Here is a 71,813-nt window from a genome sequence, read left to right on the forward strand (position 1 = left end):
TGTGGCACGCAGTATCAATTGCCTCGGGCCAAAAATGATGAGGCATCTTGTATTCATCAAGCATAGTGCGAGCCATCTCAACAAGAGTCCTGTTCTTGCGCTTCACGACGCCATTTTGCTGAGGAGTATAAGGAGCAGATAACTCATGAGTAATACCAAGTTCATCAAGATAGTCATCAAGACTAGTATTCTTGAACTTGGTCCCATTGTCACTTCTGATGTGCTTGATCTTCACACCAAAGTTGGTTGAAGCCCTCGAGGAAAATCGTTTGAAGACTTCATGCACTTCAGTTTTGTAAGTGGTGATATGCACCCATGTGTAACGAGAATAGTCATCAACAATGACAAAGCCTTATAAAGATGCAACATTAGTGAATGTGGCATAATGAGTTCTTCAGACGTTCATGATTAGCTTGCGTCCTTTCAAGCATATTCAGGTCTCCAACAAATTCTTCATGATTAGCTTGCGTCCTTTCAAGCATATTCGGTCTCCAACAAATTCTTCAGACATTCAAGTTCGTCTGGAGACCTGACCCTGCATAAGAGATTAGTTCTTTTTCTTCACCACCCACATCTGAAGGGGTGGCAAAGATTTCATCATTCTGCGAGCTCCATAAGAAAAAGGTGGCATAGAAGCTAGTCCACTTCGTTTCACAGAAGAGGGGTTAGGGTAAGCATATGAATAAGCAGAGAAATTCTTTGAGGACTTATGAACATAATGATTTGAAGAATAATGCACATATTCATAGCCCTTAGTCTTTCCTAGCGAAACAGAAGTGTTAGCACGATGATGTTCATATGAGGATTTTTTCCATGTGAGGAATTTGATCCACATGAGGAATTTGGTCCATATGAGGACTTGGATCCATATGAAGACTTTGGTCCATATGAAGAATTTGATCTGGGGTTCCTATTCTTCACAGGTGGTGTCATGATGACATTCACCTGAAGACTTTCAAGGCACCTTTTGGGAACCCAGATTTTCTTCATAGGGGGACCGTTCCTGCAGTTAGTGCCAACATATCTAGCAAATACTTCACCATTCTAATTTTTGATAGTTTATAGTTGGAGTCAAATGACTCATCAGAAGAATATGAAGATTCACATTTAAAGCCAGATAAAGTGGATGGATCCACGGGAGGTCCCTTTGCAGCAACCCATGAGGTTTTGGGATACTGCTCAGGTTTCCAGTAGGTCCCATCAGCATTGAGTTTTCTCTCAAAGGCAATACCCTCTTTCCTAGGGTTCCTGTTGAGGATCTGCTTTTTAAGCACATCACAAAGAGCTTGATGCCCTTTGAGGCTTTTGTGCATGCCTGTCACATACAATTCCTTCGGCCCTACATTGTCAGTGATACTAGTAGCATCCTCGGATGAGGAATTTGTGATAGCAGAGACAATTGAAGAATTTGCAGCAGTAGAAGCATTTGAACTTTCAGGTGAAGAATTAGCAGCTTCACGTTCAATGCATTTCAAACACGGTGGAATGAATTCATCCTGAGCGGCACTGATCTATTGAGCAAGAAATGAATCACGTTCCTTCTGAAGGTCTTCATAACTCTCCCTTAGCATTTCAAGATCTTGATTTCTTTGAAGAAATTCATAGGAAAGCTTCTCATGATCAGATAAGAGAGTTTTATGATGACTTTGAAGGTTGTCAACCTTGGACTGAAGTCTCTGAAGATTATCAGTCAAGGTTTGAGTTTGATCCATTTCTTCACCCAACATATCATCGCTTTCATCTAGCATGTTTTGAACTTTTTTCAAAGCTCTTTGTTGCTTAGTGGCAAGGTAAGAAAGTTTGGTATAGCTGGGTCCAAATTCATCACCAGATTCATCATCACTAGACTCAGATAGAAAGCATTCAGTTACCTTGTCACCTTTTTCCATAAGGCATGGTGCAGAGGATGATGATTCCGGATCGAAAGTCATCGTTTTGAGCGATTCCTTGAAATCCTCAAACCAGGGATCATGACGAGTTCGATGACCTTCATAGACCTCAGAGAGTCGGTCCTAGATAAGCTTCGCATGGCTGAGATGCATAATGTTCCTGAACTGATTTTGGGACAGACAGGAGTAGATGATGTCCTTCGCCGTGAGGTTAAGTAGAGTGTACTTGCGAATATCATCAGCCTCCGCCATCTTGCATAGATCGGTAAGACCAATCTCAGTGACGGTCCACAGTTCGTTGTTCATCGCCATGAGGCGCTTCTTCATCATGGCCTTCCACTTGGGATAATCATGACCGTCAAAGATGGGGCATGTCACTTTCTTCATTCCTGCGGTCGACATAACTAAAACTCCACGCGTTTAAACCAAAATCACATAGAGTAAGGGAGTACCTTGCTCTGATACCAATTGAAAGTGCATTATATCGACTAGAGGGGGTGAATAGGCTATTTTTACAAATTCATCACTCAGGAATTTCAGGGTGAGGAAATTCCTAAGCAACGAACTACTTAGCAGCGGAATAAGTACTCAGATGCAAGCATAACAGAGTAGTAGCACAGTCATCATGATGAAATGAAGACAAGCACAGAGTACAAGTAGCGTAAACACAGGTTAGCAGGCTGAAGACAAGGTGACTGGAGAAATAGGATTGAGGAAATTGAGAAAGTCTTCAGTCAAAGTCTTCAAACAGTATCGATCAAGTACTTCAACTTATGAATGAGGAAATGAAAGGGTTCAGGAAATAGAACCAGTAGCTCGGTGAAGACAGTGATTTGGTAGACCAGTTCCAACCGTTGTGACATTCGTACGTCTGGTTGGAGCGGCTAGGTATTTAAACCTGAGGACACACAGTCCCGGACACACAGTCCTCACCGTATTCTCCTTGAGCTAAGGTCACACAGACCTTGCCCAATCACTCGTGGTAAGTCTTCAGGTGACTTCCAAACCTTCACAGACTCGGTCACTCGGCGATGCACAATTTCCTCTTGGATGCACTAGACCATGACGCCTAACCGTCTGGAGGATGCACAGTCCTCAAAGGTAACAAGCATCAGTTCCACATAGGAACAATCTCTTCAATGATGCTCAATCACTTTGGGTTTATAGGTGTTTTGGTTTGGGTTTTCCTCACTTGATGATTTTCGCTCAAAGTCCTCGGAGGATGGGATGCTCTCAATTGACAAGTGTCAGTTTCTCTCGGAGCAGCCAAGCCAGCTAGTGGTTGTACGGGGCGGCTATTTATAGCCTAGGGAGCAGCCCGACATGATAAGAGATAAATGCCCTTCAATGATATGACCGTTAGGTGGGTAGATATTTTGGGACAGCTGGCGCATAGCACAGCAACGGTCGGAAATTTGAGTATCAAATTCCTCAGGGCTATCATGTTCCTCACTTGTAGGCAATCCGCACTGGCGAATTCCTAACTCCTCGATCAGAACAAATTCTTCAGAGACCAGAAGATCTTCGTGTCTGTCACTGAAGAAATTGACTGAACTGTATGAGATTTCCAATGGCTTCACTCGAAAGGATTGGAAGGTGTAGGAATTTTAGATGAGCATCACTTGGAAACTTTTCCTTAGTTTTACCTTGACCCCCCTTTAACGGTACGGTGTTTCCTATGACTCAAGAAAGAGAAAACAAAACTACGAAAACAAAAGTCTTCACGCTTCATATTCCTCGCATGAATATCAAGTCTTCAGGATCACGCCAAATTCTTCACTTTGAAAGTCTTCAGAAAGCCAAAGTCTTCAGTTGAAGACATTCATTTTTAGGGGTCGACTTTCTCTATAAATATCAAACTCCTCATAGACTTATAGACCTGTGTACACTCGCAAACTCATTAGTCCCTTAACCTATAAGTCTTCAATACACCAAAATCATTAAGGGGCACTAGATGCACTTACAAGATCCAATTGCGCCAGCGGGGCCCGAAACCCAAGTGATGTAGCACCTCTAGGAGGAATGGCCAAGAGACTGAGTCGAAGGCACGGGCGATGTCCAGCTTAAGGAGAACGCGTCGCAAACGAAGGGTGTGGAGTTGTCTGGCAGTCTGTTGTACAAGCATGAAATTGTCATGGATGCTACGACCAGCGATGAAAGCGCTCTGGTTGGTGGAGATGAGCTCGCCAAGGCGCGGCGCGAGCTGGAGGGAGAGAACTTTAGAAAAGATCTTGGCGAAGGAGGTGGATGAGACTGATCGGTCTATACTCGGATAGAGTCGATGCGGGCGGATTCTTGGGGAGAAGAGTGAGCGAGGCTTCGTTCAGCTTGTGGAAGCCACAACCATTGAGGCTATGGAGCTTGCCGAAGTCCTCGACAAAATCGTCGCGGATGATATCCCACGCGGCGAGTAGAAATTCTACAGTGAAGCCGTCGGGGCCGGGTGCCTTGCCTCGAGGTAGCTGAAGGATGGCGGACCATATCTCATCAGCCGAAAAGGGTTGGTCAAGCGCGGAGAGGTCGAAGTGGCGATCGTCAATCTCATCGAGGGCAATGGTCTGATCATGATGGTCAGCAGTGCCGAGAAAGCCAGAGAAGTGGGTGAAGGCGGCCTCGGCCATGGCCGCGGGGTCTGTGACAACGTCATCGTCCACGCGGAGCTCATGGATGCGGTTCCTATTGGGGAACGTAGTAATAATTCAAAAAAATTCCTACGTGTCACCAAGATCAATCTAGGAGAAGCTAGCAACGAGAGAGGGGGAGTGCATCTTCATACCCTTGAAGATTGCTAAGTGGAAGCGTTACAAGAACGCGGTTGATGGAATCATACTCGTGGTGATTCAAATCGCGGAAGATCGGATCTAGCACCAAACGGACGGCGCCTCCGCGTTCAACACACGTACAGCCCGGGGACATCTCCTCCTTCTTGATCCAGCAATGGGAGAGGAGAAGTTGAGGGAGAGCTCCGGTAGCACGACGGCGTGGTGGTGGAGCTTGCGGTTCTCCTGCAGGGCTTCGCCAAGCACTACGGAGGAGGAGGGGGTGTTGGAGGAGGGAGGGGCTGCGCCAGGGGAAGGAGTGCGGCTGCCCTCCCGCCCCCCACTATTTATAGGGGGAAGGGAAGAGGGGGGCGGCCCCCTAGATGCAACTAGAAGGGGGGCGGCGGCCAGGAGGGGAGACTTGCCCCCCAAGCAAGGTGGGAGGTGTCGGTGTCAAAACCGGTAGATCTCGGGTAGGGGGGCCCGAACTGTGCGTCTAAGGATCAAAGGTAACAGGAGGCAGGGGACACAATGTTTACCCAGGTTCGGGCCCTCTTGGTGGAGGTAATACCCTACTTCCTGCTTGATTGACTTTGATGAGTATAGGGGTTACAAGAGTTGATCTACCTCGAGATCGTAGTGGCTAAACCCTAGATGTCTAGCCTGTATGATTATGATTGCCTCTACGGACTAAACCCTCCATTTTATAAAGACACCGGAGGGGGCTAGTGTTGTACAGAGTCAGTTTACAGAGAAAGGAATCTTCATATCCGCACGCCAAGCTTGCCTTCCACGCCAAGGAGAGTCCCATCCGGACACGGGGGAGAGCCTTTCATCTTGTATCTTCACGGCCCATGAGTCCGGCCCATGTCCCATAGCCCGGACGCCCGAGGACCCCCTAATCCAGGACTCCCTCAGTAGCCCCCGAACCAGTCTTCAATGACGATGTATCTGGTGCGCACATTGTCTTCGGCATTGCAAAGCGGGTTCCTCCTCCGAGTATTTCAAAGTAGCTGAGCCAAAGGACTGTATTCGGCTTTTACATCTTCGGTCTTGGTAAGGTGAATTCTTCGAACAGCATGGTTTTATATTAAATGATATACCTTTCGGCTTCCGTGCCTCCGTCCCCTCAGCTTCCACGTGGCAAACGAATATGAAAGGTCCAAGCGCTTTTGCAAATGACCCCTTGACATCGTACGGAAGGTGCCTATTTAAGGAGATTAGATCTTAGATGCCGTTCCATACCTGACGAAAATCCTTCGATCTTGCCTCAAGAAACCACGCAATCATGGCCATCGCTCCTAGTTCTTCCTCCCGCCCCCACGGCCCTCAAAAAGGCGATTGGGAGAGCTGCTCTGTATCCCACGCCCAGCTAACCAAGCTCCAGGCGCAGGGTTATCTCCCCCCTGCGGATCTAGTCCCTGTTCCGGCGGGATTAACCTCTTTTACTAGTGAAGCCCTGGCAGAAAATTTCCCGAATCCTTCAGAAGGGGAGCGAGTGTGCTTCATTTCCTTTCTTTTAAGGGGTGTTGGATTTCCAATCCATCCCTTCCTCCGAGGTCTCCTGGAGTACGATGGCCTCCAACTGTACAATCTCACACCAAGCTCCATTCTGCATATCGCGGGCTTCGTCGCTCTCTACGAGTTGTTCCTGGGTTGCGAGGCCCATTTCGAGTTGTGGAGGAAGCTTTTCTGCCTCGTCCTCGTTCCCAAGAGGGATCCATATTCGAGGTGGGCGGCGCCGAAGTATGGCGCATTGCCGGGACAGGATACCTATCCGGCACTCCGAAGAAGGCATCCGAAGAGTGGCCCTTGGAGTGGTTTTATATTGAAGACGTCATTCTTTCAGACCCGATCCGACGAGGCCTTCCTGAATTTTCCAATGCTCCGTTAAAGAAGCGCCACAGCTGGCGCCCCCGGAGCCTCGAGGAGACAGATAGTGCGGAGGTTAAGATGTTAATGTACAAGATAAAAGTACTTGCCCAATCCAGACTGTCCATAATTGAGGTCATGGCGATTTCCGTAACGCGAGGTGTTCAGCCACACCAATCCAGAGGGCTCCCCATGTGGAACTTCAACGGAGAGGATGATACATCCCGCTACGGGCGCAAGGATCCGGACAACTTTGCCGCCCTGGCCGCCATGTTGGCCGATCTTTATAAAGGAGAGAAAGAGGAATTCACTCGCCTTAAGTGTCGAGATGGCTTTTCCATGTACAACCCCCCTAGCTGGGTAAGCTTTCAATCCAGAACCTTACTCAATCTTCTTCCTGAGCCACAACTAGTTGAGCTTAACCTGACCACCTTTAACAGGAATGGAGGAAGGCCATTGCGGGGGATCCATAGCCCTGCTCCTCAACCGGAGGACCATATTCGGGACCTAGATCCCGGATTTGAGGAAGATCCGGATATATCCGTAGAGCTCAAGGAGGGGGTCTTCTATCAGGCGAGCTACAACAGCACAGAAGTGGCCATGGTAGCCGATTACCCCGGCCTTCTCCCTTCTTCCCATGTAAGTACCCAAGGAGCGTCTCCTCCAAAGGAGTTTTCCCATCACGCCTCACCTACTGCACTGTCTCGTGCTTCAAAGGGGCGGCGCTCGTCCCGCCACGCCGCATCAGGATCGTCCCTTAAGAGGGGGACACTGACACAAGGCGCGTCTTCGAAGAGAAAGGCGGATAGCGATTCTTCCAAGCCTCTACCTTCATCAAAAAGGTACGGTCTTTCAATACGTCCGACAGCAAACATACCGAACTGTGACGTTTTCTGCTGTGCCATATTTCAGGAAGAGCATTCACCGGACTGTATCCGGAGATACTGTCGGGCATACGTCCACCAACCCGACCCCGGACCCTGCCTCTAGGGCTAGAGTTGATGCGGGTGCCATGCCGGATTGTCCTCTCTCTGACGATTCAGATAATGTATCTGTCACCAACTCCGAAGTGGAGAGTGCGATGAACCATCAGCGCCGGAGGGCAGCTATGCGTGATCCTAACTTTACTGAAGAGGCATTAAATGCCTTCAGCTCGGCAGATGCATATATCCGAGCTGCTCGGGATGGGCTTGCTAGAGCTACTTACCAGCTTTCAAAGGATATGCGGGTAAGATTATTTTGTGTATATTCAATGGTCATATACCAGTAGCCCCTGAGACTTGAAAACAGTTGAGGCAACTGATTTTAAGGATCGATATATAATCAGGTACTCACTGAGAAGAAGAACATGCTATCTCGGGAGCTAGAACAGTGTCAGACCCAGCTGACTGCTGTTACCGCCGAGCTGGCGAAATCCAAGGAGGCACCAACTGGTAATGTCCTCTTCTGTCCGGGAAATATGATCATGTGCCTGTAGTGTTTATGCTAATAAACACTATTGTATTTTTTGATAGAAGGATCATCGGATCAGCTAGAAGAAAAACTAAAGGCCGCACAGGCGTATAAGAGAACATGCCGAAAGGCAAGAGGCCGCTAGCCAACGTGTACTTACACGGGCCAGGGACGAGAAGAACAAGCTGCGGGATGCCAACACTCAGCTCGGTGAAGAGCTGAAAGACGTGCGAGCCCAACTGGCGGATGCCCTAAAGGAGAACAGAAAGCTGAGAAGCGGCATATTCAGTATGCCTTTTAACTTACTATCGTACAGTTCGCTTATGCAAATCCTAACAAGCTTATGTTAGTAGGTGTGTTGACAGGGCGGCCCGAACAAGAGGTGTCTGGATTTCAAGGCGACCTGCTACAAGAGCTGTCCAAGATACATGAGCGAGCTCGGAAGGCAATGAGAAACATTGCTAAAGCTTTATGGCCAGCCGATTCTCCTCCAGGAAGTATGGAGGAACTCGTCAATTTATTCAAGGGAGCTCGGTGCCGTTTTGCGCTATGGAAGATATCAGCATGCCGAGAAGGTGCTCGGGAAGCCTGGGCCATGGTAAAAACACAAGAAATTCCGGTCAGCCTGGTGTACGACCAAGTCAAGATGGCCGCCAAGTATTCCCAACAAGATTGTGAACTAGACAAGCTGTTAGAGGGTCTAGAGGAAGAAGAAGTTTTTGAGTCCAGGTAGCAATGTACTTTCATCGACAGACTTGTCTCCAACCGAATTTGTAAAACTATTGTCATGGCAGACTTTCTGCTTCGACCTCCGAAGACCCGAGGGTTGGAGTGTTTCCGAATACTATACCGTAGGTAAGCACCAAAGTATGTTCGGAAACCAGGCAGTCCGGTCATAGTTGCTTGAATAGACAAGTTGTGTTCGAGGAGTTATGTTATATTACATTTAATTGTAAGAAACATCTTCCAGGTAGAATAGTCCCATTAAGGGTTTCTTTCCCTGGGCCAGCATGCGTTGTTTGTTTGCATGCCAAAGCTGTGATGCTAAAGATCACAGTGTATGTTATAGTCTGGGGGTTGTGTATTGCCATGAGGGCAATTCATCTTTTGTCCGCCGACCACTTATTCTCTTAAGAACGCTAGCTTTCGGCTTCACCCAGTCTGAGGTACATGTCCAGATAACCCAGTTGTAGCAATCACAGAGGTGCTCCCTTTATGCCCTAGCCGAACAAGCGGGAACGTAGGGCATAAGCACAGGAACCAGGCAACCCAGCTTGGCAAAATCTTAAGTCATAAAAGGTGCATATAATAGCGAAGGAGAGACATATATGAGTATACGACACATATGGCGTGAGCTTGATGCTCGAAAAATAAGAATACGCTTCTTGTAATAAGAAGCCCCCAGGTATTGTGGGGTATGTACATTTAAGGATGTAGACACTCAGGTGTGAGGTTTATCCGAACACGAGCTAAAAGTCGCATAAAAACGCGAAAAAGGAAAAGAGAGAAAAGAAGGAACGAGGAAAAAGGGGTATATGTGCGGACTTTAGGAATAGAATCTTCGGAGCCTTGCAGCGTTCCATGGGTTTGGCTCCAGGCGATTATCCAAAGCATTGCGAAGGCGATAGGCTCCTCCAGTGAGAACTTCATCTATAATGAAGGGACCGTCCCATTTGGGCTTGAGCTTGTCCTTTTTCTTCTCTGGTAGGCGTAGAACGAGTTCACCGATGTTGTAAGTCTTTGCCCGTACTTCCCTGCTTGGATATCGCCGAGCCTGCTGTTGATAGAATGCGGAACGGGCCTTCGCGACATCGCGCTCCTCCTCCAGGCCGTCCAAGTCGTCCTGCCGATCGAGATCGGCTTCTCTCTCTTCATACATGCGCACGCGGGGTGAGTCGTGAATAATGTCACAAGGCAAGACTGCCTCCGCACCGTACACCATGAAAAAGGGTGTATATCCGGTCGTGCGATTGGGCGTGGTCCGCAGCCCCCAGAGTACGGAATCAAGTTCCTCGACCTAGTGTTTGTCTGATTCTTGCAGAAATCGCACTAGTCTGGGTTTGATGCCGCTCATGATCATGCCATTAGCCCGTTCGACCTGACCGTTTGTCTGAGGATGATATACGGAGGCGTGATCGAGCTTGATGCCCAAATTGGCGCACCAAATTTTCACCTCATCGGCTGTAAAATTGGAGCCGTTGTCAGTAATAATACTGTGTGGGACACCATAATGGTGTACGACGCCGGATATAAAGTCTATCACCGGTCCGGCTTCAGCCGTTTTAACTGGTTTGGCTTCTATCCACTTAGTGAACTTGTCGACCATAACCAATAAGTATTTCTTCTTATGGCTTCCCCTTTAAGAGGTCCAATCATGTCCAACCCCCAGACCGCAAAGAGCCAGGTGATGGGGATTGTTCGTAGGGCAGTGGGCGGCATGTGGCTTTGATTAGCAAAAAGCTGGCATCCAACGCAGCGCTGTACGAGGTCCTGTGCATCTGCTCGGGCCGTGGGCCAAAAGAAACCCGTACGGAAGGCCTTGCTTACAAGGGCCCGAGCTGCGGCGTGATGACTGCCAAGACCAGTGTGTATTTCAGCCAAGAGTTCCCGTCCCTCTTCTTCGGAGATGCATCTTTGAAGGATTCCGGTAGTACTTTTCTTGTATAGTTCTCCTTCGTGAACTTTGTAGGCCTTTGAGCGTCGAAAGATACGACGGGCCTCAGTCTGATCTTCGGGGAGCTCATTCATAGTCAGGTAGGCAACGAAAGGCTCTATCCATGGGGCAATTACATCCATGAGTTCATGGGCTGATGGTGTTATTTCGGTGCCCGAGCCCCCGACGATATCAAAACTGTGTTCGGAATCTGGGGGTGTGATCGGCCCCGGGCTAGTATTGCCGTTCTCGTCCTGCCACACCACGGATGGCTTGAAGAGCCTTTCCACAAAGGTGTTAGGTGGGACGGGGTCGCGTTTAGCACCCATGCGAGCAAGGATGTCCGCGGCTTGATTACTTTCTCGAGCCACATGATGAAACTCGAGCCGCTCAAACCGAGCTGATATTTTGAGTACGGCGTTGCGGTAAGCCGCCATCTTCGGGTCTTTTGCGTCGAATTCTCCGTTTATTTGGGATATTGCAAGGTTTGAATCCCCGCGCACCTGAAGGCGTTGTATGCCAATGGAGACAGCCATCCAGAGACCATGCAATAGGGCCTCATACTCGGCTGCGTTGTTAGAGTCTGTATACAATATTTGGAGCACATAACGGGCTGTGTCTCCTGTGGGGGATGTCAAAACGACACCAGCCCCAAGTCCGGCTAACATTTTGGAGCCATCGAAGTACATCACCCAGTTGGAATACGAGCCATACTCTTTAGGGAGATCGGCCTCCATTCGGCGACGAAGTCAGCCAACACCTGAGATTTAATGGCCCGGCGTGGTTTGTAAGTTATTTCAAATGGTAAGAGCTCAATGGCCCATTTGGCAATCCGGCCGATGGCGTCCCGGTTGTTTATAATATCGTTGAGTGGTACTTCTGAGGCCACCGTGATTGAGCATTCTTGAAAGTAAGGCCCGTAAGGAGTGATGAATGCCATTGCGGCTTGGTCGGATACCTTCATCTTAATTTGATGGTATCCGGAGTATGCGTCGAGGAAACACAGTGAATCGTGTCCTACGGTTGCATCGATAATCTGGTCAATGCGCGGTAGTGGGAAGGGGTCCTTGGGGCAGGCCTTGTTAAGGTCTTTGAAGTCGACACATAGGCGCCAGGATTTATCCTTCTTTGGTACCATGACCAGATTTGCTAGCCAATCCGGATGCTTGATCTCTCTGATAAACCCGGCTTCGAGTAGCTTGGCTAGCTCCTCCCCCATAGCCTGTCATTTGGGTTCGGAAAATCGCCGGAGTGTTTGCTTGACCGGCTTGTATCCCTTCGGTATATTGAGACTATGTTCGGCCAGCGCGTGGGATTCCTGGCATATCCGAGGGGTGCCAGGCGAAGATGTCCCAGTTCTCGCGTAGAAACGCGCGTAATGCGGCGTCGACCGTTGGGTCCAGCTGTGCCCCAATGGAGGTTGTTTTCTTGGGATCCGTCAGGTGAACTTGAAATTTGACTATTTTGTCAGCTGGCTTGAAAGAGGTGGATTTGGGCCTTTTATCAAGAATTACGTCGTCCCTATCCACTATGGAGCACAGAGAGGTGAGTTCTTCGGCCGCTAGGGCTTCGGATAGTGCCTCAAGGGCCAGGGATGCGGTTTTATTTTCAGTGCGGAGTGCTATGTCCGAATCAGTGGAGATGGTGATAACACCATTGGGCCCGGGCATTTTGAGCTTCATGTACCCGTAATGGGGTATAGCTTGAAAGTGTGTGAATGCATCTCGCCTTAACAGGGCATGATATCTGCTGTTGAAAGGAGCCACCTGGAAGATTATCTCCTTGGACCTATGGTTTTCTGGTGTGCCGAATACCACATCTAGTTTAATTTTCCCTGAGCATCTTGCTCCCCTGCTAGGGATGATTCCCCCGAAGGATGTATTGCTCCGCTCAATGCGACTCCTGTCCATTTGCATTTTGTTGAGCGTGTCCTCGTAGATGAGGTTCAGTCTACTCCACCGTCCATTAGCACTTTAGTGAGCCAAAAGCCGTCCATGATTGGGTTTAGGACCAGAGCGGCTGGTGCCCGGATGGAGCGGATCTTGGTTCGTCATCGGCATTCAAAGTAATTGCCGTATCGTTCCAAGGGTTCATTGCTGCTACTTGGCAGACTTTGGCGAGGTCGCGGAGCGCCCGTTTGCGCGGATTATTTGACGAGAAGGTCTCAAAGACCATGAGTACTTTGGGCTCGTTGTCCTCTGAATAGTACTTTTCTGGGGTAGTGTTGGTGAGGATACCCTCGCCGCTCTTGGCCACCTGCCGGAGTATCCAACATGCTCGTAGGCTGTGCGTTAGTTCAGTATTCGGCGTCCTATTTATTTTACATGGCCCATCGAGCCATTCCTCAAAGACAGTTCTATGTCCCGTAAAGGGCTTGATTTTCTTGTCTATGGGGTGACGATCAGGTGACCCGCAAGGGGGCGTCCTTTTTGTTCGTCCGGGAAATGGCTTAAAGGCCTGCGGTTCCCAGCGAGCGGTTTGAGTTTTCCAAGCGCTTTCCATTGCGTGGTACTTATGTACTATGTGTGCCAAATCTGTAAAGTGCAGTACACGACGGCGGTTGAGGGCATTGAGGATCCCCTCATCTGTGCAGTTGTTGTAAAATACTGAAATTGCGTCGTCGTCGCAGCAGTCTTTTATCTTGTTTTTAACAAGGAGGAATCTGGCCCAAAAATGATGGACTGTTTCCTGAGGCTGCTGCCGCACATGCATTAGGTCGCATATGTCCGATGGACCAGAATTTCTTGGTGAATATTGTTTGTGGTGGGTGGGCGGGCTTAAATTTGCGCTCTGACCCATCGTGGAATCCAGAGTTTGATGAATTTCCGAGGTCACCAGCTCGGGCTCCAGAGTGTCCAGTGAGTTTTCGGACTTAACATCCGGTCCTATGTTCGGAGAACAGGGAGTGTCCTCCCGGAGAAGGTGTCCGGCCCTCCGGGCTCGGAAACCTGAACATAGCTCGTTCTCAACATAGGAGAAGAGTTATGGTTGGCCTGCTCCTCCACAACCGCTACTAGATGGGTGATCGGCAGAGATTTAATTTCTCTCTGATCGGGTTTAAGCCCAATCCGATCATAGTCATTTGCGATTCCCAAGGTGGCGATGCGATCTTGAAGCTCGTTCAAAGACGCTATGTCTGCCGGATCCATCTTGTCGGAGTATTCGGGGCCGATGCAGAGACGATTTTTGGCGGCTTGGGGGCCGCCTTCGGCTTAACGGCCAAACGGGCGCCCATGGTGAAGCTGCCCAGCCGGAGGGTCTGCCCTGAATCTAGGGCTCCTCCAGAAGTGATGCTGTCGTTGATGACAAGGCGAGCCATCAATCCTTCTATCAACGACACAGAGGAACTCTCAATGAAAGCACCAATGTCAGTGTCAAAACCGGCAGATCTCAGGTAGGGGGTCCCGAACTGTGCGTCTAAGGATCGAAGGTAACAGGAGGCAGGGGACACAATGTTTACCCAGGTTCGGGCCCTCTTGGTGGAGGTAATACCCTACTTCCTGCTTGATTGACTTTGATGAGTATAGGGGTTACAAGAGTTGATCTACCTCGAGATCGTAGTGGCTAAACCCTAGATGTCTAGCCTGTATGATTATGATTGCCTCTACAGACTAAACCCTCCGGTTTATATAGACACCGGAGGGGCCAAAGGTTGTACAGAGTCGGTTTATAGAGAAAGGAATCTTCATATCCACACGCCAAGCTTGCCTTCCATGCCAAGGAGAGTCCCATCCGGACACGGGGGAGAGCCTTCCATCTTTTATCTTCATGGCCCATGAGTCCGGCCCATGTCCCATAGCCCGGACGCCCGAGGACCCCCTAATCCAGGACTCCCTCAAGAGGCGCCCCCTCCCCTTAGGGTTTCCAACCCTAGGCACCTTGGGCCCTTGGGGGCGCACCAGCCCACTAGGGGCTGGTTCCCTCCCATATTCAGCCCATTAAGTCCTCCGGGGCAGGTGGCCCCACTCGGTGGACCCCCGGACACCTTTTGGTGGTCCTGGTACAATACCGATAACCCCCGAAACCATTCCGGCGACTAAAACTGGACTTCCCGTATATAAATCTTCACCTGCGGACCATTCCGGAACTCCTCATGACGTCCAGGATCTCATCCTGGACTCCAAACAACCTTCGGTAACCACATACAGTTTCCCATAACAACTCTAGCGTCACCGAACCTTAAGTGTGTAGACCCTACGGGTTCGGGAACCATGCAAACATGACCGAGACATCTCTCCGGCCAATAACCAACAGCGGGATCTGGATACCCATGTTGGCTCCCACATATTCCACGATGATCTCATCGGATGAACCACGATGTCGGGGATTTAATCAATCCCGTATACAATTCCCTTTGTCCATCGGTATGTTACTTGCCCGAGATTCGATCGTCGGTATCCCCATACCTCGTTCAATCTCATTACCGGCAAGTCTCTTTACTCGTTCCGTAACGCATGATCCCGTGGCTAACTCCTTAGTCACATTGAGCTCATTATGATGATGCATTACCGAGTGGGCCCAGAGATACCTCTCCGTCATACGGAGTGACAAATCCCAGTCTCGATTCGTGCCAACCCAACAGACACTTTCGGAGATACATGTAGTGCACCTTTATAGTCACCCAGTTACGTTGTGACGTTTGATACAACCAAAGCATTGGTACGGTATCCGGGAGTTGCACAATCTCATGGTCTAAGGAAATGATACTTGACATTAGAAAAGCTCTAGCACGAACTACACGATCTTGTGCTATGCTTAGGATTGGGTCTTGTCCATCACATCATTCTCCTGATGATGTGATCCCGTTATCAATGATATCCAATGTCCATGGTCAGGAAACCACAACCATCTATTGATTAACGGGCTAGTCAACTAGAGGCTCACTAGGGACATGTTGTGGTCTATGTATTCACACATGTATTACGGTTTCCGGTTAATACAATTATAGCATGAACAATAAACAATTATCATGAACAAGGAAATATAATAATAACTATTTTATTATTGCCTCTAGGGCATATTTCCAACAGTCTCCCAGTTGCACTAGAGTCAATAATCTAGTTACATTGTGATGAATCGAACACCCATAGAGTTCTGGTGTTGATCATGTTTTGCTCGTGAAAGAGGTTTAGTCAACGGATCTGCGACATTCAGATCTGTATGCACTTTACAAATATCTATGTCTCCATCTTGAATATATTCACGAATGGAGTTGAAGCGACACTTGATGTGCCTAGTCTTCTTGTGAAACCTGGGCTCCTTGGCAAGGGCAATAGCTCCAGTGTATCCACAGAAGAGAGTCATCGGGCCCGACGCATTGGGAATAACTCCTAGGTCGGTGATGAACTCCTTCATCCAGACTGCTTCCTGTGCTGCCTCCGAGGCAGCTATGTACTCCGCTTCACATGTAGATCCCGCCACGACGCTTTGCTTACAACTGCACCAGCTGACTGCCCCACCATTCAAAATGTACATGTATCCGAGTTATGACTTGGAATCATCCAGATCTGTGTCAAAGCTAGCATCGGCGTAACCCTTTACGACGAGCTCTTCGGCACCTCCATAAACGAGAAACATATCCTTAGTCCTTTTCAGGTACTTCGGGATATTTTTGACCGCTGTCCAGTGTTCCATACCGGGATCACTTTGGTACCTCCCTACCAAACTTATGGCAAGGTTCACATCAGGTCTGGTACACAGCATGGCATACATAATAGAGCCTATGGCTGAGGCATAGGGGATGACACTCATCTTTTCTCTATCTTCTGCCGAGGTCGGGCATTGAGTCGTGCTCAATCTCACACCTTACAATACAGGCAAGAACCCCTTCTTGTACTGATCCATATTGAACTTCTTCAATATCTTGTCAAGGTATGTGCTTTGTGAAAGACCAATGAGGCATCTCGATCTATGTCTATAGATCTTGATGCCTAATATGTAAGCAGCTTCTCCAAGGTCCTTCATTGAAAAACACTTATTCAAGTAGGCCTTTATGCTTTCCAAAAGTTTTATATCATTTCCCATCAATAGTATGTCATCCACATATAATATGAGAAATGCTACAGAGCTCCCACCCACTTTCTTGTAAATACAGGCTTCTCCATAAGTCTGTATAAACCCAAACGCTTTGATCATTTCATTAAAGCGAATGTTCCAACTCCGAGATGCTTGCACCAGCCCATAGATGGAGCGCTGGAGCTTGCATACTTTGTCAGCATTCTTAGGATCGACAAAACCGTTCGACTGCATCATATACAATTCTTCCTTAAGGAAACCGTTAAGGAATGCCGTTTTGATGTCCATGTGCCATATCTCATAATCATAGAATGCGGCAATTGCTAACATGATTCGGACGGACTTCAACTTCGCTACGGGTGAGAAGGTCTCATCATAGTCAACCCCTTGAACTTGTCGATAACCCTTAGCGACAAGCCGAGCCTTATAGACAGTCACATTACCATCCGCGCCAGTCTTCTTCTTAAAGATCCACTTATTCTCTATGGCTTGCCGATCATCAGGCAAGTTTGTCAAAGTCCATACTTTGTTTTCATACATGGATCCTATCTCAGATTTCATGGCTTCAAGCCATTTGTTGGAATCCGAGCCCGCCATCGCTTCTTCATAGTTCAAAGGTTCATCGTTGTCAAACAACATGATTTCCCGGACAGGGTTGCCATACCACTCTGGTGCAAAACGTGTCCTTGTGGACCTACGAAGTTCAGTAGCAACTTGATCCGAAGTTTCATGATTATCATCATTAACTTCCTCTCTAGTCGGTGCAGGCACCACAGAAACATCTTCCTGAGTTGCGCTACTCTCCGGTTCAAGAGGGAGTACCTCGTCAAGTTCTACTTTCCTCCCACTTACTTCTTTCGAGAGAAACTCTTTCTCCAGAAAGGATCCATTCTTGGCAACAAAGATCTTGCCTTCGGATCTAAGGTAGAAGGTATACCCAATAGTTTCCTTAGGGTATCCTATGAAGACGCATTTTTCTGATTTGGGTTCGAGCTTTTCAGGTTGAAGTTTCTTGACATAGCATCGCATCCCCAAACTTTCAGAAACGACAGCTTAGGTTTCACCCAAACCATAATTCATACGGTGTCGTCTCAACGGATTTAGACGGTACCTATTTAAAGTGAATGCTGCTGTCTCTAAAGCATAACCCCAAAATGATAGCGGTAGATCGGTAAGAGACATCATAGATCGCACCATATCCAATAGAGTGCGATTACGATGTTCGGACACACCATTACGCTGAGGTGTTCCAGGCAGCGTGAGTTGTGAAACAGTTCCACATTTCCTTAAGTGCGTGCCAAACTCGTTACTCAAATATTCTCCTCCACGATCTGATCATAAGAACTTTATTTTCCTGTCACGTTGATTCTCTACCTCACTCTGAAATTCCTTGAACTTTTCAAAGGTCTCAGACTTGTGTTTCATTAAGTAGACATACCCATATCTACTTAAGTCATCAGTGAGGGTGAGAACATAACGATAGCCACCGCGAGCCTCAACGCTCATTGGACCGCATACATCAGTATGTATTATTTCCAACAAGTTGGTTGCTCGCTCCATTGTTCTGGAGAACGGAGTCTTGGTCATTTTGCCCATAAGGCATGGTTCGAACGTGTCAAATGATTCATAATCAAGAGACTCCAAAAGTCCATCTGCATGGAGTTTCTTCATGCGCTTGACACCAATGTGACCAAGGCGGCAGTGCCACAAGTATGTGGGACTATCATTATCAACCTTACATCTTTTGGCATTCACACTATGAATATGTGTAACATCACGTTCGAGATTCAATAAAAATAAACCATTGACCAGCGGGGCATGACCATAAAACATATCTCTCATATAAATAGAACAACCATTATTCTCGGATTTAAATGAGTAGCCATCTCGCATTAAACGAGATCCAGATACAATGTTCATGCTCAAAGCTGGCACTAAATAACAATTATTGAGGTTTAAACCAATCCCGAAGGTAGATGTAGAGGTAGCGTGCCGACGGTGATCACATCGACCTTGGAACCATTCCCGACGCGCATCGTCACCTCGTCCTTTGCCAGTCTCCGCTTATTCCACATCTCTTGTTTTGAGTTACAAATATGAGCAACGGCACCGGTATCAAATACCCAGGAGCTACTACGAGTGCTGGCCAGGTACACATCAATAACATGTATATCATATATACCTTTGGCGTTGCCGGCCTTCTTATCCGCTAAGTACTTGGGGCAGTTCCGCTTCTAGTGACCATTTCCCTTGCAATAAAAGCACTCAGTCTCAGGCTTGGGTCCATTCATTGGCTTCTTCCCGGCAACTCCCTTGCCGTCCTTCTTGAAGTTCTTCTTACCCTTGCCTTTCTTGAAACTAGTGGTCTTATTCACCATCAACACTTGATGTTCATTTTTGATTTCCACCTCCGTTGATTTCAGCATTGAATATAACTCAGGAATGGACTTCTCCATCCCTTGCATATTGTAGTTCATCACAAAGCTCTTGTAGCTAGGTGAAAGCGACTGAAGGATTATGTCATTGACCGAGTCATCTGGAAGATTAACTCCCAGCTGAGACAAGCGGTTGTGCAACCCAGACATTTTGAGTATATGCTCGCTAATAGAACTGTTTTCCTCCATCTTACAACTGTAGAACTTGTCGGAGACTTCATATCTCTCGACCCGGGCATGAGCTTGGAAAACCATTTTTAGCTCTAGGAACATCTCATATGCTCCGTGCTGCTCAAAACGCTTTTGGAGCCCCGATTCTAAGCTGTAAAGTATGCTGCACTGAACCAGGGAGTAATCATCACTATGCGACTGCCAGGCGTTCATAACGTCTTGAGTTGCTGGGAAAATGGGTGCCTCACCTAGCGGTGCTTCAAGGACATATGCTTTCTTGGCAGCTATGAGGATGATCCTCAAGTTACGGACCCAGTCTGTATAGTTGCTTCCATCATCTTTCAGCTTGGTTTTCTCTAGGAATGCGTTGAAGTTGAGGGCAACATTAGCGTGGGCCATTGGATCTACATGATAGATTGTAAAGACAATTTTAGACTAAGTTCATCTAATCAAATTACTTAATGAACTCCCACTTAGATAGACATCCCTCTATTCATCTAAGTTATACATGATCCGAATCGACTAGGCCGTGTCCGATCATCACGTGAGACGGACTAGTCATCAACGATGAACATCTCCATGTTGATCGCATCTACTATACGACTCGTGTTCGACCTTCGGTCTCTCGTGTTCTGAGGCCATGTCTGTACATGCTAGGCTCGTCAAGTCAACCTAAGTGTTTCGCATGTGTAAATCTGGCTTACACCCGTTGTATGTGAACGTTAGAATCTATCACACCCGATGATCATGTGGTGCTTCGAAACAACGAACCTTCGCAACGGTGCATAGTTAGGGGGAACACTTTTCTTGAAATTTTAGTGAGGGATCATCTTATTTATGCTACCGTTGTTCTAAGCAAATAAGATGTAAACATGACAAATATCACATGCAAATCATAAAGTGACATGATATGGCCAATATCATCTTGCGCCTTTGATCTCCATCTTCGAGGCGCGGCATGATCACCTTCATCACCGTCATGACACCATGATCTCCATCATCGTGTCTTCATGAAGTTGTCTTGCCAACTATTACTTCTACTACTATGGCTAACGGTTAGCAATAAAGTAAAGTAATTACATGGCGTTTACATTGACTCGCAGGTCATACAATAAATTAAGACAACTCCTATGGCTCCTGCCGGTTGTCATACTCATCGACATGCAAGTCGTGATTCCTATTACAAGAACATGATCAATCTCATACATCACATATATAATTCATCACATCCTTTTGGCCATATCACATCACATAGCATACCCTGCAAAAACAAGTTAGACGTCCTCTAATTGTTGTTGCATGTTTTACGTGGCTGGTATGGGTTTCTAGCAAGAACGTTTCTTACCTACGCAAAATCCACAATGGTGGTATGTCAATTGCTATTTACCCTTCATAAGGATCCTCTTCATCGAATCCGATCCGACTAAAGTGGGAGAGACAGACACCCGCTAGCCACCTTATGCATCAGGTGCATGTCAGTCGGTGGAACCAGTCTCACGTAAGCGTACGTGTAAGGTCGGTCCGGGCCGCTTCATCCCACAATGCCGCCGAATCAAGATAAGACTAGTAACGGCAAGAAAATTGACCAAATCATCGCCCACAACTACTTTGTGTTCTACTCGTGCATAGAATCTACGCATAGACCTAGCTCATGATGCCACTGTTGGGGAACGTAGTAATAATTAAAAAAATTCCTACGTGTCACCAAGATCAATCTAGGAGAAGCTAGCAACGAGAGAGGGGGGGTGCCTCTTCATACCCTTGAAGAACGCTAAGCAGAAGCGTTACAAGAACGCGGTTGATGGAGTCGTACTCGTGGCGATTCAAATCGCAAAAGATCCGATCTAGCACCGAACGGACGGTGCCTCCACGTTCAACACATGTACAAACTCGGGGACGTCTCCTCCTTCTTGATCCAGCAAGGGGAGAGGAGAAGTTGAGGGAGAGCTCCGGCAGCACGACGGCGTGGTGGTGGAGCTTGCGGTTCTCCTGCAGGGCTTCGCCAAGCACTACGGAGGAGGAGGGGGTGTTGGAGGAGGGAGGGGCTGCACCAGCGGAAGGGGTGCAGCTGCCCTCCCACCCCCACTATTTATAGGGGGAAGGGAAGAGGGGGCCGGCTCCCTAGATGAATCTATAGGGGGGAGGGGCGGCGGCCAGGAGGGGAGACTTGCCCCCCAAGCAAGGTGGGAGGTGCCCCCTTCCCTTAGGGTTTCCAACCCTAGGCGCCTTGGGCCCTTGGGGGGCTCACCAGCCCACTAGGGGGCTGGTTCCCTCCCATATTTAGCCCATTAAGTCCTCCGGGGCAGGTGGCCCCACTCGGTGGACCCCCGGACACCTTTTGGTGGTCCCAGTATAATACCAATAACCCCCGAAACCATTCCGGCGACTGAAACTGGACTTCCATATATAAATCTTCACCTCCGGACCATTCCGGAACTCCTCGTGACATCCAGTATCTCATCCAGGACTCCGAACAACCTTCGGTAACCACATACAATTTCCCATAATAACTCTAGCGTCACCGAACCTTAAGTGTGTAGACCCTACGGGTTCGGGAACCATGCATACATGACCGAGACATCTCTCCGGCCAATAACCAACAGTGGGATATGGATACCCATGTTGGCTCCCACATATTACACGATGATCTCATCGGATGAACCACGATGTCGGGGATTCAATCAATCCCGTATACAATTCCCTTTGTCCATCGGGATGTTACTTGCCTAAGATTCGATCGTCGGTATCCCCATACCTCGTTCAATCTCATTACCGGCAAGTCACTTTACTCGTTCCATAACGCATGATCCCGTGGCTAACTCCTTAGTCACATTGAGCTCATTATGATGACGCATTACCGAGTGGGCCCAGAGATACTTCTCCGTCATACGGAGTGACAAATCTCAGTCTTGATTCGTGCCAACCCAACAGACACTTTTGGAGATACATGTAGTGCACCTTCATAGTCACCCAGTTACGTTGTGACGTTTGATACAGCCAAAGCATTGCTATGGTATCCGAGAGTTGCACAATCTCATGGTCTAAGGAAATGATACTTGACATTAGAAAAGCTCTAGCAAACGAACTACACGATCTTGTGCTGTGCTTAGGATTGGGTCTTGTCCATCACATCATTCTCCTAATGATGTGATCCCGTTATCAACGACATCCAATGTCCATGGTCAGGAAACCACAACCATCTATTGATTAACGAGCTAGTCAACTAGAGGCTCACTAGGGACATGTTGTGGTCTATGTATTCACACATGTATTACAATTTCCTGTTAATACAATTATAGCATGAACAATAGACAATTATCATGAACAAGGAAATATAATAATAACTATTTTATTATTGCCTATAGGGCATATTTCCAACAGTTCCGCTGCTTGCGGTGGGCGGCCCGCAGTCGGAGGAAGGCAATGTCAGTGTCGCCGACGCGCAGCCATGAGAGACGGATGCCTTGGCGGGGGATAGATCTGTCAAGGGAGGCGAGCCCGAGGTAAGTTCTCTTCAGCTGGTGGCGAAGCCAAGATTCGGCCGGAGACAGCGGCGGGGAGTCTTGAGCCGCGATCAGGCGCGCAATCAGCTCGCGCGAGATGAATAGTTGAAGCGCAACGTGGCCGATCCACCGCACGGTACACTTGAGGCGTGCGAAGATGTGACAAAACGGGTCCGGGTCACGGGCAGTCTCCTGCCAGGCAGCGGTGACCGTCTGGTGGAAGCCCTCAAGCTTGGGCCAAAACCTCTCTAAATGAAAACACTTGGGGCCCGGGAGGGGGAAGGAGCACTCGATGAGCAGGGGCGCGTGGTCTGAGGCCGCGGAAGAAAGGCAACACAAAAGGCAGTTGGGGTGGGCGGCCTCCCAACTCGGCGAGCAGAGGACACGGTCGATGTGCACGAGCGTAGGGAGGGTTCTTATTATGAAATATGGTTCCATTTCTAATCTTCCAGATAGTCCAAAATACAACCTAAACACTAGCAAACACCAATTGTTTATCATGTTGGAATTTGTGGATCCAATTGTCAAGAAGAGCATCAATATTATGAGGAATATCAAGGATATTAAAGGAACATTTGATGATGTTCGAAAGCATTCTAGCTAGACAACATTTCATACGCAAATGATCAATGGACTCATCCATTCCACAAAAGGGGTGATGGAGTCAAATCCAGCACATCTTAGGTAGGGGGTACTGAGCTGGTAGTCCTGGCATGATGGTAACATGTGTTCGAAAACGTAGTAGGAAAAAAATCGCCCTACGATCAACCAGGAACAATATGAAGATGCATAAACGGTTTGTCAGAATCGTTACTGACTTTGGAGTGCAGCAGAAGAAGATGAGTCGGTGTAGCATACTTGGAGTCCCTCGAACCATAGATGAACAATCATGCGAACCGCCCATGAATAATCCCTCGAATGGAAGACCGAAAGCACGACCTCTCTAGCTTGGTTGCAAGCATACAGTCTTCACGATCTGGCAGCGCTTCGCCGTCCAGAGCTAATCGTCACCAGAGAATTAGAGGGAGGAGATTAGAACCCCACCGACTTCTAATTATTAGGATTAGAGGATCTAGTTCAAGCTCCAATTGATCAACTAGCACCAACCAGAACTAGAACTAGAACTAGAGAACTAGATGAGGCTCCAAAACTTGTGTGTCCAAATAGTACCAAAGCCTCTAGTGTGTGTGTATGTATATATAGGTTGGAGGAAGAGGAGGGGCTGCCACACAAGGAGGGAAACCTCTCCTTGGTGTGCCGGCCAAAAGGGGAGGACTCCTCCTTCCCGTACTCCAATTTGGCCTTCCCACTTGGAAAAGTGGGGCGCCTCCCCTATTGGACATGGCGGCTCAGTTCTCCTTCCACCACTTGGCCTTTTAAGGCCTGTTGATATTAAATAACAAATAAAAGCCTCTTAACAATTACTAGAGCCTTTTATTATTAATTTAAAACCCTTAATTATGAAAATGGAAATATATAATACAATATTTTTGCTTCTAGGGCATATTTCCAACAACATGGACACATGATTTACCCAGGTTCGGGCTCTCTCGAAGAGATAATAACCTACATCATGCTTTGATTGTATTGATTTGAAGGGAGTACAAGTTACTGGTTGATCTACCAAGAGATCATGTGTTAGAGAGAGTTGTCGTTTATGGTCCCGACCCATCGGCCTATATAGATACCGGGGGTGCCTGGGTTTTACACATATGTCGGTTACAGCTAGTGTAATCGTGACGAAGACAACTTCTAAGTCTTGGAGTACGCGCCAAGTCTTTGGAATCTTCCATCTTGGCTCCTCCTTGGCCCGACGAACGTAGTGCGTTGGTTGATAATCTTCGGGGTCCTCGTCCCCGCCCACATGGTCGGGAGCTGACGTGGCAAGCACCCTCTAGTCTGGGACACCATCAGTACCCCCTGAGATGACATGGCCAAAATTTTAAATTCCCCACCGCCGGCTCGTTCTTCGGTCCCACCCGCTGGTCTCTTTAGATTGTTGGTTCAATCCTCACCGTACATTTGTGTGGTCCCCGAGAAACGATTTATGTGAATACATCTTCATGTTGGGTGGGAGATGATGAGGTGGTCACTAGGTTTTATGGGCAGTTGTGGTCGATTCCCCCTCCCCATCACTGACTTCGTCCCTCTCTCTCTCTCTCTCTCTCTCTCTCTCTCTCTCTCTCTTGTCATCCACCATAGTCTGGATTAGGAAGGATCTCTTTCTTATGTTGCAACTTTAAGGGCATTAAGGTAGGATGATAAACTGCTACAAGAAGTGTTAAAGGATTCCGGAGTAAACCATGAGTCACCACACGTGTCACACGATTTACATTACCCGCTGAACATAACATCTACATTGATCTTCATCGTGCCCCACGGTGGCTTATACAATTGATCTCTTCTAGCTATCGAGGATCTTCCCTTGGCTCTGAGTTTGCTCTTTCTTGAGGTTGTTGAACACAAAGGGACATGCATAGGCTTGATATGAAATTGACCTATTACTTTTCATCATAGGTGCCAACTCCCAATAATGTACATCTCTGATACCCGTATCTGACTTGATCAAATCAGTTATGTGAGTACAATTTTGAACGCCAAACACGATCAACCAAGGGAGCTATAGGAACATTTCACACCAGATCCAACTCTTGCCATACTCAAATACACACTAGACAATATGACATGAGTACACATATTTCTGTTTGCTGTCTTTCAATAATATATGCCATGCACAACTGCGATGCAGTGGTCTATGCCTTCCGAGAAATTCCTATATTCCATACACATTTTTCCAGACCGGGTTGATGCACGACCGACCTTCCCCATTCGGTCTTCTACGTCTTTTTCCTAACGGATAGTTCCAGTCCGTATGATATGCAGATTTCACCGAAAAGACGCCCACCTCCACTCGACACGGTACGCGGATTTCACCGAGAACACGTTCATTTTACGTCAAGTGCGCCATGCCAAGCAATCACGTCCTAACGGGGCAGAGCAGTTTAGAGTGCCCGATTGATTAGCAAATTAGCAGCCACTGCAACAACTCACCTCGAATTAAAATCATTCCCCAAGCCACGGGTCAACTAAGACCCCAACTCCGTTCAACACCAAGCTCCCCGGACGAGCGAGTAGCCTTGCAGTTCGCAGTTGGAAGGCAGAGGGGATCGCCTCCAGCAGAGATCCCGGCAGGCACGCCGCGCCGATCGCTCGGCGGTTGCCGCTTTGCCAGCGAGTGAGAAACCGGAGACTCCAGTTCAGTTCTGGCTTCGCCTCCTTCCAGTTGCCAGTGCTGTGTGTGCTGCTAGACTGACCGTCTCGTGGTCGTACGTACTCCGACGTACACGGGGCGTCGCAACGTTCGACTGAAGGGTGGACTTGTCCTCTGCCCCTTCAAGTGTGCCAGTGCTGGGTGCGGAGCCGGAAAAAAAAAATACTCCTAGAAGAGAGAAGCATCGTCCATCTCTTTCCCTTGCCTTTGTTCCCTCTTCCTCCCTCCTCCTGCTGACCCGACCCGACCTACCAACCCGCCTCCCCCACCGCAGCAGCTCGGAATCTCCCCTCGCCGTCGGCCCGCCCCACGGCCGCCGTCGCGCCGTGCCTCGCCACCGACGCCTCCGTCCCGTGCCACCTCCTGCAAGCACCCCCGGCCCCTCACGACGCGTCGCCGCCGTCCCCCCCTTTCGCTCGTAGGGGCGTCGCGTTCCTGCTGCCTCCGCCCCGTCCGCGGTCCCCGGCCGCCGGTCTCCGAGGTACGAGCTTGTTTCCGCCCAGTGATTAGCTGAGCCCCGCCGAGCCTCCGCGATTTCCGGGCGTGCCGGTGCGCGCCATCTAGATCCGCCCCTAAACTGTCGGTTGTCGCCCCGACAGCTTCTCACCTAAGCGAAGTGGGAACCCGTGTTTCCCCCGCTTTCCATATAGTAGCATTCTGCCGATCGATCGATCGAAGCGTGCGCACTCACTCTTGTTCCACTTCGAGCGGGGTATTCATGGCAGATGAGGTCACATGCTTGAGCAAGTGTCCGTCCGATGATGGCAACCAATTAGGAATTTGGTTGGTCCGAAGTAAATGAAAACCAAACGCACATGATGCTGTAGCTCACCATATTCTTGTTCTGCTGTTGAATCACGCAAGCCAACCTAGGAGAACCTGAATGAAATACAACATATTTTTTATCTTGACACTTTTTTTTTCATCCTTCACTTGCCCCAGGGTCTGCTATTGGCACATGGTTAATACTGTTTCGAACTGAATTGCTGGTTTCTTAATATCTGGATATGTGTTAGACTTTAATGTGTATGGAAGTGGAAGAAAGTGCTAGCTGGAATCTTACTCCATCTTGGGCTCTTGGTTTTGCAGATATCGTTCCATTGTCGGTCCATCGGGAAAGTCCAGGGTGTTGCATGCCATAACGAGAAAAGCCCGTGCTTATGCTCTCATCTGACTGGCAGAATATGGTAATCGATCAGTTTTGGTAACATTGTGGTGAGTGCGCTGCTGGTTAGATATACCACAGATCCTTCCATATTCGATATGCCATCATGGTGGGGGAAGTCTTCCTCCAAAGATGCAAAGAAAACCACCAAAGAGAACCTCATGGATACATTTCATCGGTTTATAAGTCCAAATGAGCAAAAAGGAAGCACAAAATCAAAACGGAGGTATAGACGTGGCGATGATACAACTGTTGAAAAGGTCTGCCAGTCTACCACAGTATCGCGCGCAACTTCACCCTCAAAAGAAGTTTCTCGCTGTCAAAGCTTTTCAGCTGATAGGCTACATCCCCAACCACTTCCTGTTCCTGGATCATGTCCTGCAGTGACACGTACTGCTTCTGATGTCACTGAATCAAGGCCCATATTAGAAAAACGTGGCAAACCACCACTGCTTCTGCCACTTCCTAAACCTAACAGGCCTCAGAGAAGGTCAGAAATAGTGACTGCTTCCCTCTCTAGCAACTGCTCTGTTGATAGTGATGACCATGGAGATTCTCAGCTTCCGAGCCCTGTTGGAAATGATGCTGAAAACACAACAAATACTACTTCCAAGAGCAAGTCAAGGTATGCTCCTTATTGTAGTGCATTAATTTTGTGCCTCTTCGTTCAAACTTGCTCTTACATATATTTTTATTCTGCTTGAACCCTGAAGTAATGTGCGCAAAGAGCGTCCTGGTGCTATCACCACCAAGAATACCAAGGAGATGGCAAAGACAGCTAATCAATTCCTCAGTAACCATACATTGTCCACATCACCGAGAGGTATTGCAGCTGACAATCACCAACCTAATCCACAAAATCCTCGGCCGGTAGTCTTGGAGAGTGCTCCGAATAGTTTGATGTCAAGTCCTTCTAGAAGTCCGAGAAGAATATGTCCGGACCATATTCCAACTTCAGCCTTTTGGGCAGTGAAGCCTCATACAGATGTTACTTTCCTTGGCTCTGGTCAGTGCTCCAGTCCAGGTTCAGGGCAAACATCTGGCCATAACTCTGTGGGTGGTGATATGCTAGCCCAGCTTTTCTGGCAGCCCAGCAGAGGTAGTCCAGAGTGTTCACCGATTCCTAGCCCAAGAATGACAAGTCCTGGCCCTAGTTCCAGGGTGCACAGTGGAAGTGTTTCTCCATTGCATCCGAGGTCTGGAGGGATGGCACCTGAATCTCCGACAGGTCGGAATGATGGTGGGAAGAAGAAGCAAACCCACAGATTGCCTCTTCCACCACTGAGCATCTCTAATAGTTCATTTTTTCCAAACAAGTCCACGCCAGCTAGTCCTATTTCAGCGCCTCGTAGTCCTGGCCGAACAGAGAATCCACCAAGTCCTGGATCACGATGGAAGAAGGGGAAGCTGATTGGTCGTGGGACATTTGGCCATGTATATGTTGGCTTTAACAGGTATATGTTTTCCTACATATGGAACTTCAAAATTTCATTGTATGACTTACTGTACATATACTTTAAGCATGCTTAAGAGTTTTTCTGAGGTGCTTGCGTAACTTGTTCTATTCTGGTTATCTTGATTTTCAGCAAGTTTTTCGTGTGTATGGACTCTCATAATATCTTGTTTTATTTCATATTGTCTCGTACAACTTTATTGTTATTTCAGAGGTATAGTCATATTTTATGTGACAGTCACTGTAGCAGCTTGCTATCTTTTCACTTTTAAGACTAGATGTCTAGGGCGTTTACATATATGGTGTGACATGCACTGTTTCTAGCGAGGAGCTAAAAACTACTACTTCTGTTTGTCAAAGGAGGGCATGACATTTGTTCCGCTAAGATCAAGGAGGGCTTGGGAGAAGCAGTTTTTTGGACCCTTTTACCCCTGGTAAAGCACACGTTTGAGCAGTTATTAGCCCACAACACGAACACCCTTAATCGTCTCTCTAGCCATGCCACAGTTACTCGGTTCCCTCACGCCCTTGCACTGGCTGCTCCGCGCATGCTCACCCACCACGCGCTTTGCAAACAGAATGTGTCAGCCAATGTGAGCGCATTTGCTTCGTTTGGCACATGCAAGACCATGGAATTTTCCATTTATGCATGCATGCGGGATTTACTATGAGAGAAACAAACCGCAATAAAGGCTGGCACAGAAGCCGGAGAATTCAGCCGCAGCTTATTTAATTTGGCGTGTCAATGCACGGGCGTGTGACTTGGGGGTATTTTTGGCAGGTTTAACGCAAAATTAGTCCACTTCTTTCAGGGAATTTTGGCAAATAAAACTCAATGCCCACCTTAAAGGAACGGAGGTAGTAGTAAATAAAATTCATTCAAATCATGACCATATCTAACTTGCATAAAGTCCGCGCCTAGTGGATATGATTCTTAGGATTGGACATCCCTAGCACTGAAAGTTACCGTTTGCAGAAGAGCAGATGATATTGATATCTTATGTTAATGGTAGACTCGCTTGTATTCAGACTCATAAGTCACTGGCGTGTTAAAGCATGATATGGTAAGGATAAGAGAAGTTAATATCCTTTTTGGGTTACTGAACACAATTGTGACAATTATATAGTTTATGCGGCTTAAATCTTCATCTCTACTGCTATAAAGAAACCAGTTGGTGGGCGATGGTCCTTTCAACTTAGGGTTGTACCAAGTACCAACGGTCCAATTTGCTACCAACGCCTAAGATTAAAATGGAATCGCTCACCACCCACTTAAGTCTGTTTTGCAGAAACACCTCGATCTACAATGAATTTCATAGATACTCCAAGCAACGCCCCACCTTAATAAATCAACTAGCCTCAGAAACATGTTGTATGTCTTTTTTTATTCAGTGGCATCACATAGTTTCCTTGCTAGTACTATATGATGACCGTTTGATTATTTTCAAATCATGTCTTGATTCCTCACAGTCCTTTCCCCCTGTTTTGGTTTCACTATCTATACCAGTGATAGCGGTGAAATGTGTGCTATGAAAGAGGTGACCCTATTCTCGGATGATCCTAAATCAAAGGAAAGTGCAAAGCAGTTGGGGCAGGTATGGTTTTTAAAATGTGCTTCCACCTATACTATGTCACTACCACAGCAGCAAAAGGATCAGTTTATTTTATTATTATTTTCCATTCAGTATTTCATTTATTCTTTTCTTTCTCAGGAAATATCGCTCTTGAGCCGCTTACAACACCCAAATATCGTACGATACTATGGCACAGAAACGGTATAAACTGTTGCCTTCAATTGTTATTTACTTGGTATTCTTTGATTTCTGGTTGGGCTGCTATCTTTCCCTGTAAGTTCAGAGGATTATACCTGTAACTGTGTTGTTATCATGTTTGTACCTTTCTCCCTTTTTCATGGGTGGCAAGAGAGTTTATGATAGCTTCTTGGGATTTCATTGAAGGCTACTTTATGCGACACGTTTCATTTTTGGGCATGACTTTATACATTATTTATGCCGAAAACAGGTTGATGACAAACTGTATATATACTTGGAGTTTGTGTCTGGTGGATCTATCCATAAACTTCTACAAGAGTATGGACAGCTTGGTGAACCAGCAATACGCAGCTACACTCAGCAGATACTCTCAGGCTTAGCTTATTTGCATGCGAAGAATACAGTCCATAGGTAGCATTCAGTTTGTTTTGGTTGCATATATATGGAATTCTGGTGTACTGAAGTCATGCTTACACAACATGCAGGGATATCAAAGGTGCAAACATACTAGTAGATCCTAGCGGTCGTGTTAAGCTTGCAGACTTTGGAATGGCTAAACATGTAAGTTGTCTGGTCACAAATGGCCTCTCTTATACGGTAATAAATGTATTTTACTAATTATGTTGTATTAACTGTGTCTTATTGTTCACCTTTTGGGGTACCTTCTGTCAGATCAATGGGCAGCAATGTCCTTTCTCATTTAAGGGTAGTCCATATTGGATGGCTCCAGAGGTACTCTTGAAAATATTATGCTCCTACATTACTTTGTATATTTTCATTTCAGTTCGATGTGTATCTTATTTTCTTTTGGTTACAAATTTATACTTAACGCACATGCAGGTTATAAAGAGTTCGAATGGTGGTTGCAATCTTGCGGTTGACATATGGAGTTTAGGATGCACTGTCCTGGAGATGGCTACCGCAAAACCCCCATGGAGCCAGTACGAAGGGGTCAGTATTCTACCACAAAGATGCACTTTATATTTGTTCCAGGGGCGAATCTACTAGGGGGGCTTTAACAGGCTCAAGCCCCCCCTCCAGTGCTGTAAAATTTGTATTTACTACTAGTTTTAAGGCCCAGCCCAGCTACTTGCAGGCCCAATCCAACACATATTTGCATGACCCAGGCAGCCCAGCCCCCCCTCCATTATTTTCTAGATTTGCCACTGATTTGTTCTATAATATCAGATGGCCAATGTGTGTCCAAGCTGCATTTCTTACTTCATCTGTGTTCCACACATGCTGTTAAACTTCAAAAATACCTTTCAAGTCGATTAAACTATGAGTTCAGCTTAAGATTGACTTTCTGCTTCCTGCTATTTGTTTCGGATGACTGCTATTTTGGATTTTTTGAATTTGACCGTGTCCTTGAAGCATATTTTCAATTTACCTTAGAATGAGCAAGCTGTCTGGAGTGATGTGCATACATGTCAGTGAAATAACCTTTCTCAAATAAACTACCAAATACTAGTACTGTGACAGGTGTAGTATGTTAACCATTTCCTGCACATATTGTCTGGTTTTCGCACCTTCTGCCAGATAACAGGCCATTTCTGTAAAATTATATATAAAACATGGAAAATTGCTGCAGACTGCTTCCTTCCTGAAACTCTGCCAGTTACCAACACAAGTGAACCAGCTACCCGTTTCTGTTACACTGATACTAGGAGATAGGCAAAGAGTTCCTTGGTTGTTTAAGAACTTATGACTGTCTTGATGTGGAAACTCCAAAAACACATTTACTTGCATGCAGTTTTATGGAACATTGAGATGATAAGGGCTTCCATTTTTGGTTGGTCATGATAAGTAAGTAATCATCAAATATTTCCCTGCTTTTCTCACCAACAGATTGCTGCAATGTTCAAGATTGGAAATAGCAAGGAACTTCCACCAATACCAGATCACCTATCAGAGCAGTGCAAGGACTTCATCAGAAAGTGTCTGCAACGTGATCCTTCTCAACGGCCGACAGCAATGGAGCTTTTGCAACACCCGTTCATACAATATAAAGTCCGACTTGAGAAATCCGTTATGTCTGATCCTTTGGAACATTTGCCCGTGATATCTTGTAGACCGAATTCTAAGGTAACAATACTTCTTTGTAACTGACATATCAGGGATGACTCGGTGTCTTCTTTTGTCATTCTCGTGGTCTTCTCACTTTGCTAGGCTTCTACTGATCTTTTAGGTGGCTGGACATACAACAAATATCTCGTCATTGGGATTGGAGGGTCAGACAATTTACCAGAGAAGGGGTGCAAAATATTCTTCGAAGCATAGGTACAACATTTCCCAAGTTCTGCTTATTTACTTCAGAAACACACACTGTCGTCCAAACGTTTTTGCAGTAAGCTAGTAACCCATAACTAAAGCGTTAGCTATGCAAATTAAAGCCATCCTACCTGGAACTTCTTTGTACCACCAGACATCATACAGTTTTCTACTGCCTATATCCTAAAAGGCTATAGGTTACCAGAGAAGGGGTGCAAAATATTCCTCGAAGCATAGGTACAACATTTCCCAAGTTCTGCTTATTTACTTCAGAAACACACACTGTCGTCCAAACGTTTTTGCAGTAAGCCAGTAACCCATAACTAAAGCGTTAGCTATGCAAATTAAAGCCATCCTACCTGGAACTTCTTTGTACCACCAGACATCATACAGTTTTCTACTGCCAATATCCTAAAAGGCTATAGGTGACAGGGTCGCACCCTAAATGTCAAAAACCCACTTTGGTGCACGTGCTCCAGTGAGCGCTATATTTTGAATAGTTCCAAAATGGTATTTTGATTAAAAAAACCTGGAAAAAGTTTTACATGTTCATATGGATGTACACTACACATGTGCAAATTTATGTGATGAAATAAGTAACCATGCTAGCCACACAAAAATGACAATTGCGATTTTGGAAAGATGAACAGGGCATATACTGTTCACTATTTAGAAATCACCATTTTGACATTTTGTGTAGCTTACATGCTTACTTATTTCATCACCAAAATGTACACATATGTAGTATACATCCATATGAACATGTAGATTGTTTTCGGAAAATTTTGTAACTTTAAAATGTAATTTTTGAACTATTCAAAATAAAGTGCTCCAATGCACCCGTCCTCCAAAAATCCGCTTTCCCTAAATGTGGACTATTCATAAGCAGGCTATAGGTTACCAGAGAGGAGGGGAGTGCCTAGTGCCTAGGTGCCCTCCTTTTAGTGCAGTTTTCTACAGCTAACCTCATGCTTACTAGGAAATTGATTTCTGGTGAACTTTGTTTATCTTTTGCATGGAACCTCATATTGTTGTTTACTTTGCAGCGATATCCATATACGGAGCAATATATCCTGTCCAGTTTCTCCATGTGGAAGTCCTCTGCTAAGGTCAAGGTCTCCCCAACATACAAATGGCCGAATGTCGCCATCTCCAATTTCAAGCCCCAGAACCCTTTCAGGCGCTTCTACTCCCCTGTCTGGTGGCAATGGTGCTATTCCCTTTAATCATTCAAAGCAACCAACCTACAGCAATGAAGGATTTGCAATCGCATCAAGAGGCCCAGATGATCACTTCCCCAACCGGCCTACAGACCGTAACCTTGGGCAGTTTGGTCGAGTGCATCAAGTCTCACAGGGGGTTCAGGAGAGGATAGTATCTGAAGCTAACATTCTGAGTCCTCAATTTGGAAAGAGGCTTGGAAACGTTTTTGATTTGCGTGATAGACTGTCCCCTTCTGAACATTTCACTCGTCCTGCCTTGGTGGATCATGTGAAGCCAAATCCTTCACTAGACTTAACAACTGGTTCTCCCCACCATGGACTCAAGCGTGATAACTAACTATCAAGGATAGGCCAAGTGAATTTTTTTGGAGCTTGGCAGGGTAACTAAGTGGTTTTCAGCTGCTTTGGCCAGTCAGTGGCTTGAATTGTACTCCCTCCGTCCGGAAATACTTGTCGGACAAATGGATGTATCTAGATGTATTTTAGTTGTAGATACATCTATTTCTATCCATTTCTCCGACAAGTATTTTGGGACGGAGGGAGTATCATAATATGACTATGGGAAATATCATTGATTTATTTTGAAGCTAACAACTGTAGATGGATGGAGTCTTTGTTGTCATCCCCACAGATAGACAAAGGTATGTCACAATCTTACAGTTTTTAGTTTATCGCCTGCGTTCAGTTACATGAAACTAGGATCTTTTGCACCTTCAATGTTGTGTGAGCGGCTAACTGAACATGGCTCAAAATGTTCTCCTGAGCTTGTACAACTATAGAGTTAGGATTTTAATGCATGATAAAGACACAAATACACAATTTCCTCTCTAATATTCTTACTTATGATGCCAGCCCCTACTGATTAATGACTTGTTTTAGTGCCCCATCGTTTGCCAGAGTTATGTGGTAAGTCATGTGCATCCGTAAATATATGAACTGGAAAATCCACACTTGAGCCTTTACTTTTTCAAGCATCACACTTGATTTCGGGACATGAAGCTTGTCTTGACCATAGTTCTTGCTAATTTTGCTCTGTATATCGCAGCCCATCCATCCATCCCTGTTAGGCGGAACAACTGGATGTTGCATACTACTACTGGCGTGCTAACAACATGCGTCGAAATGACAACTGTATACTAGGAGACTGAAGAAGCCAGAGCAGTTGGCCACCTCCCTGCCTCTACATGTTAATTGCCCTTCTTGGCGTCCTGATGCCATTTGTACAGAAGTAATCTCAAGTAAAAGCCAACCAATATTTTGCACAGGAGAAACAGTTGAGCCAAATTCTTTTAACAGCTACCCGAGGTTGTGAAGCGACGGCTGCAAGTTACCATGGAAACTCGTACAAAGAGCATGGTCCCTAATTAAATTAGCTCTCCCGATATGTATAATTTCTCATTCAGATGTACCATCCCAGTTGTTCATATTGAATCGGTATATATACAACTTGTCTGCGTTACTGACGGTAGCCGTATGTATTCCTCCAAGTTCCATATGCATTCTGCCAGCATGTTGCCATGTAGTGAGCCACACCAACCGCATCAATTCACCCGTATGCCGTGCGAAAGGTGGTGCGCTGGGCATAAAGGTTGGGTGTTTGCATCGTCGCGTCTGCTTGTCGCCAGGATTCGGTGTGCTCCTAGTCAGCCCAGTTTGGCAGTATGCAACTATGCATGTGTCCAGTTGCCCTCCTTTCCACGGTAACAAAGTCCGTCCTGGCGATCTACCGCTGCTCCAGCTCCCAGATCGGCCCGACAGCGTGTGCCCCATTTCGAGCTGGCGCGGTGGCTACCAGGTCGTTCTGAGACAATTCACCACCCTTGCCTGTACGTTTTCCTCGCATTCATTGTCCTTTGCTTCGTGTACCCGCATCTTCCACTTGCTTGCACCGGTTGGCAACCCGTTGTGTGCCGTTCGCGGCTAGACGGCAGAGAAATAAGCGGCCAGAGCACGGCGCCTGCCACGGTGTACAGCTTGTCTGCTTGCAGTGTAGCGTTACCACTCTACTTGCTACAGGACCAGAGCGGCAGCCACGCCACGCCCCACGCCGCTAGTTGCCAACCGGCGGTGGCTCCGCTCATCATTGTCCTTTGCCCCCATCACTCTAGCCTGTGACCAAGGGCCTGCCATTGCTTCAGCACGGCCTGACAGGTACTCCCTCCATTTCTAAATATAAGTCTTTTAGAGAATTCAAATGGACTATCACATACGGATGTATATAGACATACCTGTTTCTAAATATAAGTCTTTTAAAGATTTCAAATGGACTATCACATACGGATGTATATAGACATATATAAGAGTGTAGATTCACTCATTTTGCTCCGTATGTAGTCCCTTAATGAAATCATTAGAAAGACCTATATTTAGGAACGGAGGGAGTAGTATAGGCTGCATGCATGGCGTAGCACGCAGCTGAGCAACGGCTCGAATGAACAGAAACTTCTCTTTACTCGTGGTGAATGGCAGAAATACGGGGGTGCACACATGAATAAACTTGATTGATTGGATTTGCACACACAACTGAGTACTGATGAGATTACATACAAGTCTGGGTTCCGGTTCAGGTGAATACAGAGCAAGACTAGTAGTACATCAAACTTGGAAGACAAATTGGAATTCCACGGTAGTAACACGGACGACGGGAAGAGATAGCCGCCCCATCAGAAATTCAGAACACGCAGCTTTGCTCTTCGGGTTGGGTTGGCATCTTCTTTGTAGCAGGAAGAACAGCAGCTTAGGACTTGGTCTTGAACGGGATCGCTCTGATGACCACCTGGTGGTAGACGGCGGCGAGCGCGGCGCCGATGAAGGGGCCGACCCAGAAGATCCACTGCAAACGCGAAAATTTGGTGGATATGTTAGCCCTTATTACTACTATAAGCACAGCAATGCCAAACAATTTCCCAGATAATAATCTACTAAATGGACACTCAAGTCACTGTCCTACTACCAGAAGGCAGTGGTTGCGTGCTACGCCGAGGCAAGTCTCTCGGCATTTCCCTTGAGATCAGGGTAGACTTCCCATATTTGAATAACCAGCAGATGATACACTACTATCATCAGCTACAACTGCTCAATTATTGCAGCTACTATCACATCAGTTCACCAGACTGATAAACTTCCCAATTTACATCGGGTAATTAGGTGTGCAATAGAGAGTAGCTATGCGTCGGCATCAGCTTTAAGTTACTGAATACTACTGCCACCACATGCCTGCAGTTACTACTGCTGCAGAAAACAAGCAAGTGCCATGCTTTCAAGTTCAGAACAAAGGAAAGGAGGGGTGTTAGGTTTCAGTTTCGGTTTTAGTTCACTCACGTGGTCTGACCAGGCGTGCTCCCTGTTGTAGATGATGGCCGCGCCGAGGCTCCTCGCCGGGTTGATGCCGGTGCCGGTGATGGGGATGGTGGCCAGGTGGACCAGGAACACGGCGAACCCGATTGGCAGCGGGGCGAGGATCTGTCGACGTTCCACACACCATTAAGTTTTAAGTAAGCACAGTAAGGAAATTCAACATGGGGAAGAGCAGAGCGGCGGTGATGGGATGGTACTCACGGGAACGTGGGAGTCCCTGGCGTTCCTCTTGGCGTCGGTGGCGGAGAAGACGGTGTAGACGAGGACGAAGGTGCCGATGATCTCGGCGCCGAGGCCGGAGCCCTTGGTGTAGCCGGGCGCCACCACGTTGGCGCCGCCGCCGTTGCCCATGTACAGGCCCTGCTGGAACCCCTTCACCACGCCGGCGCCGCAGATGGCGCCCAGGCACTGCATGATGATGTAGAACACCGCCCGGGTCAGCGACAGCTTCCTCGCCAGGAACAGCCCGAAGGTCACCGCCGGGTTGATGTGCCCGCCTGCATCCACCCATCCCTTACCAGTTAGCACCACATACTGTAGGAAGCTACAAGAAAGAAGCAGAGAGCAAGGAAGAAGCGGTACCGGAGATGCCGGCGGTGCAGTAGACGAGGGCGAAGATCATGCCGCCGAAGGACCAGGCGATGCCCTGGATGCCGACGGTGGCGCACTTGGAGGCGGCGCCGCTGTACCCCATCACGGTGAGGATGGTGACGTAGAGGAAGAGGAAGGTGGCCATGAACTCGGCGATGCCGGCGCGGTAGAAGGACCAGGACTTGAGCTCGCCGGGCTCGAAAAGCGGCGCCGGCGGGGGCTCCTTGTAGTCCTTGTCCTCGGACCCCTGCGCCGCCGTGCCGATGGGCTGACGCTCCGAGTACTTGTTCGCCCCGAGCCGCACGTCCTCCTCCTTGCCCTCCATCGCTGCTGCCCACTGCCCTCGCCGGAAGGTGGTCGCTGCTCGCCTGAGCTGGAACGGAGCAAGATGGCTTCTGTGAGCTTGTGGTGAGGGCCGCACTGGGAGTGAAGAGTCTTATAGGGCCAACCGGCGGTTCTGGAAGGACGACGGGTGACGAGGACGGCGGGTGGTGGCCCGGCGTGACAGCGAGGAGGAGCGGGCTGGCTTGCTGTTTAGCCTGTTTGTTGCCTAGCTTGCCGCTGCTGCGGCGCTGTGTTGTTTCGTTGTTTGTTTATCCGCTTGTGTTTAACGTTTGAACAAATAAATATTCTTTTTTGAAGCTATAAAAGAAGAAATAATTATTATTTTCAGGCTCAGAGAATTGGTGCAACTGCTGCGTGATCAATCAGTGGCCTGCAAATTGCAGTTGCTATTGCGTCAACTACCTGAGAACATCAATTCGGCATCAGGTAGACAAATGCTTCTCATATTCTGCATTTGAAAAATCGCAATTCAGTATCGAGCTAGTGGTCCTCGGGTGTGTGGGGCGTCGTGTTGTATAAATAATGTGTATAATGGTCGTTGCTTTATATATAAAACAGGGCGAAAGTGCAAGTGGTGTCTTTCTTTTTCTTTTCAAAAAGGGTTAGGGCTATATATTAGGATTCACAAGACCTTACAAACAGATTAATACAGAAAATAAGATTACAATGAAACCCTTGAGGCTTTGTTCGGTTGAAGTGGGGCGATTCCATGAGTGGTTTCTAACCTCCTAGGGATTGGGTGATCCCCGACTTGTCACCCAAACCCTTCTATTCTCCGTCCACATGAATCCCTGTATACATAACCTGTTCGGTTATTCCCTTTCTAATCCACATCTATGAATCGTTGCCGCTGGTCAACCTCAGGTCAAACTCATGAACCCTAGAAGCTGTGGGAGAAGTAGAGGGGAAGGAAGAGGAGGAGAAGCTCACCAGATGGGAGAGGAGGAAGGAGTGGGGAAGTATGCCGCCATCGTCGCCTCCGGATGGCCGCACCGCCGCCGCTAAATCGCAGGGGAGAGAGAGAGAGAGAGAGCTCGGGGACTCGATTGTTTTCTGGCGTACCGTTTCGTCGCTCGGGAGGGATTGGTTCCACTGGTAGAGTGGGGAGGATTTTATCCCGGGTAGTTCCACGGGGTTTGAGAGGGATTGGACGGGAGTGTAGCCCCAGCCGGGCTTAACCGAACACGTTCATAAAGTATGTTGGGGTCGAATCCCGGTCGGGACGAAACCACGGGGTTCGGCGGGGATTGGACGCCAATCCCGACGGGGGAGGGGCTAACCGAACAAAGCCTGAGGGTGTTAAAGTCTTCTTCCTCCTGCATCCATCGCCGACGTGCCGTGAGCATACCTCGATGCCTCCTATGGGCCTCCCCTTGGTGGAGCAAACCTTTTGAAGCCCAGAAGGCCAGAAAGTCATTGATGCACATCGGGAGATGTCGGCGGCCGAGAGAACCGTTGGTGCTAAAAATATATCATCTCGCTCATGCGACGCGCCCCGCGTGCTTGTCACAATAGCGCTTGCTCCACCACCGGACCTCACCTCCTCCCCATGTCCTCCTCCTCGTCGCCGCCGCCGTAGGGTGTACGCTAGGCGAAGTTTGTGCGTCACTGGCAGTGGCGGGGCTATGGCCTCCCTCATCTGCTAGAGATTTAGGCGACGTGGGAAAGCTGCTAGTGGGGGCGTGGGCTTCAACGGGGCTCCTCGCGACGGGCGGGCGTCGATCTGGCGGTTGTTGGGCTGGGAGGCGGCGGTGGCTAGGTCGGGCTCACTCGAATTTGGATACCGGTGTGTTGTGGATGGCACAACCGGCGGTGCTTGGCGACGAGGTGTTCCCGCGACGTGTTGCAGGTGTAGGGTGTGCCGGTGGCGATGACAGCGCCCCGGCGTCGAGGGACTGGCCTAGGCGGCGATGATTTTTCAGAACGTGGTCGGCCTGGTAGGTTTGTCTCATGAAGGTGGCGGTGGTCTGGTTCCAACGATCGTGGGACCTAGGTGACGTGCTGCTGGTGGACGGTGCAATGTGATTGGCAGTCGCGCGTCCCAGTGGTTGGCAATCGGTGAAGGTGTTAGCTTGGGGTGATCGAGATCCGTGTCTTGACCCTTTCGGCGTATAAAATCGGGATCTGACCCCGGTATGGAAAATTTTCAAGATTTGACCCTTTTAGCTACCGCCGGAGGCCCTGGCGGTAGAGACATATAGGCTACCGCCGCCCAGGTGGCGGTAGGTTCCGTTGACGGCCGTCTGGTCGTTAACGGGCGCTGACATGGCAAAGGGATCTACCGCCGCCGGCTTTGGCGGTAGGCTCCGACAACCTACCGCCAGGCTCTCTGGCGGTAGGGTCCTGGAGGATAAGGTTTGGTGGGGTCCACTCACCACCCACCCACTCCACTCATCTTCTTCCCCGAGCTCTCACTCTCTCCCCCTCTTCTCCCCCACCCAAGCACCCACTAGATCCCCCTCCATTGCTTGAGATTTGCCCCGTGGATCGAGGCCATTTGCATCACCCAAGGTACCTCCCCCATCCCCCTTCATTTGGTTGGTTCAAAATCATCTACTTTTGTTGTAATCAACTAGTTTTGCAACCCCCCTAGTTCTTCCTCTAGTTTAGCATTTATTGTGCATTTATGGTGCATTTATGGGTCATTTATGGTGCATTTATGGTTGACCTAAGTAATATGTGTCACTCTTTGTTGTGGCAAGCTAGCTCAAGTGTTAGGGTTAGGGGTTTAGTTAGGTTAGGGTTAGCGCTGTGATTAAGGTATACTAGTTCTTAGATTCAACTCTTATATTTTAGATAGTTCATCCATATGAAATGGCCGGTCCATGGATGACTCAATTTTGTTCCATTGTTTTTAGATGGATAAACTAGTGAATGTGCATCATTTGGACAAGGCGGCTTTCATGGATGGAAATGCCGACGAAGGGGAGGAGGCCATGGTTTTTGACACAAGCCCGAGCTATGATGATATTGTCGTGAAAGTGAGAAGCGTCCTCAATTGGATTAACCCAAGTGATGGTGTGAAGCTTGTTGGGCGATATGATGTGGGAGTGGGAGTAAAATCCCGATTAAAGAGTATGCCCATCACCTCTCAATTGCATTGGGATGTGTATAAGGAGAAAGTTGAGGGATCACAAGACAAGTCACTTGAGTTATTTGCCACAAAGGTTGAAGTTCCTCGGCCACTACTCGACTTGAACCGGAATGTGTCCTCCCCAATACATGATGTTGTCGTGGTGTATGACCACAATGCGGCTAGCCAACCACCAAGTAGCCAACCAAATGAAGAGGACATCAGTGCTAGAGCCATAGTTCTTCTAGGTGATGATCATGTTGGAGATGAGGCCGTTGCTCATGTTGATGAACATGCAAATGTTCATGTTGATGAAGATGCCATTGCTCATGTTGATGGAGATGCTATTGCTCAAGATGATATGTATGCGGAAGAAGAAGAGATTCATTACAATCCCATTGGTGACTTGGATGTCATTGTGCATCAACAAGACATGGACCGTAACCTCCCTTATAGCCGTATGTGTAGGTATGAGTCGGATGATGAGGGTCCACCGGAAGAACTGGATGAGGATGGATTCACGGCGCAAGAAAATCAAATTTACAAGAAGGTCAATGGCAAGGAAAGAGGACCCTCTTTGTTTCATGATCTTAGTCTTGCCGACAATGCCGTTGTTGATGGTGGCATGAGGTTGGGCTTGGTCGAACCATCACCTTGCCCGAGGATGGGTGATCCAAGGCCACCGGGTGAGGATGAGAATGCTCATTTGAAGAAAGGGATCAAGTTTGGTTGTTTGCAAGAGTTCAAGATATGGTTGAGTGACTATGCCATTCGGAACCACAGGTCGTTCGTTGTTGGTCATTCCATCAAAAAATTGCGCTACACCATCAAGTGTGACAAAGAAGGTTGCCCATGGAAGGTCCGTGGAAGAAAGATCAAGGAAACCGGGCAATGGGAGTTGAAGAGTTGTGTGGTCACCCACAAATGCATACCGCCGGAGAAAGCGGACCGAAGCAAGGGACACCGCCAACTCACGTCCGAGTATCTAGGCTATAAATAGTTGAATGAGATATCCCATGATCCAACCGTGAAGGTGAAGTTCCTCATGAGTTCGGTCTTCGAACGATTCGGGTACCCGGTCAAGTATGGAAAGGCGTGGATGGCCAAGGTAAACACTATAAGGATGTTGCATGGTGATTATGTCGCTGCGTACAATATTCTTCCGAGAATGTTGGGAGCCATTGCTCATCGGAACCCGGGCATGCGCCATAGGGTCGAGTCAATCGAGGGAGTGTTTCATCGAGCTTTTTGGAGCTTTGGGCAATGCATTGATGCATTTAGGCATTGCTGCCCCGTGTTGTCAATTGATGGCACGTTCTTGACCGGAAAGTACAAGGGCACGTTGATGGTAGCAATGGCCCACTCGTCCAATGACAATGTGTTGCCGGTGGCATTTGCGTTGGTGCTTTCCGAGCACGATGATAATTGGGAGTGGTTTATGGATCATGTGAGGACAAATGTGATTGGCCCCAAAAGAGAGGTGTGCATCATATCGGATCGCCATCACGGGATTCTCAAAGCAATAGAAGTTGACATTCCAGGCTATCCAAAGCTCCAACACCATTGGTGCATGAGGCATTTCGTGGCAAACTTTTACCGTGCATGCAAGAGTAAGGAGTTTTGCAAAGATCTTACCCATGTTTGTGTGGCATTCAACACCGACACATTCCAAAGCCGCTATGATAAGCTATTCAAGGCATTGGAGAAGAACAAAGGAGGGAGAGAATTCTTGACAAGGCATTTTCCAGGGAAGCATAAGTGGTCACGTGCTTACAACGAAGGAGGTTTCCGATACGGAGACATGACAAGTAACATGGTGGAATGCTTCAACAATGTGCTCAAGGGTGTCCGTTCCTTGCCGGTCACTGCAATAGTGAAATATACCTTCTTCAAGCTCAACGAGTATTTTCTGAGGCATTCCGAAGAGACGGCCAAATGGATAGGTGAGAAAATGGAATTTCCCTTCAAAGTTGAGGATTGGTTGAAGCATCAAGCGCGCAAGTCTTGGCGTCAACAAATCATTAGTTTCAATGAAAAAGAACAAATCTACCAAGTCGATGAGCCGGGTGGCACAACATGGGACGGCATGACGTACGGTGGAGTAGCATATGAGGTGCGCCTCAAGACCCGGTGGTGTCAGCGCGAGAGACCTCACAAGTATCATTGTCCTTGCCCGCATGTGATGACCGCCGCAAGGTTCAGAAACTTGAAAGTATCCGATGGTACCACCGTGCGGTTGCATGAGTTCACATCGGAACGAACGAGGTTGACATGGGCTCCTAGGTTTCATCCCTTCCTAGATCAGTCACAGTGGCCTGAGTATGATGGGCCACACATCATCCCCGACCCCGAACTCATGGTGCCTACAAAGGGAAGAAGAAGAAAGAAGAGGTTTAGGGGTGACATGGATGACCTAGCTGGATACACCGAAATGAAACAATTTGGTAGCGGCCATTTCATGGAGGCACCGGACATCAATAGTTGTGGTCAATGTGACTAGCCGGGACACAATGTTAGGAAATGCACCAAAAAGCCACGGACTGATGCCAACACTCCGGATCCCACTAGTCAAAGTGGTGCCCGAAGAGGAGGTACCGGTGGCACACGAGGAGGTAGGAGTGGTAGTGGACTAGGAGGCAAGAGTGGTGCGCGTGGAGGACAGACGAATCTTGGCGGTAGTGGACGAGGAGATAGTATTAGAGGGCGTGGGGGACGGTTGGGTACCGGTGGCCATGGTCGTAGGACGAGAAGGGTTGATAGAGGAAGGCCTATTGACATCTTGCTTAACCCAGATGGTTGAAATAATGTGAATGGTACTTGTTATTTGGTCTTGTTTATTTGTTTTTCTTGCATACATACATGTTATTTTACTTTACTAACTACCAAATTTGTCTTTATAGGCATGGCTTCTTCCGGTTCCGTGACAAGGCCACCGTGTGCTAACCGCGAGGACATGCCGGACAAGTGGACAGACGCCGAGTTGGATAAGGTGAAGTACAAAGATATGAGAACTCCATCATGTTGGTGTGGAGATGTTTGCAAAGTTATGGCATCCACCGATCGCAAGAAATCATGGACGGAAGGAAGAAGATTTTTTGTTTGTCCCAACTATGCCTACGATCGTCCTCGTCCAGCTCACGCCTATGATGTACCGCCGGTAAGTTGTTCAAGTTCAAAGAGTATTCAACCATTGCTACAACTTGAACCTATCTTACTAAGGACCACATCTGTTCTTTATTCGTACGTAGTCGCCGCCTCCACTTTGTAAGTACTTCACATGGATAGATCAAGATGTGCCAGAAGATGTTAAGAAAGATCAATATCGAGATTGTCTAAGGAGGCAGCGGTTGTTTGAAGAAGCATTTCAGAGAGGCTTGGATGAAGAGCGTCGTGAAAAGGAGAGGATGTAGCGAAAGAAGCGTGAGGAGGAGAGGGCACGCAAGGAGAAGATTGCTCGTCAAGAGGAGAGAGCAAGAAAGCTTGCAAGGGGTCGTGAAGCCCAAGAGGAGGACGAGGCACGCGACAAGAAAGGAAAATGGCCTCGTGTGACCCAATAAGGCCTTCGTTTCAAAAAACCTGTCATGAACTATGTATTTGATTTGTGAAACCTGTCATGAACTATGTACTTTATTGTGAAACCTGTCATGAACTATATCTTCGATTTGTGAAACTTGTGATGAAACTATCTCATGAACTATGTTTGTTGTGCTGTTGTTGTGACTTCACTTGTCTTCAAATGATTAAGAAGAAAATCAGAGTAAACTCTGCTCTGCTTTGCACCCTACCGCCAGAAGCCTCGGCGGTAGGCTATGAAACCCCACCGCCATGGGCCTTGGCGGTAAGCAATTACACCCCACAACAAACTCCTGGAACGCAAACTCTCCCCTGTTTTGCGGTAGGGTTGTCCATCCTACCGCCAAGGCAGACGGCGGTAGGGTGGCCACCCAACTGCCTGCTCTGCTCCTTGTTCTGTGACCATATCGGCGGTATTTCTGATGGTAGGGTTGGCCACCCTACCGCCAGCCACCTCGGCGGTAGGTTCCTACCGCCAGGGATCATGGCGGTAGGGTTGGCCACCCCTACATCCATTACTACTGTGACCAAATCGGCGATATTTCCAGCAGTAGGGTTGGCCACCCTACCGCCAGCCCTCTCGGCGGTAGCATTCTACCGCCAGGGTTCATGCGGTAGGGTTGGCCACCCCTACGGCCATTACTGCTGTGACCAAATTGGCTATTCGTTTGTCGGTAGGTTTGGCCATCCTACCGCCGGAGCCTATGGCGGTAGGGTGCTTTATTTTACAGCCCTTTGCCTTTCCATTTGTTACAAACTTCTAGGAACTAAGCATCCACAAATGACATCCAGAAATGATCGAGTAGCAAAGACATACATAACTGAGCATAGTTCATTACATCCACAAATGACACTTGTTCAAATGACTTAAAACATCTAGCGATTCGAATGACGTGAGTTCAAACTACAAGCTCAAGCTCGAGCATACATTTCCTACAACGAAAAAAGATCTAACACGTATAAGACGTTCAATTTGTACGTCACGATCAGGATTAGGCTTCAGTTGATAATCCGACGATCCCGCCCAATTCTCCAACACACCTTTCGTTTCGACGAACCAGGCCCATCGAGCACGGTGTTCCGGAATCTCTGACTTGCCTTGTGTGATTTCTCATCCAATGACCTGTACGGGTTTTCTCAAGTCCGGCTCGCGGAATTCTTCTTTGCTCACAGAGAAAAAGATCTCCGTTCCCACAGAATGTCCGCAAGCATATTCCGTCTCATGCAGCTCATTAAGTATCCTCTTTTTTTCACAAGCCTCCGGAAAACTTTTTTCTCCTTAAGATCAGAAGGTTCCTCCATGAATGGATACTTGTTGAAATCCATCATGGCAGCAATTACCTCATCATTGCTCTTGAACCATGCCTCAAGCTCCCTCTTGATACGAAGTACTCGCTCTGCTACAATCTTCTCAGACGCTACCGCCAGACTCTTAGATGGAATGTCACAACACTTCTCATATACTTTCTTCATCTCCTCCGGGGTCATGCTTTCCATGCTACATGAAATGGAACAAACCAAAACTCAAATCAAATGATACAATACAAACACAAAACATAACTTATTTAGGCTACATAATGTTCTCACTGGTTCAAATGACATAGGTTACATAAACGATAAGGGTACATGCCATTATAGTCCAAATGACACTACAACGTCATTTGTTTCAACCCCCTCTACTAGTCCATCAACAATACATCTTTGTCGTACGGCCCGGGGTTGCAACAAATGACATCATTTCTTTCACAGACCCAAGCCCAACGAGTTGCCCTACTAAGTATCGCCGATGATGGTTGCCTAACTAGCAAATCAATGATCTGGCCAGGGTTGTTAAAATCCATCTCACTCACTTCATCCCTTGTTCCACACAATGCAATTTGCCTTGCAAGAGCGCGTCTATGAATTTTCTCTTCCTTCTTGAGGTTGCTTATGTTTTTCTCTTTAGCTTGGTATAACTTAACTCTGGCATCGTCGCACTTCGACACATAATACTTTGAAAAATCTCTACAAGCCGCATTCAATGCATCAACGACTTTGACCCACAAGTCCATCTTTTCCTCAATGACTGCACGTTCACGCTTCGCCGCCGCCTCCGCGGAAGTCTCAACAAAGATGATCGATCCCATCCTACAAGTCGAGGGATTACTATAACGGTCATCCAAGCCAAAAATCCTAACCGTCTCTTGACAAAAACTATAACCCTAGGAGTAGATCGAGGTATAATTCAAGAGGTAACTACTCTAACAAAACCCTAATTAAACTATAACCATAATGTTCTTCATATAGGCATTTAGTTAAGCATAACCATAACCATAACCTTAACCCTAACCATGTCATTAAACCTAACCCTAAAAAAACCCTAGATGATATTTCTTACTACCCAAACAATGCTAGTGATACAATACATTGTCAAAGCACAAACATTACCCTAATTGCATTACATTGATTTCACCACAACAAAACCATGAACTAGTGATTCCAAGAAAATGAGCAAAATGCATGATTTGAACCAACCAAATGAAGGGGGGATGGGGGAGGTACCTTGGGTGATGCAAATGGCCTTGATCCACCGGCCAAATCTCAAGCAATGGAGGGGGATCTAGTGGGTGATTTGGTGGGGGAGAAGAGGGGGAGAGAGCTTGAGCTCAAAAAGAAGAGTGGGGTGAATGAGTGGGTGGGGGAGCAGCACATCCCCCTCCCCTCACAACCTTATCCAGGAACCTACCGCCAGAGAGCCTGGCGGTAGGTTGCAAGAGCCTACCGCCATAGCAGGCGGCGTAGGTCCCTTTGCCACGTGTACACGACCGTTAACGGCCAGACGGCGTCAGGGAACCTACCGCCACCAGGGGCGGCGGTAGCCTGTACGTACCTACCTCTAGGGCCTCCGGCGGTAGCAAAAGGGTCAAATCTCAAAAAATTTCCATACCGGGGTCAGATCCTGATTTTATATGCCGAAAGGATCAAAACACGAAAATTTGCCGCTTGGGGTGCTCCAGCAGGCAGTGTGGAGTTGTGGTGGCTATCCTTCTTCTCCTGGGTCCACACACTGGTTGGCGGTGGCTTGGACATAGGGCTCGGGCTCGGGCGGGCCATATCTGGGCCCGTGGCGGGTGGAGGCTGTCACTCCGGGTAGGAGTTATGGGCGTGGTTCGGGTGGTGTCCATGGGTGGTGAGGTTCCTCTCTTCATAGGTCCGGTGGCCCATGGTGGAGGTTGTGACAACGCTATGCTGACAAAACGGATCTGCACCACTGGACATGTACATGGCGTCGAGCGAGGTTGTCTTGGCCAAGGCCATAGGCCTATGGCCGGGGCTTGCCCGACAGTGGTCATCGACAGTTACTGGGTTGTGTCCCCCCGGTCCACCGTGACTGACTATGATGTCAACCATACTCTTCGGACCGTCTACGGTGTCAACCATACTCTTCAGACGGCAAAGTCCTTAAAAAAGAGACGAGGCTCTGATACCAATTGAAAGGATCGATATAGTTGAGTAGAGGGGGGGGGGGTGAATAGGCAACTAACATTTTTTTTACTTTTCTTTACCAGTTTAAACTTTGCATCAAAGTAGGTTGTCTAGATATGCAACTAGGTGAGCAACCTATATGATGCAACAACAACAAGCACACAAGAAAGCAAGGGATATAGTCACAAATAAGCTTGCACAAGTAAAGGCACGAGATAACCAAGAGTGGAGCCGGTGAAGACGAGGGTGTGTTACTGAAGTTCCTTCCTTTTAAGGGGAAGTACGTCTCCGTTGGAGCGGTGTGGAGGCACAATGCTCCCCAAGAAGCCACTAGGGCCACCATACTCTCCTCACACCCTCACACAATGCGAGATGCCGTGATTCCACTATTGGTGCCCTTGAAGGCGGCAACCGGACCTTTACAAACAAGGTTGGGGCTCTCTCCACAACTTAATTGGAGGCTCCCAATGAAACCCCGGAGCTTCACCACAATGGAATGTGGCTTCGAAGTGACCTCTTCCGTCTAGGGCGCCCAAGCACCCAAGAGTAACAAAATCCACACAAGAAAGTATGGGGGAACCAAATATCCTTTGGTGGAAGTGTAGATCTAGGTCTCCTCCTTCAATCCCTAGCAAATCAATGAGTTTGAGTGGCTAGAGAGAGAGATCGGGCAAGCGAGCTTTAATGGCAGTAATGGAGGAGAGAGAGAGGCAAGAGGTAGGTGGGAGGTAGGAGAAGCACATCCTTAAATAGGCCCCCACAGATCCAACCGTTATGTGCAGAAATGCATAGGAGTGGTACTTCCGCAATAGACACCGGTACAACCGGTGAATGCGGGAAACCCCTGCCAGGGCACCAGGGCGGTACTTCCGGTGGCGCACCCGGTAGTACCGGTTTATCGGAATAAACCGGAACTACCGCACAACCACCGCTCAACTACCGTGCCACATACAGAAAGTAAACCCCTCAGGCCGGTAGTTGGAGCGGAGGTTGGGCCAGAACTACCGCTGGGCCAGCAGTCCCTGGGTGGTGGGGTCCGAGGCGGTACTACCGCCCTGAACACCGGTAGTACCGGTTTGTCAAGACAAACCGGAACTACCGTTCCACCACCGGTCTACCACCACACCCGATACAGAAGGGAGTCACCCCTGAGCGGTACTTGGAGCGGTGGTGAGACCGGAACTACTGGCCAGCGGTACAACCGCTCAAGGGAGCGGTACTACCGCCATGGACAGAACTGCACAGGACAGAGGACGGGGAACCTCTCTCTCCTCGAACGGAGGGTATATGGTGGGTGCAAAGAATGTGTACGTGAAGTGATTCACCCAATACCTTCCGATGTGGATTCGCTCTTAATAGTACGAATATCCTACGACCAAAGGAATAAAAACGTCAGAAACTCCCTCTTCGATCTTTTCCGCATAGAGGGAAATCCTAACCGTCTTGCGCCACACAATGTGTACCTGATAAAACTATGGCACGCGATTAGTCCACACGTGTGTTGTCATCATCACCAAAACCCTAAGGCAGACGATGCCCTTACAATCTCCCCCTTTTTGGTGGATGATGACAACCACACGAGAAGTCCGGGAGTTTTAGAAAATAAAGAAGGGGCCCCCCCTGAGTGTGAGCACTATTTAGAGTTTTCTTTTGGAATGCAAAGTGTGCACACTAGGATCAATGCCCCCCTTGATTTTATAGACCAACCAGAGACAACAAAACAATCACAACAAAACATAACATAGTAGAGACAAGGATAAGGGCACCAACAATACATAAGCTCTACTGATAGATGAGTGCAAAGAAAAATAGATAAGGGACGCATGTCTTACACCATGCACGAGATCACAACACATGATAAGTCCACAAGACACTAGAAAGAGCAACTAAAAATAAACTCTCAAGACGAACTGCAAATAAACCACCCATGCAACTCCCGTGACCTAATGGAGCTCTCTCTGCCTTTGGCATCAAGACACCAAAAAGGAAAAGAGCAAAGCTAGCGCCCCGGGGCTCAGTAGATCTCCTCGCCAGTTGCCGCAGAGCTGTCAGAAGCATCAGCATCAACATCATCGTATGGCTCCTCGGCCTCCTCAGAGTCCTCAGACTCCTCATACCTCGCAGTAGCCGCCTCAGGAACACGGACAGAGGAGGAAGCAGGCGCTTCATCAGACCACTGACAGTTTTCCAAGCACCATGTATCCTCAGGAGTGATGGTATTCTCGGAGCCACTCTTCACATTTGGCATATTGAGGTGCCTCATCAACTGAATCTGCCTGCGACGCGCCATCTTCTCAGCAACATGGGCCTTGTAGAGCTTCTTCTGAATATGAGTCTGCAGGCAAAAAGTCTTCTTGATCTTGGAAGTCAGCTTCTCAACCCACGAGGGCTGGGCCCCAGGCTCTATCTCAAAGTCCTCGTCGTCCGAGGTAGCAAACACATCCTCCTGATTGCCTGAAGCAAAGCGAGGAGTCTTATGCTTCTTCTTCCTTAGCTCCTTAACCTCATGCTCCGTGAGGTTAGCAGGGGTGGTGAGAGGCTCTCCTGGCCTACGGACAGCCCAAACAGTGTTCAAAAACTGCATCACAAAAGGATCATAGATCGGTACCTTGCGGTACAACACCATATTGTACATCTCCTCCCACAACCACTTGGAGACATCAAACGTGGCACCGGATCCCCTCTTGGTATTCATGGCCACAAGCAAATCCACCAGATAACCATAGATATCATCTTGATTCCCAACCTTGGGAAGCAGCACACAACGGAACACACGATGCATAATGTCATAGACTGGCAGAAGATCATTGGACCTGCCCACAATACCATGTCCAGGGATGTACAGTGGGCAAGCTTCACATTGTCCATGGGGTGAGCTCGGCCGTGAGGACGAATGCCACCTTGACCCTCCACCCCGGTATCCTCATAGCCAAGAGCATTGCAGAAAGCTCTCCACGGGACATGAAAGAACTCATCACGGCACATAAAGGAGAGGTGGCGATCCTCATCGGAGCCGAAGTGGACTGTAGCATAGAACTGATGGACGAGCTGCACATCGAAGTCAAAATTCACGGTCATGAGCTTGATCAAATCAAACTCCTCACAGATCGCCAGAGCTTCTCCAAAGTAATCAAGGTTGTTCCTCCAATGATCGATGTCAATTGACCACATCCGGGTGAACTTGTTCTTGTGATGCTCAAAGATTTCGGACACAATCCTCATCTGTAACTCATTCCGGAACTGAGGGTTGTTCCAACAAGGATTCGGTGCTGCAGTGTAGGGATCCTGGAAGCAAAACCTTTGCCAGTCCGGCATCTTCCATTTGGGCATTGGCACCGCAACACGTTGCTTGGCAGCAACATACTTCTCCTGACGAGTGGCCTTGGTAGGGATCACCACCTCATGGGAATCCTCATTGTCTTCCGAAGGTTTGCCCCTACGGGCCCTCTTCTTGGTGTTCTGAGGCTTCCGAGCAGCACGAGAACTAGAGCCACCTGCATACGCACACCGAGAGTACACAGAAACCCCAGCAAAGATGAGAAGAATGTACACAAGATCAGAGGAATATATCTCATGTATGCGAGTAGAAGAAAAACAATGCATATAGGTTCAGAGAAGCCGGTTGTTCCGGTTGTTCCACCGGTAGAACCGCTCGAGCGGTAGTACCGCTCGCAAGGAGCGGTAGTACCGCTGAGAGCGGATCTGCCGAGTGGAAGAACGGGAACCGCCCTATCTCGAACCTAGATGCAATATTCCTACTTCTACTTACGCACAGGAAACAGGAGGAGGCTATACGGATCTCTCCCACCAAACATTTGGCCAAAAATGTGGGTGTAAAAGCAATGCCCTAGGGAGAGGATTCAACAAGAGGAACCCTAAGAACGAGAAGAAACATGGCATTACCGGTATCCATGGGAGTAGATCAAAGAGGAGGCGACCTCAACGGAGCGGATCCTATGAAGGGCCGACTGATCCGGAGGGCCTGAGGGCGCTCCGGGGCGAGGGACGGAGCAACCGGCGGCTAGGGATTAGAGGAGGGACGAGCGCGAAGGGAAAAAAGAAAACCCCTTCAGCCCGCGCCCCTTATATAAGCCCCAGATGTCAGCCGGTAGTACCGCTCCGAGGAGCGGTAGTACCGGTCCTGTAGCTATCCGGTGTTTGAGAGCGGTACTTCCGCTCCAGAAGCAGCGGTAGTACCGCTTCCAAATACCGGTAGTACCGGCCAGAGGTACTGGTACAGGCAGGAGCGGTAGAACCGCTCGTGTATGACCTGAAGTACCGCTGGGACTACACAACATAGTGGAAGACCGGTAGAACCGCTCTGACCACCGGTTGTACCGCCAAGTTGCAACAACCCAAGCACAAAAAGGAGATCAAACTTGTGTACATTTGAAAAGATGGCTTGGGATGAGAAGGCTTAGGATGGAAGCAAGTCACTGTAATATGATGAAGAAGACTCTCAAGAGTGCAAGAAGGAAACAAGAAAAACCACTCTTTAGAGAATCCAAACATCTAGGAGAACCAAAGGAGCCAGGCAAAAGGAAACACAAAACAAGAAAAAAACACCTACACACAAGGGCGGTGGCCGGAGCCACCTATGTTTGAGTTAAAATGGTATGGCGCCGCGAAGAATTATCCTTGGGCCCATGACCAAAACTCGTCTTTGAAGCACAAGTACCATCAACAAATGGCTAATGTGAAAGAATTGATCAATTTATGCATAATGGGGGGAGGGAGAGTTCATTGAGAGAACAACACTCCCCCTATGTCCATGCCTACACCTAAACAAGATAACAAGTTGAGTATGGTGGGGTGTGCAAGGGTTCAAGAAACATTGCTCGAATCAATGATATTTAGCTCATGCCTTAACTCGCGAAATCTTGCTTCATCCAAGGGCTTCGTGAAAATATCTGCAAGGTTATCATGAGTGTTGACATAGTTGAGCTCGATCTCCCCTCGCCTAATGTGATCCCGGATGAAGTGATACCGAATCTCAATATGCTTCGTCTTGAAGTGTTGAACCAGGTTGAGAGAAATCTTGATGGCACTTTCATTGTCACACCAAAGAGGCACTTTGTCACAAATGTCACTGTAATACTTTAAAGTTTGCCTCATCCATATAAGTTGTGCACAACAACTACCGGCGGCCACATACTCCGCTTCGGTGGACGAGACAGACACACAACTCTGCTTCTTGGAAGACCAACTCACCAAAGAGCGACCAAGAAATTGGCACCCTCCGGAAGTGGACTTCCTATCCACTTTGTCTCCCGCCCAATCGGAGTCCGAATAGCCCACAAGGTTGAAGTTAGATTCTCTTGGATACCATAAGCCAAAGTTTGGGGTATGAGCCAAATATCGAAAGATTCGCTTGACCGCCACAAAGTGGCTTTCCTTAGGTGCGTCTTGAAACCGTGCACAAATTCCCACACTCAACATGATATCCGGTCTAGATGCACAAAGGTAAAGCAAGGAGCCAATCATGGAGCGATATACCTTTTGATCCACCGCTTTACCATTGGGATCTATGTCAAGTTGGCATTTGACGGGCATTGGAGTGGAAGCCGGCTTGACATCACTTAGCTTGAATCTCTTGAGCATGTCTTGAGTGTATTTGGCTTGGTTGATGAAGGTTCCTTCTCTTCGTTGCTTGACTTCGAACCCGAGAAAGAACTTCAACTCTCCCATCATGGACATCTTGAACTTGGAGGTCATGAGTGCGGCAAATTCCTCATTGAAAGCTTTGTTAGGGGAACCAAAGATAATATCATCAACATATAGTTGGCACACAAACAACTCCCCTTTGACCTTCTTAGTAAAAAGAGTGGGGTCAATTTTCCCAATTTCAAAACCGTGATCTTGCAACAACTCGGTAAGGTGGTCATACCACGCACGTGGGGCTTGCTTAAGGCCATAGAGTGCCTTATCGAGTTGGTACACGTGATCGGGAAGATAGGGATCCTCGAACCCGGGGGGTTGCTTGACATATACCAACTCATTAATAGGACCATTAAGAAAAGCACTCTTCACATCCATTTGTTGCAACTTAAAGTTATGATGAGAAGCATAAGCCATCAACATGCGAATGGATTCAAGGCGAGCAACGGGAGCAAAGGTTTCACCGTAGTCGATACCCTCGACTTGGGAGTAGCCTTGTCCTACCAAACGAGCCTTGTTGCGAATGATAATTCCATGAGCATCTTGCTTGTTCTTGAATATCCACTTGGTTCCAATGACATTATGGTTCCCCGTTGGCCTCGGCACCAATCTCCACACCTTGTTGTGCTCGAAGTTGTTGAGTTCTTCATGCCTGGCATTAAGCCAATCCAGATCCTCAAGCGCCTCATAGACCTTTTGGGGTTCAACACAAGAGACAAATGCGTGATGTTCACAATAGTTTGCTAATTGTCTAAGAGTGCTTACCCCCTTTCTTAAGCTTCCAAGCACATTTGTCATGAGATGATCTTTGGTGGATAGCTTGGATGCAATCTTAGCGGCACGACGCTCCAATTCCTCCTCAAGAGTGAGTTGAGGAGCAGAAACTTGATCATCTTGAGCGTCGTCTTGAGCTTGTTCTTGATCTCGAACTAGCTCGGAGTAGAGAACTTGGTCTTGGGCATCACTTGGTGATTCACCACCATCTTGAGGTTGATCTTGCCCTTGATCTTGTTCATTTGGTTGAGGGCCTTCACTTTGTTCTTCGGAAGCGTGTGGGTCTTGAGTTGGTGATGGTTCCACTTGAGTGGAACATTGTCCTTCTCCTTCACCCACAAGGGGTTCCTCAATGGGTAGCATAAAGCCAACACCCATTCTTCTTATGGCTTGGGGAGGAATTTCATCACCTACATCACAAGTACCACTTTGCTCCACTTGGGAGCCGTTATTCTCATCAAACTCCACGTTACATGATAACCCACAAGTATAGGGGATCAATTGTAACCTCTTTCGATAAGTAAGAGTGTCGAACCCAACGAGGAGCTAAAGGTAGAACAAATATTCCCTCAAGTTCTATCGACCACCGATACAACTCTACGCACACTTGACGTTCGCTTTACCGGAAACAAGTACGAAACTAGAAGTACTTTGTAGGTGTTTTTGGATAGGTTTGCAAGAATATAAAGAGCACGTAAATAAAAGCTAGGGGCTGTTTAGATAAAGACACAACTAAATTAGTTTGAGTAAAGAGCTTGTTGTCACGAGAAAGTTATTTGTCCCTAGGCAATCGATAACTAGACCGGTAATCATTATTGCAATTTTATTTGAGGGAGAGGCATAAGCTAACATACTTTCTCTACTTGGATCATATGCACTTATGATTGGAACTCTAGCAAGCATCCGCAACTACTAAAGATCATTAAGGTAAAACCCAACAATAGCATTAAAGCATCAAGTCCTCTTTATCCCATACGCAAACAACCTACTTACTCGGGTCTGTGCTTCTGTTCACTCACGCCACCCACCATAAGCAAATCATGAGCATATTGCAAACCCTACAGCGGGGATCCCTCACGCTTGCGCGACACGGAGAGCACCATAGGACAGCACCAATAATAAAACATGCAACTCAAACCAATCTTGATCATCAAATAACCCATAGGACAAAACAGATCTACTCAAACATCATAGGATAGCCATACATCATTGGGAAATAATATATAGCATTGAGCACCATGTTTAAGTAGAGATTACAGCGGGTAAGAGAGAGGTTACACCGCTGCATAGAGGGGGGAAGAGTTGGTGATGATGGCGATGAAGTGGTTGGTGAAGATTGCGGTGATGATGATGGCCACGGCAGCGGTTCCGGCGCCACCGGAAGAGAAGGGGAGAGGGGCCCCTTCGTCTTCTTCTTCCTTGACCTCCTCCCTAGATGGGAGAAGGGTTTTCCCTCTGGTCCTTGGCCTCCATGGCGTGGGAGGGGCGAGAGCCCCTCCGAGATTGGATCTGTCTCTCTCTGTTTCTGCGTTCTGGGATTCTGCCCTGGCACCGTTTCTTTTATATCTGGAGATCCGTAACTCCGATTGGATTGAAACCTTCGCCCAGATCTTTTTCCAAAAATTAGCTTTCTTGCGGCCAAAGTAGAGCATCAACCACCTTACGGGTGGCCCACGAGGGTCAGGGGCGCGCCTGGCTGGAGTGGGCGTGGGCCCCACCCTCGTGGCCACCTCGGGCACCGTCTCGCGTTGATTTTACTTCCCAAAAATCACAAATATTCCAAAATAATTCCCCGTCCGTTTTTATCCCGTTTGGACTCTGTTTGATATGGGGTTTCTGCGAAACATAAAACATGCAACAAACAGGAACTGGCACTGGGCACTGGATCAATATGTTAGTCCCAAAAATAGTATAAAAAGTTGCCAAAAGTATATGAAAGTTGAATAATATTGGCATGGAACAATAAAAAATTATAGATACGACGGAGACGTATCAGCATCCCCAAGCTTAATTCCTGCTCGTCCTCGAGTAGGTAAATGATAAAAAAAGATAATTTTTGATGTGGAATGCTACCTAGCATAATCTTGATCATGTATCTAATCATGGCATGAATATTAAGACACGAGTGATTCAAAGCAATAGTCTATCATTTGACATAAAAACAATAATACTTCAAGCCTACTAATAAAGCAATCATGTCTTTTCAAAATAACATGGCCAAAGAAAGTTATCCCTAGAAAATCATATAGTCTGGATATGCTCCATCTTCACCACACAAAATATTCACATCATGCACAACCCCGATGACAAGCCGAGCAATTGGTTCATACTTTTTAACACGCTTCAGCTTTTTCAACCCTCACGCAATACCTGAGCGCAAGCCATGGACATAGCACTATAGGTGGAATAGAATATGATGATGGGGGTTATGTGGAGAAGATAAAAAAGGAGAAAGTCTCACATCGACGCGGCTAATCAACGGGCTATGGAGATGCCCATCAATTGATGTCAATGTGAGGAGTAGGGATTGCCATGCAACGGATGCACTAGAGCTATAAGTATATGAAAGCTCAAACTGAAACTAAGTGGGTGTGCATCCAACTTGCTTGCTCATGAAGACCTAGGGCATTTGAGGAAGCCCATCGTTGGAATATACAAGCCAAGTTCTATAATGAAAATTCCCACTAGTATATGAAAGTGATAACTCAAGAGACTCTCTATATGAAGAACATGGTGCTACTTTGAAGCACAAGTGTGGTAAAAGGATAGTAACATTGCCCCTTTTTCTTCTTTTTTCCCCTTTTTTGCGGGCTTCTTTGGCCCCCTTTTTTTATTTAGGCTTCTTTGGCCTCTCTTTTTTTTTGAATGGGGCAATGCTCTAATAATGACAATCATCACACTTTTATTTACTTACAACTCAATATTACAACTCGATATCTAGAACAAAGGTATGACTCTATATGAATGCCTCCGGCGGTGTACCGGGATGTGCAATGATCTAGAGTAGCAACGACATAAAAAAACGGACAAGCCATGAAAACATCATGCTAGCTATCTTACGATCATGCAAAGCAATATGACAATAAATGCTCAAGTCATTTATATGATGATGATGGAAGTTGCATGGCAATATATCTCGGAATGGCTATGGAAATGCCATAATAGGTAGCTATGGTGGCTGTTTTGAGGAAGATATAATGAGGCTTATGTGTGATAGAGCGTATCGTATCACGGGGTTTGGATGCACCGGCGAAGTTTGCACCAACTCTCGAGGTGAGAAAGGGCAATGCACGGTACCGAAGAGGCTAGCAATGATGGAAGGGTGAGAGTGCGTATAATCCATGGACTCACATTAGTCATAAAGAACTCATATACTTATTGCAAAAGTTTATTAGCCCTCGAAGCAAAGTACTACTACGCATGCCCCTAGGGGGATAGATTGGTAGGAAAAGACCATCGCTCGTCCCCGACCGCCACTCATAAGACAATCAATAAATAAATCATGCTCCGACTTCGTTACATAACGGTTCACCATATGTGCATGCTACGGGAATCACAAACCTCAACACAAGTATTTCTACAATCCACAACTACCCACTAGCATGACTCTAATATCACCATCTTTATATCGCAAAACTATTGCAAGGAATCAAACACATCATATTCAGTGATCTACAAGTTTTATGTAGGATTTTATGACTAACCATGTGAATGACCAGTTCCCGTCATCTCTCTAAATAGATATAAGTGAAGCATGAGAGTTTAATTCTTTCTACAAAAGATATGCCCACGCTCTAACAAATATAAGTGAAGCAAAAGAGCATTCTACAAATGGCGGTTGTCTAAGTGAAGAGAAACAGGCAATCCAAACTTCAAATGATATAAGTGAAGCACATGAAGCATTCTATAAAGCCATACTCAAAAGATATAAGTGAAGTGCAAAGAGCATTCTATAAATCAACCAAGGACTATCTCATACCAGCATGGTGCATAAAAGGAAAAACTAAATGCAAAAGGCGCTCCAAGATTGCACATATCACATGAATGAAACGAATCCAAAAACATACCGATACTTGTTGAAGAAAGAGGGGATGCCTTCCGGGGCATCCCCAAGCTTAGATGCTTGAGTCTCCTTGAATATTTACTTGGGGTGCCTTGGGCATCCCCAAGCTTGAGCTCTTGCCTCTCCTTCTTCTCCTCACATCGAGACCTTCTCGATCATCGAACACTTCATCCACACAAAACTTCAACAGAAAACTCGGTAAGATCCGTTAGTATAATAAAGCAAATCACTACTCTAAGTACTATTGCAAACCAATTCATATTTTGTTTTTTCATTTTTTCTACTGTAATATAGCTTTTTCATGGCTTAATCCACTGATATAAATTGATAGTTTCATCAAAACAAGCAAACTATGCATCAAAAACAGAATCTGTCTAAAACAGAACAGTCTGTAACAATCTGAACATTCACCATACCTCTGGTACTTGAACAATTCTGCCCAAATTAGTAAAAATAAACAATTTGTATAGAAAAACAGTGCAAAAAGAATCAGAACCATTTGACGTTCCATTAAAAAATGTAAAATCACACACTACAGCTAAAGTTTCTGTCCTGCACCGTACAAACCAACAAGCATTGTAAACATCCTAAAGGCAAACCTTGGCACATTATTTTTATAATACAATGGAATTTTACAAGGGGATAATTATTTTTGTTGAAAGGTTTCTGTAATCAAGATTCACAAAGTTTTCGTGAGCATGAACAAAGTTCAAGGCTAGCTCCCACTTCAACAATGCTCGTCTTTCTCACTTCCGCTTTTCTTTTTGAAAAAGTTTTGGGTTCCCCTCTTTATTTTTGTTGTTTTTAAACTATATGAAAGCACTCAACAGAAATAAATGACTCTCTAAAACTTCCGGGTTGTCTCCCTGGCAGCGCTTTCTTTAAAGCCATTAAGCTAGGCATATAGTGCTCAAGTAATGGATCCACCCGGATCCCAAGGTATATCAAAGCCAATTTTAATTAGCAATGATTTGGCATTTAGTAGTGAGCACAAAGTAACATATATCAAGCAATGACGAAGTCTAACTCTATTCCTATGCATCGGCATGTCATAAAAGAACAATTCATGCACACATAGTAAAGGCCAATGCATAGTATAAACAGTTTCTTGCAATTTTATCGTGTTGGAAACATAGAGAGGTGGAGATATAGTTCTCCTCTCATAATAATTGCAAGTAGGAGCAGCAAGCACATGCATATTATATTCATCAAAATCATCATGTGTAGTAGTAAAAGGCAACCCATCAATATAATCCTTAATAAGCACAAACTTCTCCGATATAGTGTAGTTTGGAGAATTCAAAAAGATAATAGGACTGTCATGTGTGGGTGCAATAGCAATAATTTCATGTTTAACATAAGGAACTATAGCAAGTTCATCTCCATAAGCATAATTCATATTGGCATCTTGGCCACAAGCATAGCAAGCATCATCAAAAAGGGATATTTCAAAAGAATCAAAGGGATCATAACAGTCATCATAGCAATCATCCTTCGGTAAGCACGAAGGGGAATTAAACAATGTATGAGTTGAAGAGTTACTCTCATTAGAAGGTGGGCACGGGTGATCAATCCGCTCTTCCTCCTTTTGTTATTCGCTCTCCTCATCATCTTTTTCATCCAATGAGCTCATAGTTTCATCAATTTCTTCTTCCATAGACTCCTGCAAAATATTAGTCTCTTCTTGGATAGCAGAGTAGTCCTCTATATATGGTTCAACATAGGCATTAGAAGCATAATTATCATAGCAATATTTAAGTATGGCGAAATTTTCAGATTTGTAAAGAGTAGCATCATAAGTTTCAATCAAAGAAGCAATTTCGTAAGCACCCTTAAAAGCAACAAATTCTTCAATTTGTTGAACATCATAGTAACTATAAACACCCTTAGCATACGAAGATAAGATTCCATTATCAATAAACTCACATTGGTAGGGAAGGTGTTTCTTAGGGTTTTCAGAACAACAAGTAACATCATATATTTCACATAAATTCCAAGCATAGCATTGCAAACGATGAATTTGACCCAGCAAAAGTTTCCCTTTTTCAGATATACGGTGTCGCACATAACAAGCATGCTCATCTAAAGATTTGCCCTCAACTAAGCTAGTTGGGGTTTCAGCATGAGCACATAGGGATCGAAGATGATCCAAGTAAAAAGCTTCAGGAGTGTGATAGATTTTGAGTGGTTCGTCAACCATTGGTTCAGTAGGTACAACTATTTTTTTTGGTATTTTGCGTTTCCTACCCATAACTAAAGATAGAAAACAACTAAGAACAACAAATAAAAATTACTTAGTGATAAAGCAAACAAGCACACACGAGAATATTCACCCCACGCTATTGCTTCCCCGGCAACGGTGCCAGAAAAAGGTCTTGATAACCCACAAGTATAGGGATCAATTGTAGCCTGTTTCGATTGGATCAATTGTAGCCTCTTTCGATTGGATGCATGACACGCGGTGTTGATGGCTTCGGCCCAAAAGTTGTATGGAGACTTGAACTCCGCCATCATGGTCCTTGCCGCATCCATCAACGTCCGGTTCTTCCTCTCCGCTACACCATTTTGTTGAGGGGTGTAAGGTGCAGAATATTGATGCTTGATCCCCTCATCACTAAGAAACTCATCCAAGGTGTAGTTCTTGAACTCGGTGCCGTTGTCACTTCTTATTGTCAAGATCTTTGCATTGTGTTGGTGTTGAGCTTCATTTGCAAAGTCAATGACGGTTTATTGGGTCTCACTCTTCCTCTTGAAGAAGTACACCCAAGTGTATCTTGAATAGTCATCCACAATCACCAAGCAATACTTTCTACCCCCAAGACTATCAAAGGATGGAGGCCCGAAGAGGTCCAGGTGAAGGAGCTCCAGAGGCCTCTTTGAGTAAATGATAGTCGTGGGAGGGTGAGCCTTCTAATGTAACTTTCCTTCAATACACGCACTGCAAGCACGATCTTTGGCAAAACTAACATTTGTTAGTCCACGGACATGGCCCCCCTTGAGAAGACTTTGCAAAGATCTCATATTGACATGGCTAAACGGCGATGCCAAAGCCATCCCACGTCAACTTTAGCCATTAGGCATGTCGCGGTCTTAGTGGGTCGCTCCAAAAAGTTAATCACATAGAGACCGTTCTCGACATGCCCAACAAAGCCTACTTTAAGAGTCTTGCTCCACAAGAGGGCCACGGTATCAATATCAAAGAAAGTGGCAAAGCCCATGAGTGCAAGTTGACGAACGGAAAGTAAATTGTATGCAAGGGACTCAACAAGCATGACCTTCTCGATCGTGAGATCATGAGAAATGACAACCTTGCCGAGTCCCAATACCTTAGAAGACGAGGCATCACCCCGCTCGACATTGGTGGGCATAGATGGAATCTTGTGCACGTCCACCACCAAGTCCTTGCTTCCGGTCAATATGATTTGTGGCTCCACTATCGTGCAACCATGATCCTCCACCGGAAGCAAACACCTACAAGAGATCAATGCTTGGTTTTAGGTACCCATTTTGTAATGGGTCCTTTGATGTTAGTGACAAGGGTCTTAGGAACCCAAATGGACCATTCAATGTACTCATAAGGAGAACCAACAAATTTGGCATAAACATGTCCATCACTAGCACGGCATAACACATAAGAAGGGTTAAAGTCGCCAACTTTGTTGGGAGGGGTAGCATTGCCCTTCTTGGCATCACTACCCTTCACATTGTTGTTCTTCTTCTTCTCCTTAGAAGCACCCTCTCCCTCCTTCACAAAGGGTTGCTTGAGAGGAGGAGGTCATTTTGCCTTGTCATTCTTCTTCTTGTTCTTGGACTTGGGCGCGAACCCAATCCCTTCCTTAGCCACAACTTCCTTTTGATTGCTCAAAAGGTCGTTGAGATTCTTCTCGCCTTGTATGCAAGACACAAGGCCTTTCTCAAGTTGCTCCTTCAACTTTGCATTCTCCTCAAGAAGATGCACATGCTCACAACACGGGTTAGTAGCATTTGCATTATCAATTAAGACCATATGAGGAAAAGTGGCTTTCTCCTTGGTTAGCTTCACTTGGAGTTGATCATGAGACTCTTTGAGGCTAGCATGATCACCCTTCAAGACCTTGTGAGCCTTGTCAAGTAAGTCAAATTCCTCTTTGAGTCTAGCAAGATCAACCCCAAGCTTGGCCTTCTCAGAGTTTAGCACATGAGATACAATAAGAGCATGATCAAGATATTTCTTTAATTTAGCGTGGTCATCATTGTATGACTCCTCAAGAGCCAAATGAAGACCTCGCTCTTCCTCAAGGGCATTGGAAAGATCCGAAATCTCATCGGCATAGTCACGACTATGCCCCTCCATCTTAGAGATGGTATCTTCGTGAGCCTCGATCATGTCATTGGCTTCACCAAGTTGTTCCAAGAGTGCAACGAAGTGCTTCTTGGATTTACCCTTGAGTTTACTCATAAAAGAATCAAATTCATTCTCCTCCACATTAGACCCCTCATGTTCATCAATGCAATCTGTCAAAGAAGGATTATTAATGATGGTAGTTTTGATGTTGGGGGTTACCTTGTTGGTGGCTTTGGCCATGAGGCACTTGGCAGTGATGTTCTCATTGGGTGAGTCAAAGAGAGACACCCGTGGAGTTGTCGCAATGGCAACGGAGGCCATGGAAACCGACTCACCATCTTCTTCATCATCATCATCTTCATTGTACTCTTCTTGTGCCACCAACCCCTTGGGAGGAGTCTTCTTGGTGAAGTTGCTCTTGTTGGGGAAGGACTTGGCCTTGTCTTTTCGGATGAGCTTGCCACCATTGTCTTCCCTCTTCTCATAAGGGCATTCCGCAACAAAGTGGCTCACATTGCCACAATTATAGCAAGTCCTCACTCGTTGCTTGCCCTTCGCGCCACTTGAGTTGTTCTTGTTGAAGTTGGGCCTTGTGTTGTTCTTGCTCAAAAATTGCCTTGAAGCAAGAGCCATGTGTTCATGATAAGCATACTTTGTATCATCGGGATTGCTCTCCTCTTCTTCCTCTTCGCCCTCTTCTTCCACACTAACCTTGGCCTTCAAGGCAAGATTGGGCTTCTTTACTCTTTGAGAATGTAACACCGCATTGTCGGCGGTCTTGTCCAAGATACACATTGCCACAAACTCATCCAATACTTCACTTGAGGACAAGGTGTGGAAATCCGGCCTTTGACGAATGACGGAGGACATGGCCTTGTGGTAAGGCATCATGGCCTTGAGGAATTTCCGCTTGATCCAATTGTCATCCGTATCCTTGCTCCCATGATCTCGGAGTGAGACCGCGAGAGTAGACAATCTCCGATAAAGCTCACGAGGTTCTTCATCTTCTTTCATTGCAAACTCATCGGCCTCATCTTGCACCACTTCATAGTTGGAGCGCTGAATGCTTGCGCTTCCCTTGTAGAGGGAAACAACATGGTGCCATGCATCCTTGGCCACGGTGAAGACCCGGAGATGAGCAAGATCTTCGGGTGGGATTGCATCTTGGATGATGAAGAGAGCATTCTCATTGAATTGATTATCCACGGCTTCTCTAGGGGTGAAGTTGCTTCGGTCATGCGGATAAAAACCTTCTTCAATGATTCTCCAAAGATTAGTATTAACATGGTTTAAATGACGCTTAAAGCGATAAACCCAAGAATTAAAGTCCTCATTTTTCACAATCTTAGGGGAGGACCGGCATGATTCAAATGAGTGAAAGGAATCGGTCCACCATAAGTAAGTGGAGGTTCCACATGGGCAAAGATGTCGTTGCCATTTTTACCACTAGATGAAGGAGCCTTTTCACTAGTAGCTCCCCCCTTGTCGGAGTTAGCATCCGTCACATTGTTAGTGGGATCACCCACTTTCATTGGCGCGGTGGATAATTTAAGCCCTTCTAAGAATTTGTTAAACATGCTTTCAACCTCGGTCGTCATGGAGGTTTTCAATGTGTCCAAAGACACATTGAATTCCTCACGAGAGATCGAGGTTCCCCCATCTGCCGTTGACGAGACCGGATTCACACCGGAGTGCTCCTCTGCACCGTCTACGGTGTAAACCATACTCTTCGGATGGCAAACTCCTTAAAAAGAGACGAGGCTCTGATACCAATTGAAAGGATCGATATAGTTGACTAGAGGGGGGTGAATAGGCAACTAACAATTTTTTTACTTTTCTTTACCAGTTTAAACTTTGCATCAAAGTAGGTTGTCTAGATATGCAACTAGGTGAGCAATCTATATGATGCAAGAACAACAAGCACACAAGAAAGCAAGGGATATAGTCACAAATAAGCTTGCACAAGTAAAGGCACGAGATAACCAAGAGTGGAGCCGGTGAAGACGAGGATGTGTTACCGAAGTTCCTTCCTTTTGAGGGGAAGTACGTCTCCGTTGGAGCGGTGTGGAGGCACAATGCTCCCCAAGAAGCCACTAGGGCCACCGTACTCTCCTCACGCCCTCACACAATGCGAGATGTCGTGATTCCACCATTGGTGCCCTTGAAGGCGACAACCGGACCTTTACAAACAAGGTTGGGGCTCTCTCCACAACTTAATTGGAGGCTCCCAACGAAACCCCGGAGCTTCACCACAATGGAATGTGGCTCCCAAGTGACCTCTTCCGTCTAGGGCGTCCAAGCACCCAAGAGTAACAAAATCCACACAAGAAAGTATGGGGGAATCAAATATCCTTTGGTGGAAGTGTAGATCTAGGTCTCCTCCTTCAATCCCTAGCAAATCAACAAGTTTGAGTGGCTAGAGAGAGAGAGATCGGTCAAGCGAGCTTCAATGGAAGTAATGGAGGAGAGAGAAAGAGGCAAGAGGTAGGTGGGATGTAGGAGAAGCACCTTCTTAAATAGGCCCCCCACAGATCCAACCCTTATGTGCAGAAATGCATAGGAGCAGTACTTCCGCAATAGACACCAGTACAACCCGTGAATGCGGGAAACCCCTGCTAGGGCACCAGGGCGGTACTTCCGGTGGCGCACACGGTAGTACCGGTTTATCGGAATAGACCGGAACTACCGCACAACCACCGCTCAACTACCGGGACACATATGGAAAGTAAACCCCTCAGGCCGGTAGTTGGAGCGGAGGTTGGGCCGGAACTACCGCTGGGCTAGCAGTCCCTGGGTGGTGGGGTCCGAGGCGGTACTACCGCCCTGAACACCGGTAGTACCGGTTTGTCAAGACAAACCGGAACTACCGTTCCACCACCGGTCTACCACCGCACCCGGTACAGAAGGGAGTCACCCCTGAGCGGTACTTGGAGCGGTGGTGAGACCGGAACTACCGGCCAGCGGTACAACCGCTCAAGGGAGCGGTACTGCCGCCATGGACAGAACTGCACAGGACAGAGGACGGGAACCTCTCTCTCCTCAAACAGAGGGTATATGGTGGGTGCAAAGAACGTGTACGTGAAGTGATCCACCCAATACCTTCCGATGTGGATTCCCTCTTAATAGTATGGATATCCTACGACCAAAGGAATAAAAACGTCGGAAACTCCGTCTTTGATCTTTTCCGCATAGAGGGAAATCATAACCGTCTTGCGCCACACAATGTGTACCTGAGAAAACTATGGCGCACGATTAGTCCACACGTGTGTTGTCATCATCACCAAAACCCTAAGGCAGACGATGCCCTTACAGTGGTGATGTCTCGGACCATGGACGCTGGGGCGATGGTCCCGGATGGCGGTCCGTATGGTTGGCTCTCCGGCGGGTAGCATGGTTATGGCAGTGGCTATACATCTTGGTTGCATGGGTGGCGAGAGGTGTAGTGGCGGGTAGCCCGGGCTCGTTCGCTGCCGTTGGCAGTGGCAATGCCCAATTCCGAATCTAGAGGCTTGTGCTCGCCGCAATTGTCCTAGAATGCCTTGTGTTGACACGTTTGAGCCGTCAAGTGGAACTTTGCGCCTTCCACGGGTGCCGCTCCCTTGTTGAGGAGGAATTCAGGTGTATCTTAGGGGGTGTAATGACGATGTATTCAAGCCGCCCCGTGTTTTCCTTCGGCGGCATAGTGGTGTGCGTTTATGTTTGTTTGGTTATCCCAAGATCTCCTTTGTAAAAGAGTTTCTTCACTATTTTGTATCATTCGACATGTACTTTGAGGTGTGCTTTATATAAAAAGCGAGATGCGGGGAGAGAACCGCTGGCAGTAGCTTCTATTGCAAGACCATTTACGACAGTGGACTTAACGGATGATTAGAGCAACTCCAACGGGGCGACCCAAACGGATGCGCGCTTTGTCCGCTTTTCGTCCGTTTGGGTCGGCCAGGCGGACGTGCACGTCCGCATTCTCAAATGGGTCGGCTTGACCGCCCAACGGAAGGCGGACCCAAATGTGCCGGCGTGAAAAAACACTCACAGGAATAAAAATAATTAAACATAAGTGGCTGGTCAACCGCCGGCCAAAGTCCACTTAAACCTAATTAAACATTAATTAAAACATAAAAAAAGTCTGCGCCGCCCCGCACGCTGCCCTAGACGTCGCCGGCCTTGCCCTTGCCCTTGACGTCAACGTCGCCATCGCCATCGCCGCCGGTAAGGTCGACGAAGACGGGAGTAGGGCCAGCCCACCCGAACGCCGCTTGGTACGCTGCCAGGGCAGCCTCCTCCGGCGTCTGCTGGGGCGGCGCCATTGCGGCTCGCTGCGCGCGCTTCTCCTCCTCCTCCTCAAGCCGGAGCGCCTCCGCGTCGCGTTGCAGCATCGCGTCATAGCGCATCTGCCGCTCGCCGTCGGCCTGCTCCTGGCGGAGCCAGTGCGCCTTCCAGCACTCAAGGTGGGCCGCCTCCTGCTCCGGCGTCGCGGCGTAGTGGATAGGATGCGCTCTCACCCACTCGCGATACTGGCCCATCCACGTGTAGGCCTCCTCCGGACAAGTGGGTGGAGGCCGGGAGCGCTTCCGCGTCGGCTCCGGCTTGGGCTCGACGGGCGGCAGCGGTGGCGGAGGCGGCACAAAGAGCGGGGTCTGGACAGAGTCCCCCGCCATCGACAAGGCAAGGGCTTGGTCCAGCCCATCCCAATGCGCGTTCTCCTCGAGCCGCTGTGACGCCCGGATAATTAAGCTACAGTGACCTTCTACTAATGATGCTAAGTCACCATGATTACTGTTGCTAATCTCGCTTTAGTTCAAAACGTTTCAAATTTGAATTTGAGTTAATGGCAAACATCAAAAGTTTTCAAAAGTTAAAACTAAAATGTTCGGTTTGCGGAAAATAATCCATAAATTATTTTGGTGAAGTAACCACACTTTTACAAAATGTTTAAATATTCTGAAATAAATAAAATAGTAGCAGAAACAGATAATTAAATGCCTTTTTCAATATATATAAAAAGGCTAATTTATTTAATTGCCCAAACTAATGGGGCAGTGACATATTTGTGAAACTAAATTAGGAACTAGGTTTGTATTTTATCTAAACTATAGCAAAGTAAAACTAAAATAATACAGAAAAGAATAAATAAAAACAAAATAAAATAAAACAACAGGTAGAAACCCCCTGGGCCACTTGGCCCAAATGGCCGAAGTTGCCAGGCCGGCCCACCTAACCCCCCCTCGTTCCTCTTCCTCTGTTCACCCCACCCCCGTGGACACAGAGCGCCCGTCCACGGCGCCGATGGCCACGGGGCGGCCATCCGGTGCACCCCGGCGCCTACTAGGTTGACGACAACCCCTCCCAGACGCCCCGAAACCCTAGAGCCCTCCTACCTTTTCCCCTCGCTTTCTCCCTCGTCAGATCCGCCACACTGAACCACTCGTCGACACGACGAAGCTCGTCGGCGTGGCTACCCTCCTCCCCGGCTCTTGGTTTCGGTCCCTCTGCTCCGCCGTCATCCTCTACGTTGTGTGAGGCCGCCGGTGGGAACTAGGACCCCCTTGCATCAAGCCCTGCATCATCTCCGTCGTCCTCGGCCCCGTCGATCGTCGCCATCGATTTTGGCAAGGCCGAGCCATCCCCGAGGCCGCTGAGCTGCTCTATGCATCCACTGTGAGCTCCCTCCCGAAACCCCTCTCTGCCCCGTTCGATTTGGTGCCCGTAGCCACCGACGCCATCGGAGCCGAAGCTCCTCGCCGCCGGGCATGTCGCAGCCGTGGCCAAAGCCACTACCTCTCGCATCCGAGCACGGCGTTGTGCTCCTCGCCTTCCCCGTCTTCCAATGTGACCCCTACCTCCTCTCCCCGTGCCCTGCATCGCCGATGGCCAAGCGCGCCCGAAGCCGCCATCGCTCCACCTTGTCGCTGGCATCGAACCCGGCCATCTCACGGCCAGCCAACACCACCGCTGGATGCACGCGACCCTCACGAAGCCGTAGGTGCAAACCGCGTTCGAAACGAGCCACTGTAGGCGGATTCCGACAGCTTCCGTGCGCGCCGCCGTCGTTGTGGTTGCCGGCGATTAGCCGCCGGTGCGCTGACGTGGCACCGCTAACCCAGCCACTAACCCCTCTCTCTGTGCCGCTGACCGCTGGGCCCCACGCGCCGAGTAATTATTTGTTAATTAAACTACCTAATTAGCTAACCTAAATAGTCACTGACAGTCCGGCCCCACACCCTTAATTAACCGTCCTTTTTATTAACCCATAGATTAGGACCACTATCACTGACAGGTTGGGCCCTGTCACTGTTCCAGTGGATAGGGCCGGCTTAGTCACCCTGCTGAGTCAGCAGCTTGGCCCACCAGTCAGCCTCTGCTGACTGGGCAGTTGACCCAGTCAACTGGGCCCACTGTCAGCCACGTATGCACCTCTCTGAGTACACTCTGTTTACCCATAGCACTTTATTCTTTTATTTCGAAATAAAATTAATTTCAGAAATTTCAGAAAATGAATTAAAATTTTGAAAGTTAATATAAAATAAACCGTAGCTTGGATGGAAAAAATTTGTACATGAAAGTTGCTCAGAACGACGAGACAAATCCGGATACGCAGTCCGTTCGTCCGCCACACCTCCCTAACATATCGAACTCGCAACTTTCCCCCTCCGGTTCATCTGTCCGAAAACGCGAAACACCGGGAATACCTTCCCGGATGTTTCCCCCCTTCGCCGGTATCACCACTACCGCGTTTGGGCACACCTAGCATCACGCTTTGTCATGTCATGCATCGTTATGCATCTGTTTGCATTGTATTCATTGTTTCTTCCCCCTCTTCTCTCCGGTAGACTACGAGACCGACGCCGCTGCTGGTGCCCCGACCGACTATGCTGTTGACGACCCCTCCTTCTTGCCAGAGCAATCAGGCAAGCCCCCCCCCCTTGATCACCAGATATCGCCTACTCTTCTCTATACTGCTTGCATTAGAAGAGTGTAGCATGTTGCTGCTTTCGGTTAATCCTATTCTGCTGCATAGCCTGTCATTGTTGCTACAGTTGTTACCCTTACCTGCTATCCTACTGCTTAGTATAGGATGCTAGTGTTCCATCAGTGGCCCTACATTCTTGTCCGTCTGCCATGCTATACTATCGGGCCGTGATCACTAGGGAGGTGATCACGGGTATATACTATATACTTTATATACATGACACATGTGGTGACAAAAGTCGGGTCAGCTCGTTGAGTACCCGCAAGTGATTCTGATGAGGGGGCTGAAAGGACAGGTGGCTCCATCCCGGTAGAGGTGGGCCTGGGTTCCTGAGAGCCCCCGACTGTTACTTTGTGGCGGAGCGACAGGGCAGGTTGAGACCACCTAGGAGAGAGGTGGGCCTGGCCATGGTCGGCGTTCGCGGATACATAACACGCTTAACGAGATCTTGGTATTTGATCTGAGTCTGGCCATTTGGTCTATACGCACTAACCAACTACGCGGGAACAGTTATAGGCACTCGGCGTCGTGGTATCAGCCGAAGCTCTTTTTGACGTCAGCGACTGAGTGGCGCGCGCCGCATTGGACCGTAAGCTCGCGCTTGTATTAAGGGGGCTAGGTCTGCTTCCGGCCGCGTACGCAACGTGCAGGTGTGCAATGGGTGATGGGCCCAGACCCCTGCGCCCATAGGGTTTAGACCGGTGTGCTGACCTCTCTGTTGAGCCTAGGTGGGGCTGCGACGTGTTGATCTTCCGAGGCCGGGCATGACCCAGAAAAGTGTGTCCGGCCAAATGGGATCGAGCGTGTTGGGTTATGTGGTGCACCCCTGCAGGGAAGTTTATCTATTCGAATAGCCGTGTCCCTCGGTAAAAGGATGACCCAGAGTTGTACCTTGACCTTATGACAACTAGAACTGGATACTTAACAAAACACACCCTTCCAAGTGCCAGATATAACCCGGTGATCGCTCTCTAACAGGGCGACGAGGAGGGGATCGCCGGGTAGGATTATGCTATGCGATGCTGCTTGGAGGACTTCAATCTACTCTCTTCTACATGCTGCAAGATGAAGGCTGCCAGAAGCGCAGTCTTCGACAGGATTAGCTATCCCCCTCTTATTCTGGCATTCTGCAGTTCAGTCCACCGATATGGCCCTTTACACATATACCCATGCATATGTACTGTAGCTCCTTGCTTGCGAGTACTTTGGATGAGTACTCCCGGTTGCTTTTTTCCCTCTTTCCCCCCTTTCCTTTCTACCTGGTCGTCGCAACCAGATGCTGGAGCCCAGGAGCCAGACGCCACCGTCGACGACGACTCCTACTACCCCGGAGGTGCCTACTACTACGTGCAGCCCATTGACGACGACCAGGAGTAGTTAGGAGGATCCCAGGCAGGAGGCCCGCGCCTCTTTCGATCTGTATCCCAGTTTGTGCTAGCCTTCTTAAGGCAAACTTGTTTAACTTATGTCTGTACTCACATATTGTTGCTTCCGCCGACTCGTCTATGATCGAGCACTTGTATTCGAGCCCTCGAGGCCCCTGGCTTGTATTATGATGCTTGTATGACTTATTTATGTTGTAGAGTTGTGTTGTGATATCTTCCCGTGAGTCCCTGATCTTGATCGTACACATTTGCGTGCATGATTAGTGTACGATTGAATCAGGGGCGTCACAAGTTGGTATCAGAGCCGACTGCCTGTAGGAATCCCCCTTCCAAA

At 47.6% G+C, this 71,813-nt stretch overlaps 2 protein-coding genes and 1 long non-coding RNA gene across 4 annotated transcripts; 2 read left to right on the forward strand and 1 right to left on the reverse strand.

Annotated features, from left to right (window-relative positions):
- Positions 1-26,020: 26,020 nt before the first annotated feature.
- LOC109766114 (mitogen-activated protein kinase kinase kinase YODA) lies at positions 26,021-35,372 on the forward strand. 2 transcript variants are annotated; one of them, XM_020324883.4, is made up of 14 exons: positions 26,021-26,501; positions 27,110-27,810; positions 27,899-28,639; positions 30,146-30,233; positions 30,351-30,413; positions 30,661-30,821; positions 30,896-30,971; positions 31,083-31,142; positions 31,251-31,361; positions 32,259-32,495; positions 32,599-32,690; positions 33,728-34,545; positions 34,757-34,810; positions 34,950-35,372. In XM_020324883.4, exons 2-12 carry the CDS (start codon positions 27,284-27,286, stop codon positions 34,239-34,241), a joined length of 2,670 nt encoding a protein of 889 aa, XP_020180472.1. In that variant the 5' UTR covers positions 26,021-26,501; positions 27,110-27,283; the 3' UTR covers positions 34,242-34,545; positions 34,757-34,810; positions 34,950-35,372. The 2 variants fall into 2 exon arrangements, with proteins under 2 accessions (XP_020180472.1, XP_020180471.1); XM_020324882.4 differs by lacking the exon at positions 34,757-34,810 and having other exon boundaries at positions 26,172-26,501.
- A 1,012-nt stretch (positions 35,373-36,384) lies between these two features.
- LOC109766113 (aquaporin PIP1-3/PIP1-4) lies at positions 36,385-38,426 on the reverse strand. Its single transcript, XM_020324881.4, has 4 exons — positions 37,844-38,426; positions 37,463-37,758; positions 37,226-37,366; positions 36,385-36,737 (listed from the first exon to the last, which is right to left on the reverse strand). Exons 1-4 carry the CDS (start codon positions 38,175-38,177, stop codon positions 36,642-36,644), a joined length of 867 nt encoding a protein of 288 aa, XP_020180470.1. The 5' UTR covers positions 38,178-38,426; the 3' UTR covers positions 36,385-36,641.
- A 96-nt stretch (positions 38,427-38,522) lies between these two features.
- LOC141041749 (uncharacterized) lies at positions 38,523-44,931 on the forward strand. The gene is made up of 3 exons (XR_012203198.1): positions 38,523-38,623; positions 44,171-44,427; positions 44,519-44,931. It is a non-coding gene; the product is annotated as an uncharacterized lncRNA (long non-coding RNA).
- The last annotated feature ends 26,882 nt before the right edge of the window (positions 44,932-71,813 follow it).

The sequence above is a fragment of the Aegilops tauschii genome, chromosome 2 (genome assembly GCF_002575655.3).
Source record: "Aegilops tauschii subsp. strangulata cultivar AL8/78 chromosome 2, Aet v6.0, whole genome shotgun sequence".
NCBI classification, from domain to species: domain Eukaryota; kingdom Viridiplantae; phylum Streptophyta; class Magnoliopsida; order Poales; family Poaceae; genus Aegilops; species Aegilops tauschii.

Bases quoted from the DNA above. Each gene is read 5' to 3' on its own strand.
- LOC109766114 (XM_020324883.4), top strand. From the start codon at position 27,284: ATGCCATCATGGTGGGGGAAGTCTTCCTCCAAAGATGCAAAGAAAACC. The intron at 28,640-30,145 runs GTATATGTTTTC...TATCTATACCAG, and splicing joins GTATATGTTGGCTTTAACAG to TGATAGCGGTGAAATGTGTG. The intron at 30,972-31,082 runs GTAAGTTGTCTG...ACCTTCTGTCAG, and splicing joins ACTTTGGAATGGCTAAACAT to ATCAATGGGCAGCAATGTCC.
- LOC109766113 (XM_020324881.4), bottom strand. From the start codon at position 38,177: ATGGAGGGCAAGGAGGAGGACGTGCGGCTCGGGGCGAACAAGTACTCG. The intron at 37,367-37,462 runs GTGAGTACCATC...GAACGTCGACAG, and splicing joins CCAGGGACTCCCACGTTCCC to ATCCTCGCCCCGCTGCCAAT. The intron at 36,738-37,225 runs GTGAGTGAACTA...TCGCGTTTGCAG, and splicing joins AGCACGCCTGGTCAGACCAC to TGGATCTTCTGGGTCGGCCC.